We start from the raw sequence: 72,089 nt of genomic DNA, 5'->3' as shown, positions 1-72,089 counted from the left end.
ATGTAGACAATATCGTTGTTCAGAAAAGGAAAAAAAAAAAAAAAAACCTAAATAATCTTTCCACCCTCTTTTGGCTAATAAAAACGATTCTATTAATATGTGATTTAGAAATAATAATAAATACTAACATATGCCTAGACAATTTGGGTGTGAACATTTTTTATTTTTGTTTTAAATGGGAAGAAGTAATGGAGAAAGAGAACATGGGAGTGAGAGCAGGGAGAGAGATTTTTGTTTTTAATTTTTTAATTTTTGATATTAGATATATGTTAAAATCACATATAAGTGAGATTTAAATAAAAAACAGCAAAATTTGACTTTATGAAAATATATTACCTCTTTTGGTTGACTAAAAGAATTTTGTAAATAGGTAATTTAGATACTGCAAAAAATCTTCAGCGACACATATAGAAAATTTATAGCATTATCTTATCCCTAAAAACTTTTGAAGTAAACAATAGCATTGGGAACAGTGAACAATTAGGCAATAGGACTTTGGCTTTTGAAATTGGAGTAGGATTCTCTCTTTTCTTTTTTTCCCTCCCCTTCCCTCTCCTCTTATTTGAACAGTCATGGTTAAGTCACGTCAACATCTTATATTAATTTTTTATTGTAAGAGAAAGACAAAATATTAATTTTTTATTGTAAGAAAAAGACAAAATAAGAGAATGTGAGAAAAGAGAATGGAAGGGGGCGGAAAAAGGAGGGAAGAGAATCCTAATCCTTTGAAATTTTGTAGTATTTTGAAGGGTTCTTTGGAGAAATTTTTTATTGTGATGGGAACACAAGTGGTATACCATGTGTTTTTATGTAAATGGTAGGAAATTTTATTTCTTAAGTTATTAACTTTTTAACACACATATTCCACCATTTGTATAATGATACGCGGTGTACAACCTCATATACCGATCACATTGAAAAATCTTTCAGTTCTTTGAGTATCAATGTTAATTAAATTAATTTAACTTAGGTAAAAGAAAAATTATTATTTTTCTAAGGATCTCCTATACACTAAGTAGGCTTTATACAAACTTAAATTATGGGAATCTATAAATATTGTTATCAAGCGTGGCGCATAAGCATAACAATCCAATCTAGGATAGAATTGCGATGCTATATAATTTAGGTATTCATGCATGTTGGAATCAAATTTCTGCACCACTGTTAGTGGAGGAGTGCTTTGATCGACTATTTACAAGAAAGAGCAAACAATCGTGAAATCTCCGGTGTGGTATCGTTCGAAGATTTTCCAACGATCAAGTTAGTTAAGGATTTATAGAACTAAAGCAATGAGCAAGGGAGCAAGAGTTATATTTATATATGTGCATGATATTAGACTATTGAATTATCTTTGATGAATTCTAGGATGGTGTATTTATACTAGTCAAGAGAGAAACTTTTTAGGATAATAAATCCTTATAAACCGGGAGAATCCTAAATTATATCTGGCAATAGGTTTTATTTCCTTTTAGAATTGTGATTATTTTTAGCTTAAGCCAATTCCTACATTATAGACAACTAGAAATCACCAAATCTTATATATAGAATGCCAATGGAAAAGTGCACAGTGCAAAACAGTGCACATGCGGATGAAAACTTTGGTATCACGGGCTTTGACAAAAAAAAATTGGACGAAAATACCTCTTAGCCAAAAAAATTTCAAAGCATGAAATATGAATGCATAAAATAATCCAAGGGTAATTTGGTAAATTTATTTTTAAATAATTTTTTCATAACTAGGATCAACAGTGCACAACAGTTTTCACATCCCAGCCCGAGCCCCCACCACATCCTAGGCTCGACTCCACCATAGCACGATATTGTCCACTTTGGGCCCCGACCTCACAGTTTTGTTTTTGGGAACTCACACGAGAACTTCCCAGTGGGTCACCCATCATGAGATTGCTCTCGCGCGAACTCACTTAACTTCGGAGTTCCTACGAAACCCGAAGCCAATGAGCTCCCAAACGGCCTTGTGCTAGGTAAAGATGAGAATATACATATAAGGCTTACAAGATCCACTTACCTGGGCGATGTGGGGTGTTATAATCCACCCCTCTAGGGGCCCGACGTCCTCGTCCACACACATCCGGCCCAGGTCCCCACCACATCCCAGGCTCGCTCCACTGTAGCACGATATTGTCCGGGCCCCAACCACACCCTCACGGTTTTGTTTTTGGGAACTCATACGAAAACTTCCCATTGGATCACCCATCATGGGATTGCTCTCGCACGAACTCGCTTAACTTCGGAGTTCCTACAGAACCTGAAGCTATTGAGCTTCCAAAAGGCCTCGTGCTAGGTAGAGATGAGAATATACATATAAGGCTTACAAGATCCACTCCCCTGGGTGATGTGGGATGTTACAACAGTGCACATGCAGCCAAAATTTTGGGGTCACGCATGGTTGGACCAAAATGCCCCTCGACCGCAAAAAATCACAACAGCAAAATAGAATGCAATTAGGGTAATTTGGTAATTTGGCTATCATAAAATACAATATAAATATAAGTGGGAAGAGAGAAAAGAATAAAAAAAAATGAAAGGGAAAAAAGAAAATAATAAACAAATGACAAAAACATTTAAAATGCATAATATAAATCACGGGTAGAGCGCTGTGATTCAAAAAATGCATTTTGCATGCGATTGTTTATTAAATATTATTTCTCAATTTTTAATTAAGAGGTGCATAGTACCGGTTATAAAAATGTTTCTCGTACGCATATAATAATGTGATTCAATTAGTTGTCAAACGATCATTTTTTTCTTTATAAAAAAGTCTTTCGCACGCGAATAATAATATGACTAAATTAATTGTCAAATGATTTGTTTTTAACAAATATATTATCTATACTAGGGGGAGGGAGTGCGCTTAGCCTCACAATGGGCTAACAATAATGTAATTCAATCAATTGTTTATTAAATATCATTTTCTCTATTCCTAATGTAAATTTTATACAAACCGATTTTATTATGTTAATTCAACGACTTTAATTGATGTATGAGGGGTTTATTCTAAAATGATCGAAAATTATTCATTTACTTCAAATATATAATTTTCCTTTTGCCAATTTACATATATAAATACATTTAAAATGTGTAAGTTGCGCATGGCATGCTATGATTCAAAAAATATATTTTACACGCGCGTAAATGTGTGCGTGAAGGCTGGTGTATAGAAAACCAATTTGATCCCTAGTAAAATCAAGTTTATGTGTCTCGACTACCATTTTGGGATCCAACAGAATGTTGTAGCATCGTCGATCCGTTTATACAGCCAGCCCATGACTAAATTAAGGCGGCGTACTTACTCCATTGCATCGTGCTCCGGTTAGCAAGAATTTATGGTCCAATAATGTTCATAGATAATAGGGAAACCTAATAGGCTCCTATTAACCTGATCAAACATTGATCAATTAAGAAATCTCTAGAAGAACTTAGATAGGATTATAGACTCGCACATCAAATATAACAATCTAATGACGACCGTGAATTCTTGATTGGAACAAAGTTTTTATAAGAGGAAGGATATTCTTAAGTAAAAACAATTGCAGTGCAAAGCTAAAACTGGAATTAAAAAAAATAATGAAAAAACCTTGAAAAGTTTAAATGTTAACCAAAAGTATTTTAATAATTTGATTTAATAATCAGGACAAAACTCATCACTAAACCAGTCCAAGTGGCCCAACAACCAAAAAAAAAAAAAAAAAAAGACTACTTCCCCATTTTACCCTGAAAATGTTTTAATTTCCATTTTGGAATGCAAAGGATACATGTTTTACCAATAACTTTATAAGAGCTATATTCTCCTGAGGTCCTCATTTTGAGGACTTGTGAGGACAAAATGCATATTATCCACAAGATTATATTGGTTTAGATACAAAGTTTTAAAATATTTGGCCGCTTAATAAAGAAAAACGAACTTAAAATCCGTGAACCATTAGAAGGCTCTTTTTTTTGCTTTATTATGTCGTCAAATATTTTAAACCTTTAGATCTAAACTAACATAATCCTGTGGCTAATATGACAATAATAATCTCTCTAAAAACCAAAACCTTTTACAAGTTTTCAAGAACAAAGGGAAAAAAAGGAGTAGGAAAAAAAAGGGCCGATCTAACCTTTAAAACACATAAAGGCAATGGCTAAGTTTTGTCCTTATCATTAAATATTAAACCTTTTTGGTTAAATAAATATTTAAGATGGTTTTTGGTTAAATAAAACTTAGCCCATGCTGTTTTCATTAAAGCTCCCTATATGAAATTGTAAATATTTAACGAATTGACGAGAAAAACTACAAAGAAGGCTTAATCATCAGTCTACATTAGCAGTCTTACTCTTTTCCCGCAACACAGGTGGAAAGAACCAAAGAACCAAGACCTCAGAGTTTGGTCGTCAGCACTACCGAAGTAGCCTACTTCATTCCCGCTTAGAGCAATTAGGAAGAATCAATCTCCCAACATATTGTCCTCCTCCCTCACACCCCCCCCCCCCAACAAAAAAAAAAAAAAAAAAAAACTCAACTATAAATCGATTAATCTAAAAATTACAATCCTCCAACAAAGTAAATAAGGAGATTTTTCAAACCAAGTGTAAACATTGTCGATACATAAATTAACCACATAAAATAGAAGAACAACACGTGAAATTTTAGCTCATTATGACGGATGTATCTTTGATGTTGTAAGCAAACCACACCGGACCTTAAGGTCATCTCCAACAGAAAGCTAGCCAGAGGGCTCGTTTTAGCCCTCTGGCCCTCGAGGATATTAATATTTTAATGAACAGTGTAGGGCCATATTTGCCTCCATCTCTAACCGAGGGCCAAAGAGCCATAGGGCCAAACATAATTTATTATTTAAAAACTACAACTTAAATTCAAATCCAACGGCTAAGTGACGTCAACTGGCCGTTGGATTTGAATTTTTTTTTGGTTATAAATAGGGTGGATGTTGGGCTATAATTCACACAACTTTGAATTCAATCTATTTCAATTCAATCTCTTTCAATTCAAGTTTGCAATGAATTCCAACTTTGGATCCTCTTCAGATTCCAACTGGGGGTCCTCATCCAAATCCAATTGGAAGAAAAATGGGTGCATATGAGATGAGAAGATGAGGAGTCTGATGAAAAGGCTAAAGTAAGGCGCAACAAACAAAATAGAGCAGTAAACATGGCTGCGGCTATGGTGTGTCAGCCAACTGAGGAACAACCTCAATAACGTGGCTCTGTTGCTGGTCCCTCTTATAAACCACGAAACAGAGCGATGACGCATGCTAATCTGATGAACAACTACTTCAACCCCAACTTGGTGTACACAGAAGAGGATTTCAAATATCGTTTTCTGATGAGGCATCACTTCTTCAAGAGTTTGCTTCGTGAAGTCCAGCAAGTCAATTCATATTTTCGACAGAAGCGGGACAGAGCAGGCCGCCCTGGTTTTTCACCTCATCAAAAGGTTACTGTTGCACTCCGAATGATGGCCTATGGCTCCCCAGCTGATTCGATGGATGAAACCCATGGTATGTCTGAGTCTACATGCCTTGATACTTTTGAACATTTCTGTGACACAATTGTTCAGGTTTACAAAGAGGAGTACCTCTGCGAGCCAAATCAAGAAGATCTAGATCTGCTACTTCACACAGCTGAAGACCGTGGGTTTCCGAGTATGATAAGATCATTAGACTGCATGCATTGGGATTGGAAAAACTATCCCACCGGATGGCAAGGAGGCTTCTGTGAAAGGTCGAGAAAGCCAACTGTTGTGTTAGAGGCGGTTGCCTTGTATGACACATGGATCTGGCATGCTTTCTTTGGAGTCCTTGGATCCGAAAATGATATTATAGTTCTTGGGCATTCATCTCTCTTCAATAGCCTGACAGAAGGTAAAACACCTCCTACATCAACCACCGTCAGTACAATATGGAATATTAATTGGCATATAGCATCTACCCAAAGTAGGCGACACTTGTCCAAGCAATTCCAAACCCTCGGAATGATGCCAAAAAGTTATTTACACCAAGAGGCATACCAGAAAGATGTTGAGAAAGCTTTTGGTATTCTACAAGCACGGTGGAAGATCATCAACGAACCAGTAAGAGGGTGGAGTCGAGAAAATTTGGACTCCATCATGATGTCTTGCATCATATTACACAACATGATTATGGAGGATGAGTAAGATGGGTATATTGATGGAGAGTCCAATGACTACCAAGACGATCTAAATAAGTCAAGAAGGGCTCGTGCAAAAATATATGATGGGCCTAATTTGCCTTTCAATCCAAGAACTAGTAGTATCTCTATAAATGAGTACATGAGGCACTATAGAATGATATGTTCCCGTGCCACAAACAAGTACCTACAACAAGATCTTGTTGCACATCTTTGGGCCAAAAATAGCATGGAGTAGGCGTTTAAGTTTTATATTGTTAAATGTTTTTAAAAATGTTTTTGAAGTTTCATGTTGTTAAATGATTTATTTAATGTTGTTTAATGTTATTTAATGTTATTTAATATTGTCTAATATTGTTTAATATTGTTTCATGTTACTTAATGTTATGTAATGTTTAATGGTTTAGGAAGTTCTAGGAAAAAAAAAATTAAAATTATTTAAACAAATTTTGTTAAAAATAAAAGATAAAAAATAAAAAATAAAAACTGAAAAAGAAAATTGAAAATACACTGCTATTGACATCAGCAGCTAACTATTAGGTTTTTGAAATCTGGCCCGGCCCAGGGGCCAGCTGGCTAGCTCATTTGGGCTAGCCGATTAGCCCTTTTTGTCCTGTGGGGCCCACGAGCCCTCAGTCCTGGCTCTCGGTTGAAGACTGTTTTCGGGCTATTTTTAGCCCTCTGGACCCTTCGATTAGAGATGACCTAAGGGACTAAGCACATGGTTGTTCACGAGTCCTAGGCTATCGAGCTTATATATATATAAAGGCGTTTCGTTGGCCCTTCATATCCCACTTATGTCATTGTTCTTTCCCCAGCACTAACAACAGGTTTCATTGCCAATTTGAGATGAGTCATGTAGACAGAGCGGGGTAAAATGGCAAGTTTGTGTCGACTATAACAACCTCAACCGTGCCTACCCAAATTACTACTTCTCTGTTCCTCGAATCCACTTTAGGCAACCAACTGCTCAGTTTCCTCGATGCATATTCAGGCTACAACCATATCAAAATGTACAAACTTGACAAAGACAAAACGCCATTCATCATTGAAATGGGAGCTTACTGTTATAAAGTCATGCCATTTGGCTTGAAGAGCATAAGCGCAATATACCAACGACTTGTGAACAGAATCTTCAAAGACTTGATCAAAAAAACCATGAGATCATGTAGCCAACATCACAGTGAAAGGCCCAAAACATATGCAGAGCATCAAAAAACTTGCAAAGATCTTCTCGCTCCTGCTAGTCTACAACGTGAAGCTGAATCCAACTAAATGCATATTCGGGGTCTCCTCAGGCAAGTTTATTGGCTATTAGTCACCTAATAAGGCATAGTGGGACATCTAAATCACATCACAGTCATCCCCGACATTGTCACCATCAACCATGAAGGATATCCATAGCCTTACACGTGGATCATGAACTCGTGGTCAGCCTCGTCTAGATCGGCGACATCGTGCAAGTTACAGAGTCGCGGGATCCAAATCTGAGAATGTTTCAACAAAATCTCACGATCTCAGAGACCCGTTATCTCATAAACGATGTCCATAAACATGGAGATAGGTTCTAGGCCATCGCCGACAACATACAGTCATCAGAGGCATCAGGGAATCAAGGAGCCTACATGGCCTCAACCTAGAGGAACGTGAAGACCAAATCGTCGTTTGTGCTGGGCTTGGACTCGCGGCTCACACAGCTCTACTCACAACTTAATGTAGCACGGGCGTGGCTAGGAGCTACGACTTTTGCGTGTTATGGTTTGATTCCCTCTATTTTATTCTTTCCACACATAGTTTAATTAATCAATCCAATTTCAAATAATAATCATAATCAAATTGCAAACATAGCAAGATGTATAATTTGAAAACGTAAATAGAGTTTATGCTTCATGGGATGGTTAACATGCATAAAGGCTCATAGAAATTTGAGAAAAATTAAGTATAAAAGATATTTGGATAACAACTGCTTAAACACCATTTTTGAACAATCCTCTTTTTAGAGACACACTTTGTGCTGATAACGTGATGAAGGGAAGGAGATGGCACTTTACTGCAGTGGCAAAAAATAATAACGCTTACACACCCTGATGCGAGTTTGATCCCCACTTCTCCCCCTAACATTTAACAATTTAAACTACTAGATTTATCGTTTGTAAAAACAATAAAAAAAGTGTGTTTACACACCCCGACCTAGAATGTCCACTAGAACTCCAAATTGAGCTATGCTGGCCAACACCTGGAAGGTGACGAAGCCATAGAATGTGATAATGTGTGAAATGTGAATAAATTTAAACCTAAAAGTGCCCATATACACAAGTGCGCAGTGAGCGGTTATCAACACATTTCTCACGTGATACAGAACATCAGAAAAGTATAGTAAGGTAAAATGATAATTATACCATCATAAGGAGTCACCTGAACTGGGAGTGCCACAAGTCCTCGTCGATACGGAACTTTGCTACTAAAACCTGGAATGGTGCAAAATAGAAAGTGTGAGTGGGCAAAACAAAGATTTTCAAAATCATTTAAATTATCAAAGGTAGTAACCCCTCACCGCAAAACCTGTATAGTTTCTAGAAAATCATACTACGTAGAAATATGAAATCAAATGTATACTGACAATAAATCCAGAAATATACCACTACTCAGCATCTCATTAGCAATGTAAATAATCATGTGCTTAATAACCCATACTAGCATGCAAGTCAGAATCACCTATGGTGTCCTATACGACTGCACCCATATCTCATCAACCAATGCTAGCAAATAAGTTGGAGTCACCTATAGTGACCTGTACGACTTATCCATACCTCATCAATCAATGCTAGCACATAAGTCGAAGTCACCTATAGTGACCTGTACGACTTATCCATATCTCATCACATATCCCTGTAATATGTCAGCTGGATCCACCTCTTGTGGCTTGTACGGTTGAACCCATAGCTCATCACATATCCCTGTAATATGTCAACCGGATCCACCTCTTGTGGCATATACGGCTGAACCCATAGCTCATCACATATCTCTGCACACGAGTCAAAACCACCTATAATAGTCTGTAATAAGTACGCTCAAGTGCTACGATCACGTAAAGACTGTGCGAATAAACGCGGGTCACTTATGAGTCGGAAGCACCTATAGTGGTATATACGACAGGACTGTGCATCTACCTTAGATCCAAGGTGAGCATAAGGTGCAGGAGGTGAACATCACATGAAAGACTGTGCCCTAGCCACAGGCATGAGCACTAACACCAAGGTGCAGGTTTATGAGCTTTGACTACATCTATTGTAACATATACAACTCATGGGCAACCTGTATGATAGTGTCGGAGTTGCCTATCATTGCAATCTGTACGACAAGGTCAGAGTTGCCTAAAACATACATTTAGTCATGCCATAACTCTATCATTTCAACTAATACCATAAACTCACCTGAACTTACCTGGGTGTCCTGCGTTCACCTTTGCACTTCAAAGCGTTCACAATAATTATGTGCAGGTAATATACATATAGATAAATCATGATGCAATCTAATACTTAACTATGTTATAGCATTTTCAATTATATACCTATATATATATATATATATATATAATATGGCATAAAAATGCATAAGTTGTAACGCCTTACTCCTGAACTATTTATTTTTGGGAATAATTATTGGTGACAAGCCCAACTAGACACTAGTTTAATTAACTATCATTATTTATGTTTCCGTACTTCAAATTCTTAATTCTTCACACATTGATTTATGACCAACATTTAACCACCAAATCATGAGGTTAAATCTCACATTTTCCACCAATATCCCTCACATTACTCAATTCCCTAAACAAGGCTATTGTCTCAATTATTTAATCTCACTTCTTGTATGGCTGCATCTAAGGTCTCGTTAGACTGCCTGCATACCCTAAACAGGGATCAAGCCATTCGTAGTTCACATTAGTACTTCAAAGCATTCACAGTCATTACATGAAATAATCAATTTGTAAACGTTTAAGGAATTGTCAATCATTTACATATATATATATATATATAATATACGATAGAAATGAAAAGACCCACTCACCTTAGGTCCGAGCTACGACTCCCTAGCACGAATATCGAGACATCATGAACCATCGTCGCCTAGAGCAATTATCAAGTCACATCTCAGAGTTCGTACCGATAGAATACATAATTTACATAAAACACATTCCTACGTAATTCAATTCAGAAGATCTGCATCATGGATTTCCGATCCGTTACTTCCAAGGATCCACATTATGTTTCTAGAACAACGTCCTAAGGTTTCATACGATCCAACGGTCGGATGTCTGCCAATTACCAAAACCAAATGGCGGTCAACATTTTGTTTTATAAATTACAAATCCAATTCAAGAAAATCCATATGTCGGATTCCCTATCCGTAAGTTTCTGTGGTCCTCAAATATTATGTACTATAATTAAAAAAAATTGATGACAATCCAACGGTCGGATCGTCGGTTACTATAATAATCAAGTGGTGGACCTTAATGGAACTAGGTTCAAATGACTGAAATTTTGTCAATCGGAATTTACATTTGGAATTGGAGTATCAAATTTAACTTAGGAATGTCAAGGGGTATCTTGGCCCACGGGCCGCCGCAAGTGGCGGTCGGCCACCCCGACTTACCGGAAAATTCAACTATTTCTAAAAATTACCAAAATTTATAGGAATGAAGATCTCAAAGAAAGGAACAACTTTCATACCTGTGACCAAGGCCAATTTGGCCCGGAAGAGCCCCAATTTTGCTAAAACCCGTCGGAAACCCTAGTTTTAGGTGCCCTCAATTCGGCTCCATAGTAAGTCCGACGCCCCCAAAATTGTTTGGGCTTTGTTCCTGAGCTTCAGAGGAGTATTTTGGTGGTGGTAATTTGAGGGTTTTGTTTCAGAATTTGAGGGATAGCCACCACAAACCCTTAGCCCCGCTGTCGGCCTTTTGATGAATTTACACCCAAATTCCTTCAAATTTTAGACGAATATGGAAAAGGGAAGACTAGGGAGTAGTTTCTAGGTAGTGGTTTGCTTTGATTTGCTAGAAAAATGACCAAATTTGGCCATGGTTCTCTTTGGGTTGCGCGGGTCAAGAGATGACCCGTTTTCCCTTCCTTTTCTCTTTTTTTTTTTTTTTTTTCCTTTCCCTCCTTTCTTCTATTTCTAATTAGGTAGTTTCTTCCTCTCCCCTCTCCCAATTCATCCATCTCCCTCCTGTGCTCTCTTCCTCCCCTCTCATTCATTGCCATCAGGCAGCCTCCCTTTTCTTCCTTTCTTTTTTTTTTTTAACAAAAAAAAAAAAAAAAAAAAAACTGATTGGTTCCTCTCCTTCCTTTAAAAACTGATTGGTTAACACTCCCACAAGATGGAAGTTCAACTTAATTAATTAAACTTCGAAAAACCAATTTCAAACATCCGTAAACGGCTTTCACCTATGTGTTCGTACCAACAAATACTACACAATTACACCAAAAGAATAAGTCATACATTCCTCTAGACAATGGTCAACAGAAATCAAAATCCTTGCTTCTAGGCATTTTCATCAATTCCCTCGATTAAAATAAATAAAAACGAAATTTTAGGGACAAGCTATCACAGTGTTGAAGGAAATTTTATTAGAGAGTGAGAATAGGATAGGGATGTCAAGAGAGAGAGAGAAGAAAATGGCTTAACTATTCTTTGTGGACATTCTTTTATACTAATCACATGAGCTTTACTTGCCCTACAAGTACTACAAGTCATAAAGGGATTTGATCTCCAAAATCCTATTAGATTCTACTTCTAGATTTACAAAATCACATTCCTAAACAATATTAACTACAACAAAAGTACTTAGTTTGGTTTTGTATAGATTTTTTATTGCCTAAGAAATATTCTGATTATTCTAATCTAAATTAGCAGGTGAGAATTCAAAGTACAAGAGAAGAGCATATTGTGAATGCAAATTTCTTCCTCCTTACTCTTGGACAAAATTGCACCTACAAAACAAATAATACCTTAGGTCAAGGCCAAAAACCTTACGCACCCACAATGATTTTTTTTTTTGGGGGGGGGGGGGAAGCTTTGGCCGAAGAACCTCCGATGCCAAAGTTAGAATTTTGAGGGAAAAGTGTTCGGAGAATTTAGAGAGTTTAGCAAGAGAATTGGAATTGAGTTTTGGAGAGAATAAGGTAGTATTTATAGGGGTGTGGTCGGCCCCTTTAGGAGGAGGAGGACTGGCTACTTGGTTGGTATTTTGGGTGAGGTTCATGATTTGTAGCTAATTAGGAATAATTGAATAATAAATCAATTAATTAGCTAATCAATATAATTAAAAAGGAATGATTTGGTGGTTACCTTGTATAGAGGATTTGATGAGGATGGATGAAATAGGTTTAAAAATAAATACCTATTTAAGCATTTTTTACTTGATTGAGGGATGATTGTTCACTGCTCGCACGTAGGAATTTCGATGTACCTCGAGGGTAATTTTGTCCTTTTCACCCAAAAATCCACGTGTCGCCTCTTAATTATTTTTGGCTCCACAAATGCCCCCACACCTGTTGGCCTGCTCATAGGAAAGGGCAGTAGGTGTAGAGATCTTCTTGCTTTAGGAAACGTAGGATTGTTTCCTATTTTGATGTTGATTCCCTCTTTAATAGGAAATTAGATCCTTCTAGGAAAGGGAAATAAATTTCTCTCAAAGCCTATTTAAGTCCACCTTAAGTGGGTTATTAAATCAACTTTGGAGAGCGATTTATTCTACCCTACAAGAAAGATAGAGCTTAGAGGATATATGTTCCATCTCCTCTAGAAATCCTCTACACCTTGCCCGTGCAAAGGATTGTCTTTCGTTGCTTGCTTCATCTTCTCCGCACCGCAACGAGGTAAGAAAATTTTAATTTTTCTCATCTTCTTTTTGGATAGTGTTGTTGCGGGGCAACCATCGGGGTGGTGCAGCACGTTGACTGGCGAGGGCCAAGCGTTGGTTCGGCATGGGCCGATGAGGTGTTGTGGCAGGGACCACTGCTTGGGCTACTTGGCTTGGCCAGAGCCAAGGGCAGCTTGTGCGATTGGGGTCACAGATTGAGGCACTGAGGCCCAGTGCTAGGTGAGCTGCATGGCTCATGTGCTTTGGGCTCTTAGACTTGACATGGGCCAGGTCGGTGATTGAGAGAAATGAGAAGGTCATAGGCCACATAGGCTACTAGAATGCTGGGCATGCAGGCCTCCTGGCTATTGGTCTAAGAGAAACAATGAGGGAAAAACCAGTATGGGTTGAGCTCCCTTTTTGAGTACCATGAATGGCATTGACTGCTTAGTTCTCTTCACTAGGAGAAAAGTGGGCTGCTCCCGAGAGAAAAGGTAAAAAGGATCAAGGCGGATGCGTTGGCTCGTCCGATTGCTGTCGTGGAGCCTACTATGAATGAAGGTGGAAAGAATAGATCTTCCCCACCCACTCAAGAAATGCCAATTAAGAAAAAAACTGAAGACTTCCTCCACTACTCGTGAAGGTCCGCCTGCTACCAAGAGGTCTGTGATTTACATGACTTCTTCCAATGGGAAGAAAAATAAGGCTGCTAGATCTGAGCCTGTAGTGCCTGCCATGTCGAGAATGGCTAGTACGATTACTGATAGGATTGCTCAGCATAGAGGTCCTGTCATGCCCCTAGTGTCGAAGTCTGTACCAAGATGTCCGTTGGGAGCTAAGTCTGGTTTACCTTTGGAGAGGCTTACTATTATGAAAAGCGATAAGGTGGACTCTGCTGCTAAAATGGCGCTAAGGCTCACTTCTTCTGCTGCTAAAATTGATTCGCCTTCTGGGAAGAATGAGACTGCTTGCGTGGGTGGCTGTGAAAAATCCATTAAGCTTGCTTCAGAGGAGACTGCTAAAATCTATACGCTTTTGAAACCAGATCTACTTGAAGACATGGACGCGTGTTTCTCTATTTCTCTAGAATGCTTGCTTGCCTTTACTTTTGAGGCTTCTATTGGTGAAGTGGTCAAAGAGATTGATGCCCAGGCTGGAGTAGCCAGGGGTGAAGTGTCAGATGGTGCCGCTGCTGAAAATGTCGCGATTGCTGAATATGTGGCGACCGAGTAATCGTGGAGTGTCCAAGATGCTGAAGAGTAATCTTCTACGTAGTCTTTAGGATTTTCTTTGTGTTCCTTATTGCTTTTGCTTTGCTTGAACTTCTTCGGTCTTGGCTAATCGTTTATAATTTTGCTAGAAAATTTAATAAACTTATTTCTTCACTTTTCTTCATCTTCGCATCTTTTGTTCATGCCTTAACCTTTAGACTTTATAGACCAGTGGCAGGCGTGCTACTTTTCTATAAGTAGACGGGCCGCGTAGCCTATGCAACCGTGGTGTTGGTGTAGAACTTTATAAAGTTGTTAGCCATAGGGTCGGTAGACGGACGCCTTACTTATAAAAGCAGACAAGTCCGTGTGACCACTAGGCTGTTAACCTTGGTTTTCTCCAATTCCGTAGGTTGTGTAGTAGGTATCACAACACTTTAGGACTTGGTGTAAGTCGTTCCACGCTTGGCAGAGGTGAAGTTTATCAACTACGTAGCATGTCGGCAGTGAATAAAGCTTCGTATATGCACGCTAGCTTGTTTAACTTTTCACAAGAATGTGGGGCTGTATAAGTTTAGCGTGGCTTTACTACTCGAAGGGCAAGCTGTAGGTAGTCTTCTGGAAACTGTAGGTTACCTTAGTACCCTCGGTAGCAATTTTAGGGTTCCAAAGCAGCCGTCTGTAGGGCATACTACATAATGTACCCCCTCCATCTCTAGGACCCGGTTCCCTGCGGATTAGGCCAAGAGTCCCAAGATCATTCAACTAGCTAAGCCTTGAAAAAGGCCATTGTGGCTACTTCTAGGAATCTCGACACAAGCCATCGTGCACCTGGTTATACCAAGGCAGCCTGACTCATCCACATCTGGATATTCGGAGTGTAAGTTTATCCCCCCACATTGGAGAGCAGACTCATGTAGGTGTCGGGGAATTGGTTTACCTTATCGCACTAGAGAGCAATTAGTTTATCTTCTCGCATTCGAGAGCATAGTTGGTCCCTTGGGGGGCACAATTCCTACGATAAGTCCTTAAGAAGGGCGCGGTATTCTTTTGAAGTGCAGGAGTGATCAGTTGTTATAAGCATACAACCGAGCCAAGTTGCAAATTAGTTCTAAATTCCTTATTGAAAAATGAGTGAAACGAACGAGAACTTAGCTGTAAGGTAGGAATTGCATAACAATTGGATAGTCATCAGCTTATGAGGTAGTGTTCGTCAAGTTGCTTAAGTCTTCGAGCTTTGATGTAGCTGGAGGTAAGTTGTTACTGGTAAGCTGCGATGCGGATGGTAATTTGCTTACATTTCTCCTCTGCCAAATCTAAGCTTATGGCCATCTCCTTATTGTTATGCTTGATGTTTGGAAGTTAAGTGCCGATACTTGGCACAATGACATTGGGAGGAATGATCACTTCTGAACCAAATGTCAAAGAGAAAAAAGTCTCACCAGTGGCTTGTTGTTTGGTGGTGTGATATGCCTTCAGATATCCAGGAAGTTCATTTGGTCATTTTCCCTTCTTGTCGAAGAGGGACTTCTTAAGGCAGTTGAGGATCATCTTATGGGATGATTCAGCCTGCCCATTGCCTTGATGATATCTCGGTGTGGACATGTGCTGCTTGATGCCATACGTTTGGAAGAACTTCACCAAATCTTTGACAACGAATTGCGGGGCGTTGTTTGTAACGATGGATTGAGAGATGCCAAATCAGCAAATGATATTCCTCCATATAAAGCACCCTATATCCATCTATGTTGTGGTAGTCATGAGCTCTGCTTCTACCCATTTGGTGAAGTAATCGACTGTCATGATCGTCATGTCTTTACCCCAGTAGCAGGCGGTATTGGCCCTACCAAGTCAATTGCCCACCGCATGAATGGCCAATGACTCATCTGCGGGTGTGATTTGCTAGCAGGCAGTGCTGGTACCAGCTTGTAGCGTTGGCAGTCGTCGTACTTTTGTACTAACTCCTTAGCATCTTGGTGCATGGTAGGCTAGTAGTAGCCTGCGTTTAGAACCTTCTGTGCTAAGGATTGGCCTCCGGAGTGATTTCCACAAACGTCTTCATGGATTGAGCTTAGAACTTTTAGGTCGTCAGGAGGCGTTAGGCAACAGAGATGTGGTCTAGTATAGGATCTTTGGACAACAATGTCATTCCATATGTAGTAGCATGCTGCCTTTATTTGGAGCTTTCTAGACTCCAACCTTTCCATAAGGAATATGCCATTGACCAGGTAATCTATTATAGAACTTTGCCAGATTGGAGTTGTACTAACCTGTGACACTTCGGTTGTTAGCTCTACCTCTATGCTTGGCTTGTCTAAATACTCCACCGGAATAGAGCGTTAAAGTTAGTGGTCGAAAGCGGAGCCTAAGCCTGCTATTGCGTCCGCGTGAGCGTCGTCTGTCTGCGAAACTTGAGTGAGGGTGTAAGTCTGAAATGCCTCAAGTAGTCTGGCTAATGATTAGTTGGGAATCAGAATAAATTACGAGCTTTTTCATTGCCAAGCCTTTTGCCATTTGGAACCTGCTAGTAGAGCCTTGTACTCTGCTTCGTTGTTGGATGCTTTGAAGCCTAGAGTGATCGCCTACTCAGGCATCGAACCGTCTGAGGTGACAAGGACTACGCTTATTCTCAAACCTTTGTAGTTGGATACGCCATCGACATGCAAATGCCAGAAGTTTCTATCGAGTGGAGCAAGCACGGTTAGGGCATGTTCGGCTACCTCCGAGGCCTTGTTGGGCTGCTCTATTGCGTCGCCTAGGCTAGGCGTGAAGGCGTGGCAGGGAGCCATGGACCTAAGGCCATGTTACACGCAGCAGGAGATGCTCAACTGCCAGTATTGGACCATTCGAGAGTTGAATTATGGAGCAAAGGTCGGCGGCCGTGTGACACATAGCAAAAGGTGGTGTTCGACTGCTGGTATATGTTACTCCTATGTAGAATCTTTTAGGGTGATGAGGACAAAACTTGCTTCCAAGTATGTCTTTTTTTAGTGTTTGTCTACCCTCGGCGCACTTTTGGGTCAAGTTGTTGCATCCGTCGAACAATTTTGCATCCGCCAGTGTCTACGCCTTTATTGTCGCGCACCTGGATTGGGCGGAATAGTACTTCATAAAGAGGACTGTGTGTATCTGGAGGTAAAACTTGAGCTTCCAAGTTGCAACAACTATCGCCAAAGTTAGCTTTTGAATTTCTAGCAGCATCAAGGAAAGTTTTTGAACTGTGGAATACAAGTAGTTGAGCCCCCAGCTCTTCTCATATGATGGTAAAGCTTATTGCTGCTTCAGATACCATCAAACATGCGAATAGGTCTTCTACTACTTCCGGTTTGGATAGTAGGGAGGTGATGTCAGGTTCTTTTTCAAGTTCTTGCATCTTGATCAGCGAGCCTTGTCCTAAAATGCATGCTTGTCTGTCAGAACAAAAGAGTCTGCCAGAGTTAGATCTTTTTTCATTATCAATTTTTTGAACAGCTGGTGGTCTGCTGGAAGTTCTTTTTGGAAAACTGCTCTACCTGCTCGATCTCGTCCGTGAAGGATGACCTGCTTATGTTTGTCATGTCGCATCGTAGTGTCTTGTTGGTGACCTCGTTGCGTTAGAAATCACGCAATCGCTTGGTCAAGAGTCTTTCTACTTCTTCCTAAATTTGCCTTTGTTAGGGTAGCAGAACTCTCAACTGCCCTTAATCATGACCTGCTGGTCTAGGCTATTCTTCCATGTAGTCAGCTCGTTTATGTCGTGGCTGCGGTTCATGTGGTACGTTCGTAGAAGACGAGTGAATTTCTCATAGGTTGCCGATTGAACTTGAGCCAGATTAAGTGATTGCTTCTCTCCATCTGTAGTGCTACCTACTCTGATGTAAGGTGGAGAATGCTCCTTGCAGGCATAGCCTCGAATGAACACTTCGCGTGGAAGGTTACTCATGTTGACTATCGGAGTGTGACCCCAACCGTGAATGTATGCTCATCTGTGGGCCTAGTCGATAGTGCATGCTCCTCCACGTGCTAAGGCGGGAGTATACAACTTCTTAAGGGCCCAATCAAGAGTGTACATTACCCGAACTCTCGGTTCGTGACTGGTCGAGTGGCTGCTTGCCGGGATGTTGCTGGAAAGGTTCTTCATTTGCCCTTGTCCTACTTCAGGACACCTCGTCTAGGGCACGTTGCATCTCGGTAGGCTACAAGAGCTGGTTCACCAAGGTCGTCTGTTGTGTGAATGCGCTCATCAACTCTATAACTTGTCTAGGCCTGGCAAATGGGTCGTGTTTGTCGTGTTCGTGTCATTTTCGTGTAACACCTATTATCTTAACGGGTCTTTAACAGGTCGGTCACTTTACCTGACCCGACCCGTTATGATCCATTAAGAAAAATATTTTTTTTCTTCTTAAATTTGCACATACCACACATTGCCACATAAATATTGCTTCAAAAAACACACTTGTCGTTTATGTACTACATCTACACTCGAAAATAAGAGCCTAATAAAAAACATTCATACAATACTAGTCTATTACAAAATAGTAAATGTGCAAGGATATGCAAAATGAAAGAGTTTTTGTTTTCAAGGTTGTGATGTATTTCTCAAAAGTTTAAACCTTGCCAATAGAACTCAAAGCTTGCATGTTATTGCTTTTACAAAATCCTCAATTTTCATCGATCATCATGAGGAAATTGTATTGGAACTTTGGCTTGATTTATTGCCTTCAAGAGTTATGTTGATGATGTTTTCAGTAAGGTTTTCCACGTCCAAACTCTCTTCAACATAAACTAAGTATAGAAAAACCAAACATTAAAAACCATTCAAATTATGAAAGTTTACCAAAATAATTATGAAAAGAAATAAAACAATAGTACTATACCATATAAAAACATATTAGCCTCCAACCTAATACACAATAGACGGTTGAGATTAAATCTCAGCCGATCCAATGGTCACCAATTTTTTAAATTTAATTTAATATATATTATAGTTTTTAGGGGTATAAAATTGTTAAATTAATATATATAATTATTATAGTATTTTTTTTTAGGGTTATAAAGTTATAAAATTAATATTTTGCTTATCATGTATCCTGTTATCCACGTGTATACCCAAACCAACCCGTTATCTTAACAGGTGCTTATCGGGTTACCCAATAATGACCCGATTCGTTATAGTGTCGACCCGAACACCTGTTAATTTCGTGTCGTGTCGTGTCGGGTTATCAGGTCGTGTCAGGAATTACCAAGCCTAGACTTGTCAAGACAAGTGTTGTTCTCCATTTGGGTTAGAAGTATCACATCCCAGCCCGGGCGGGACCACTTCCTGGGCTCAACTCCACCGTAGCACGATATTGTCCGTTTTGGGCCCCGACCACGCCCTCACGGTTTTGTTTCTGGGAACTCACACGAGAACTTCCCAATGGGACACCCCGCCCTAAGAAAGGGCGGGGTGTGTCAAGAAGAGCTTGGAATGAATGTATCTCCTTGAGCAGTGGAAGTGTGGTAGATTTCAGGCGCAAGATTTGAGTTGGGAAATGTCAAATCCGCAGAAAAATGTGGTGAAAATGCTCCCAGTTCGAATGTCAGTTCAGAAATTTGGAGTCAGGACAATTGAACTAATTTTGGACCGATTTGGGCTGCTTGGAAGGCTACGGGAAGAGGTTGGGCCGTGGAAGTAAGCTGGGCCACAGGAATGGGCTATTCGGCAAGAGCAGGCTGGGTCATAGAAGTGGGCTATTCGGCAAGAGCAGGCTGGGCCACGAAAGTGGGCTGTTCGGCGGGAGCAAGCTAGGCCGCAGAAGCAGGCTGGGCCACGGGAGTGGACTGCTTGATGTGTGACACACGTGGGTGAGAGGCTAGGGCTCGGCTTAGCAACGCGTTGGGTTCGCATCGAGTTTGAGTGGCTCGGGCCGTCTCACCTTAGGCTTGGGCCCATGTAGGCTTGAATGGCACGACTTAAGCCGTGGTTGTGGCGTCGTGGGATTTGCCAAAAGTGGCTGCTGTGGTGGTCACCATGGTGGCTGCCATGATGGTGTCTCATGGGGGTGCCGCTTCATTCACCACTATGTTGAGCCTTGTAGATCGTCGCAATCCTAATCCTTAAACGTTGGAATTTCCGTTCGTCGAGGTTTCTAAATCTCTTGCCATTGTACTTTTCTTTTACATTTTATCAAAGGATTTTTAGAAATAAAAATTCCTAGAATAAGAACGTACAAAAAATCTGTAATTAGGCAAAGAAACAAGAAACCTTAGATGCAAGAGTCTTCTACGAGTGTGTGACTCCACTCTCAATGAAAGCATCAATTTGTGGATGCAAATTTCTTCCCCCTTGCTCTTGGACAAAATTGTACCTACAAAACAAATAACATCTTAGGTCAAGGCCAAGAGCCTCACGCACCCATGATGATTTTGTTGGGGGGGGCGTGGGTAGGGAGGGTGGGGGAGGGCTTTGGCTGAAGAACCTCTGATGCCAAAGTTAGAATTTTGAGTAAAAAGTGTTTGGAGAATTTAGAGAGTTTAGCAAGGAAATCGGAATTGAGTTTTCGAGAGAATAAGGTAGTATTTATAGGGGTGTGGCCAGCCCCTTTAGGAGGAGGAGGACCGGCCACTTGGTTGGTATTTTGGGTGAAGTTCATGATTTGTAGCTAATTAGGAATCATTGAATAATAAATCAATTAATTAGCTAATTAATATAATTAAAAATGAATTATTTGGGGGTTACCTTGTGGAGAGGATTTGACGAGGATGGATGACATAGGTTTAAAAATAAATACCTATTTGAGCATTTTTTACTTGATTGAGGGATGCTTGTCCACTGCTCGCGCGTAGGAATTCCGATATGCCTCGAGGGTAATTTTATCATTTTCATCCAAAAACTCACATGTCGCCTCTAGATTATTTTTGGCTCCACACATACCACTTTATCCAACTTAACTACATCGAGGTCGGTGTTCAAAAAAAAAAAAAAAAAAAAAAAAACTACATCGAGGTCAGATTTTCTGGTGAATTTACCTGTTATGATTTCACAAAAAAATTGACTCACTCCGGGCCATGCAACTTGTAAATATGGGCAACCAGCAGATAGACTCAGTTCGACTTTGGGCTAATATTTTTGTACCTGGTCGGCTTTGCAAAGCCCCAAAGGGTTTGCTGTAAATTGATTTGGGGCTGTTGCCCTAATGAACGACAACAAAAATTAGCTTTTACCAACCAGAAAAAAGGACCATCATTTGATCTTTACTTAAAAAATAACTCTTAAGTCTTCATCACATGCCATGCTTAACTAAACAACATCATAAGTCTCTTTCTTGGTATGTAATTAACCTTCCCAGAATCATCACAGCAAACCATGTGATTACAAAATATTCTATCAATCATCCACACAAATTTTTTATAAATAACTTGAAAACTTGGTTTTCGATTTCCTATTGGTACTCGAAATAGTCTTCATGTAATTCTGCTTAACAACAAAAATATAATGTAGTATACAGTGAATATTATATAATAACAAAAATTTAGGAATACCAATAATAATTAAAAAACTACTAATTTCTCATTATTAATCATGATTGGATAGAAACTTTTGTTTTACTTGGTCTGCTGGTAGCTACCAGCTGATTAAATAAACAAGTAAACGGACGGTGCCTCAAGCGATCGAGCCATCTGGTTCGATATAAACCGCAAGGAAACTATGAAGGATATAAAACAAAACAAATTACATTGAACTTATTATTCAAGTATTATGCAAACAAAGACAAGTTCCAACTTTCTCAGAACTACCTGCATCCAATGCAACAACTAATCAAATTCCCCCAAATCAAAGAATAACCGTAATATATTAATGACTCTGATTGTATATAATGTTATCATTTTTCCTTCTTGTTGGCTTAATCCCGATGTTGCTTTCAGTTCAGGGGACACATTAGGAAATCTAATGGTATATAAGACAAGAATGAGATATGGTTTTTTCAAAGCCAACGGATAATATAAACTAGGGCATTACGCGGATCGAATCTAAACTCTTAAACTCTTCTAACCTCCATCCTTATATACGAATAATGAATATGAAGTTACAATTGACTAATTGATCTCTGCAAGAAATTACGAGCTTACATAAGGCAATCCTAATGTCTAGATTGTGATCACTAAAGTTAAGTTATTGGACTGTTGTGTCATTTTCCTACTTGAATATTCTAAAATTTTCAGACACATAATCACATCCCATCAAAAGAAAAGATAACGCCCATGAGGATAGGCCTCGCATCACATTGTTCAACTGGCAAACAAAAACGCTCCTTCGGCAAAGAAGTCTTGCTATGAGACATCAAGAAGAGTTCCTTATAGTCCTTTGCCGGGCAAACAAATACCAAAACAAAAAACAAAACAGAAAACAAAACACATGGCTACGAATCACCTTAAACCACTGCAATGACATCACAATAGAAAGACCACACCACCATTTGATGATCATACAATCATTGACAAAAAACCTATAACGAGTCGCCTTCAACAAACCTGGAGTATCATCCTCATAATCATTTTTCAAGCGCACAAACCACAAAATCACCACTTCAAATTTGAACAACGATCGTCTCTTAAGATTTGAGGTTGAATAGCAAGTCATAACCACTATATAAGGCTCATCTCAGCAAAAAGAGAGAGCGACCACAACCACGAAGGCTCTCCTCGACAAAGCAAGAGAGTTAGCACTAATAGAAACAGTAAGAGAAAGAGAAAAACGGATCAAGAAGAATTGTAGCCGACACCAAAGCTAAAGGCATGTGATCGGAGGTGGTAGGTTTTTTCTTTTCTTTTTCTCTCTAGTGGCTAGGGTTTTTTTAAAAACCTTTTACATTAACATGTGTTGACAAATGTAAAAAGCTTCACAATAAAATATGACAGAACTAAATGTAACATATGTATATTGAGTAGACTGTTATGTGTGAGAAAATCAATGATTAATAGCTTTCTTTGTCTAAAATACGATTTTATACAATTACACTTTAGAGTCTACCTTCACTTGAATTTTTTTGGCAGGTTTTGATTAAAGAAGTTGAAGCATTACCATCAATAATCATTTTGGAACGATCAATTTTTGTGACCATATTATAAGAAGATACGTGTCAACTCCTCAAAAGTTCCACCAACAGTTACCTAAGTTGGAGTTTGACTCTCAATGCATATAGAATTGGAGAGCATCTCGTGATCTAACTCATTGCCAAATGTGTCTTGAGATTGTGGTTTATCTTCGCTCGTCGTAAATCTAGGATAATATTTGTTAATTAGGACAACATAATTCAGTTAAAATAATTATACATAAAATCATAAGATAAAACAGCACATAATGTTCTATAATTAATTAAGGGCATCATTTGGTTTCTATAATTAATTAGAATTAATAATTCACTATGTTTAACATGTTGAAAAAATAAATTAAAAAACAATGTCAAACTTGAAGGCAGAAAATAAATTACTCACTAATAAAATTTACATTTTAGTCCACTAAAATAGTAGGACTGAAGAGGCATATTGAGACACTGTATATTATAGCCTTTCATTAGGAAAAGGCAGGGTAACAAACGGTTGGACATTATCTACAGAACATGGCTACTTGGAATTGTATAATGCATAATAGTTTTATGTCTAATAGGCATAAAACGTTGCAGCTCATCAATTATATTGAAAGGATGAAAATAATATAAATGGTTCCATACTTCGATTGAATAAGCATGTCCTTTTTATTCAAGTTATTTCTAAGGGAATATTTTAAATTTTGCTGCTTGCAGATTCTAAACCTTCTTGTATTCTAAAAATGGTTTATCAAGAATCCTTTAGCAAACTCATTTTAGTAGAAACAAATAACACTCTAAGCAAACGACTCAAGTCGTACCTCAAAGTCTAAGCAAACGACTCAAGTCATACCTCAAAGTCATCTTACATATTATTCTCCATGTATATTTCTACATTTACCACAACATTTGCTATGGGGGCATTCTAGGCCTACGGAGATGTGTGGAGTTAAACGCTTAAACTTCTATAACCCTAAATTTGAACTAGGGATTTTAAAGTTTCTTGGAAATTAAGCTAAATTTGTTAGGAATACGCTATAAGAATGAGATAGAAGAACTTGAAACTAGATGCCATAAATACATATACTTGAGAGAACTTTTAAATGACATCTTGAAAGGTATTATTTTGAAAGTCCGTAGTTTTGTGTCATTGTAGTGCATTTGGAATTTTTAGTAGTTCATTACGATGTTCTTGTTGTCCATATTTAACAATCAAGCTTAAAGTTCATTTGTAATTTGAAAGTTCCTTATCCAAACATAAAAAAATAATTGATATATAATGGTTTTTAGTGAATTCGTAATTAACATGTTAATTGAAAATTGTAGATTATCAACTCAATTAATTGAGGGTTTGCTTGGTAACTTTTTTATTATTTTAATTTTAAGTTTTTCACTAGGCATCACTAAGCCAAATTAAAAAAAAAAAAAAAAAAGGAAAAAAAAGATTACTAGGTGTCACTAAACCAAATAATCATAAGTTATCCCTATATATTTTGTAGTATTGTTAATTTAGATAATAGAATTGTCTTTTCTCACACGAAAAACATTACTATGTACAAGGATGTACTATCTAAATGTAGTAGCACCAATCAATTAACAAGAAACATCAGTACACTTCCACCAACCAATTCTAGTTATATGTTCTTTCTAATTAATCTCTGAATTAATTTAAACCACTGATTAATCAGTATATATGGAACTCTACGCATAAGATCTTCAATTGCATGAAAATGCAATGATGAAACAAATGATTTCATGAACTTGGACCCCAAGTGCCGGCCGGGCTCAAGGAACCCTGAATTCGAAAGAGACTCATCATCGAGTACAGAAGTCGACATATTCTGGCACGTGAAAGGTGTTTTGTCCTATATAATTATATGAGGTCAAATTTCTTCATGTATTCCAGTTTGACACGTACAGCTTTATTTTCGTTCCAGTTTGTTGTTTGTGTGTGCTCAGGGTTTTGACAAGTAGTGATAACGGAGACAGTCCATCCGACCATGCATTTTCCAGAATTAAAACGCTTTCGCTTCCTGAGGTTTTATATTTGAGAAATGTCATTAGTGTGGAACATTTTATGAATTGTTTACTGCCTTATGTTCTTGGTATAATATTTTATAATATTGGTATATAAATTAATATTAAATTTTAAAGTAACAGAGAGTTTACAGAGAGTCTTCGTATCTTTTTTGTTTAGAAATTTTAGGATCCGGTAATCGAATCATGTGTTCACCCTAATCCAGTAATATAAATGGTTGCATACTGCAGTTGAATAAACATGTCCTTTTTATTCAAATTATTTCTAAGGGAATACTTCGAATTTCGCTGCTTGCGGATTCTAAACTTTAATTGTTGTATCATGGAGGTGGTTTGGCAAGAACCCAGCAAAATCATTTTAGTGAAAGCAAATAACGCTCTAAGCAACGACTTAAGCCGTACCTCAAAGTTGTCTTACATATTATTCTCCATGTATGTTTCTACATTTACCACGAGAAATTTTTAATCGTGACGGAAACACAAGTGGTGCACCACGTGTTTTAATAGAAATGGTGGGAAAATTTATTTTTTAAGTTATTAACTTTTTAGCACACATATCTCATCATTTGTATAATGACACGTGGTGTACCACCTCATGTACCGATCACACTGAAAAAGCTCTCATTTACCACAACATTAGCTGTGGGGGCATTCTAGGCCTACGGAGATGTGTGGAGGTAAACGCTTAAACTTCTATAACCCTAAACTTGAACTAGGGATTTTAAAGTTTCTTGGAAATTAAGCTAAATTTTCTAGGAATACACTAAAAAATTAGATAAAAAAACTTGATACTGGATGCCCCACACACACACACACACACACACACACACACATATATATATATATATTTGAGAGAACTTTTAAATGAGATCTTGAAAAGTATTATTTTGAAAATCCGTAGTTTTGTGTCATTGTAGTGCATTTGGGGTATTTTATTAGTTCATTACCATGTTCTTGTTGCTCATATTTAACAATCAAACTTAAATTTCATTTGTAATGTGAAAGTTCCTTACCCAAACACAAAAAAGAATAATTGATATATAATGTTTTTAGTGAATTCATAATTAACATGTTAATTGAAAATTGTTGATTATCAACTCAATTAACTGAGGGTTTGCTTGGTAACTCTTTAAATTTTGATTCTTAGTTTTCACAAGGTGTCACTAAGCCAAATAAAAATACAAATAGAAGATCACTAGGTGGCACTAAGCCAAATAATCATGAGTTATCCCTATATATGTTGTAGTATTGTTTATTTAGATATAATTTGAACAGAGGCAGAGCTATGAAGGGGCCAAAATGATCCGGGCCTACCTTGATATATTTTTTTTTCACATAGAAAAAACTAGAGTTATCCCTCTAATTTCTAAAGATTTTAAAGGGGATTAGGACCCCAACTAGAGGGAGAGAGAAGAAATGGCGATAGAGCTGGTCCTCCTAGAGTTTAATCTTTTTCACATGGTGCTGGTGGTTGTTGACAAACTTGAATTCTACTTCTAAGTTCTATCCATGTGCGATTTCATGTTCTCGTTAGCCCTTTCTATTAGGTTCTTTTCTTTGCCAATTAACACGGCTCCCAACTGATCGGAATTTATTGATTTTTTAATTAAAAAATTATTATTATTAAGGGGAGGGGGAGGGGGAGGGTTTGAAATTATTATAATAATTTAGGAGAGAGAGAGTTTCAAACTCGAGACGCAAGGGTCGAAACATACTGATGAAATGGGGTGAATTGAAAAATCAACGCCTTCGTCACCAAGCAAACTTACATCAAAATCGGGCGAAAAATCTAGAGAGAGAGCACGACTGTGAGAGAGACAAACAGAGAGAAGAGAATGATCAATACGGGATTTTAGATGATGGATGACACAATGACCAGACGATGGCTAAGAGATGGATGACACAATGACCAGACGATGGCTAAGAGATGGATGACAGAGCATGTTGTTGCGTTGTTGCAAAAATAGTGTCATTGGCGGTGTTGCATCGTTTTTTTTTCTTTTACATTGTGAGAGGACCCTCCTAACCTAAAACTTTGGCTCCATCACTGTAATGGAATTTCTATTTCTCACACAGGAAACATTACTACGTACTATCTAAATGCAGTAGCACCAATCCATTAACAAGAAACATCAGTACACTTCCACCAACCAATTCCAATTCTAATTATATGTTCTTTCTAATTAATCTCTGAATTAATTTAAATCACTGATTAATTAGTATATATGGAATTGTACTTATAATATCTTCAATTGTATGAAAATACAAACATGTAACAAATGATTCATGAACTTGGACCCCAAGAGGCGGCCGGGCGCAATTAACCCAAAATTCGAAAGACTCATCATCGAGTGGAGAAGTCGGCATATTCTGGCACATGAAAAGTGTTTTGTCCTATATAATTATATGAGGTCAAATTTTCTGAACCCGAGGCAGATTTTCTGCCTTCCTATTTTTTATGCCTTTTTATTTTATGTGATCACAGTTAATATTTTATATTAATTTTTTATAGAGATAATAAAACAAAAAGAAATAGTACTATAAAATGTTGACGTGGTTTAACTGTGATCACACAAACAAGAGAGCATGAAAGTGCATAGGAAGTGGGAGGGCAGAGAATCTTTTCCGTGCCCTTTTATTTTTTGTGGTCACAGTTAAGTAACGTTAATATTTTATATTAATTTTTTATAAAGATGATAAGATAAAAGAAATAATAATATAAAATACTGATGTGACTTAACTGTAATCACATGAAAAAAAAAGAAGTGCACAGCAAATGGGAGGGCAGAGAAGTTATCCAAATTATATTTTTCTTTCTTCTTGTTCCAGTTTGACACTTACAGCTTTGTTGTTTGTGCTCAGGGTTTTGACAGGTAGTGATAGCGGAGACGGTCCAGCCGACCATTGCATTTTCCAGAATTAAAACGCTGTCACCTCAGGGTCAGGTTGTATATTAGAGACATTCCACTTTCAGATTATTTGCTACCTTTTTTTTTTTTTACATAATATTTAATAATATTTAAATTATAAGATGACAAAAAATGTATAAAGAATTTTACTTTGAGAGAATTTATTATTATTTTTATTTATATTTTTCATATGCACATTGAGAACCATCATAAAGTCCTAATATCGGAGAAATTTTAGAATCCTGTAATCGAATCATGTGTTCTCGGCTCCGCCATACACCAAAATACAGACACCCCACCCTCTTTTGTATTGAGACTCTACACCTACCCCCACTTGAATCCCCATGTTAGGGTAACAACTAAAAATGTTATATGTGCTAACAACTATTAAGCAACTTTAGGGTTAAAAGTTTGATGATATAGCCCATAGGGTAACTTAACCTTTCTAGTAATTCAAATGTTGAATTTTAATGTCATTTTGTAACACCAGAAAACTTGAAAATAAGAAAACCAAAAATACTAGTTACGGGTAACTGCAAAACGTCCACCGATAACTTTACTAAAACAAATACAAATGTTCTTTTTTTTTTTTCAAAAATTGGTGTGAAATTTCCAGGATTGGGCATTACTCTAAACTACTCAAGAGGAAAGGCCTAGCTAACACAAATGTTTATATTCTACTTTCACGTCGTTATGTACAGACAATTATATATAGATAAGTACGTAGCACTATGTGGTCATGCCACATTACCCAAACCCTAGTCACAGTAATTCGTTGCAGCTCAATTATTAATTTTTTTTAGTTCATTCTTCACATGCAATAAGTTACTATATTAATGGAAAGTTGCATTAGATTCAACCCAAGCTCTTGCCGCTATTAGAGCCCACTCACATGATTTGTCTGCGTTGGGATTTTTAGCAGGGGATGTTTTCTAATTTGCAGAAACTCTACAACCTACTAAGTTTCTGCGCGTTCCTAGAACTTGTAATGATATAACCCAAGATTGGTTCAGTTTGCTACTTCTATTGGTAATGTGATAGTTTAGTTTGAAGATCCCCTAATCTTAGGCCACCTCCAATCAAAGGCTGGTCAGAGGACTCGTTTTAACCCTCTAGTCCTCCAAAAAATTAATATTTTAATAGACAGTACATGGCCATATTTGCTTCCATCTCCAACTGAGGGTCAAAGGGCCATAGGGCTCATTTTAGTCTTGTCACAAAAAATCATCTCCAACCGAGGGCCAAAGGGCCATAGCGCCAAACATAATTTATTATTTAAATTTAATGTTATTTAATGTTATTTAATGTTGTTTCATGTTACTTAATTTAATTTAATGTTGTATAATGGCTTAGGGAAGTTTTGGGGAAAAAAATAGATTTAAAAAAATAACAGTTTTAAAAAATTTTGTAAAAAAAATAATTAAAAAATAATGGCTAGCTGATTCAAAAAGATTGTTTAAGAATTCCTGTCAGATATAACCGATAGGATTAATAACAATGTTGTCGGTTATATCAGACAACAATTCTTAAATTTATGGTCAGCCTGGGGCTCACTGGCTGGATTGGGCCAGCCTTTTGGCCCTTTCAGATTCCATGGGGTCCACGAGCCCTCTGACCTAGCCCTCGGTTGATGACGGTTTTCAGGCTATTTTCGGCCCTCTAAACTCTTTGGTTGGAGATGGCCTTATAGGATCTCCTCATTCAAAATATGATGTAACATTTGGTTTCAAGTCAATAATATATATCATCTTTTCTTAAAAAAAAAAAAAAAAAAGTATATAGGATGGAAGTGGATCCGGCTAGATATAATTAATATAGTTGGCAGGCTTGGCATTTATTATGTGAAAAGATTTTTCAGTGTGTCGAGAACACAGTTCGATATACCAAGTGATATAATACAAATGATTGTATATTTTGGATGAAAAAAGAAAATTCAACCACTTATATTATGACACTTGATGTATCGGACCGTATTTCCGGTATATTAAGAAATTTCTCTATTCCGTGCTTTGATCTTTCACAACTTAGTAGCTACGCCAATTTCTAAATTTAGTATGTACTCCATTTAATAACCTCCTAAAGTCCTGATTATTTAGCCAAACCACAGAAAAAGCCTAAACAACTTTGGCTAATTGTCACCTAAAATTTTAAGACATACCAAATCTCCTAACTTCCGGTGCCAACTTTAACAATTAGTTCTTTCACTTTAGCTGTTGGTTTAGAGTTTAGAAAGCATATGAATGTTGATCCAACTGCACATGCGTAGATCCATACAATCCGAATGCTTTTGGCCAAGAGAAAGGAAGTGGTACTAACAACTGTTCTTAAACTTTAGTTTTTTTTTTCATATAATCGTACGAACAAATTTATTTTCAATGTAATTAAATATTTTTTTTAAAGTAGCCATTATTTATGGTTTTCTAAATTAATATAGTAGAATTAAATATATTATTTTAAATTTTTTCTTTTAAAAGTAAAAATTGTTAGCCTGATGAACTATTTTGTCGAGCAAACATTATATTACTTTTTAAATTTTGGATTCTTAGAGTTGACCCGACAATTTTTTTGTCGGTTCAAGTTTATAACATTTTTTAATTACGTGCCAACGACGAAATATGCTTGTTAGGCAAGATCATTTCGTTGAGTAAATACAGTCAATGCATGTTTGTTCGACGACTTATCTATTGGGTTAAACGAAATTTCGTCGGTTAAGACTTTGAGCAACAGGTTTTGCCCTACTAATCTTTCCCGACGAAGCTTCATTGACTAAACGTTAGGTGATGAAACTAAGTTTGACCCGATAAAACTTTTCTATCTATTGAGGGTTTTTTTTTTTTTTTGTAGTGTCATAATTGTTATATTTTCTAATGCTCGCGATTGAATACAGATATCTATCGGACATTCAAGAACTTGATACATCGATTTTTATGTGCAACATCTCGATTACATTTAGCATGTGTTTGCCCTATTCTAATCCACATGTTTCGCGTTCTACGTTGCACCATCAAATATTTGCAAGTGGCTACCTTTTGTGAAAGTGTTGAAACTTTCTTATTGGTATATTACACGATTACCATAATGTTTTATACAAAATTCGAAAAGAAATCGCACTTAGTGGAATCAATTATGTACGCTAAATACCATTAAAGATCCTGCCAAACGGTAAGAAAAAACACATGCTGTAACCACTATCCTAACTTTTTATTATTCTAATAAGCAATTAGCAAACAAAAAAGTCACTTTTTTTTTTTTTTAATTGCGTTTCTTTTAATTCTTTTAGCTTGTAGACATTAGGGTAATCACATTAACTAGAACAATTTGTATTTGTATATTTCTCTTTGTAAGTTTGATTAATATAAAGTAATATTGCTTTTATTTTTTTTTAAAAAAAAAGTTTGCTAATTTTCCTAATTGGTAGATGACTCAAATCTTATCAAGTGGATTATTTTTGGATGGTATTATCACACATTTCATTCAGTTATTCGCCTTCGAATCGAAAATTAAAAATAATCAAATGACAGAAATTTACGGAGAATGTGTAACATTTTAAAAGAAGTATGTGGATATTTTTACTCAAAGATGATCAACATGTAATGATGAAACTCTTATATATCTTTTTTGTGATCAAACGATATTAACTCTACTAACTCATACGGGTGCCAAGCATCAAAATAGACTAGTAATAATGTGGGTTTAAATTTGTTTTTGACAAAAATCGAATTTAAGATCTCTTACTTACAAGTACAAGTGAAAAAGAATATCACTAAACTGTAGTACTACGTGTCAAACTCTTAACTGTAACATACGCACCTCTAACAAAAATTAGTAAAGGTGGGACCCATAATGATGAAACTCTTGCGAAGGTGTCCAGCCATTTGGGTAGCTAAGACTTATAATAAACTAATTGTTGACCTACAAAAAGGACTTATAAAGCAATTAGCATTAGTTAATAGTTACCAGCGCAATTCTTACTTGATAAAGTTATATTATTTCAAGGTAGTATTTATCATGCACTTCTCTTTACTGTATACATATTCCTTGTTACTTTTCATTGTTTGATAATTTTTATTTTATTAAATTCGACTATCGAAAATTAAATGCAATGTTTTAAAAGATAAAAAGAAACGTGTAAATAATATTATTTTTATTTTTGAAAAATTAATAAAAATAATTTGAAATTTTTAAATTTTAACCAAAATAATAAAAAATTGTTGTAAATCAATAGTACTATAAATAACTTTTAAAGTAAAAATACCATTTTTTATTAAAATAAATAGTACCAAAAATATTTGGTTAAACAGGATGACACAATCACATATAGCATGTGAGGTAAGATTTGTCCAATGATGTGCTGCAGCACGTGATACATCATATGATGGGACAAAAGTAATTACTCGTCGGGAATCATGGCCAAACTGTTTCTGCACATGTATTTATAATTGTACATCATAAACACTAATTAGACCATTTTCAATTCGGTTTTTTCTTTTCTTTTCTGAAGAGTAATGGTAAAAAATTATAATTTTGTAGTACATTTAACAAGTGATTCATACCACTTATATTCAATATAATTAACCCAAACACATCACAAATGGGAGAGATTTTCTCAAATATCGAGTATTCAGGGCGATGGCAAAGCTAGGCAATTTTAATAGGGGGTAGGCTAATTTATTTTTCTCGTAATATGTAGTGAAATTTAAGCATTGAGGTAAGCTAAAAATATTGTTTTGTGAAAATTTGACCATAACATGCTTATTTTAACATAAAAAAAATTAAAGTCTTTCAAAATTTGGGATGTGTTAGAGCTCAAAGCAGTCAATAATTGGCTCTGTCTCTGATTCAAGGGATACTCACATGTCATAATACAAGTGGATGGTAAGTGGTGGTGGCGGCGGTGACAGTAGTAAGTATTGATGTTGTTGGTAGCGGCTATGACAGGTGCTGTTGGTAGCGGCTATGACAAGGGATACTCACTCATGTAAATTTAAAATGACAACTATTTATATAAAATTTAAATTTGAGAATTGAAGGTCTCAATTTTAAGTTTTTTTTTTTCTCTTTTTTCACTTAGAAATTATAAATTTTTATGTTTATGCATCCAAACAAGGAATTGGTGCAAATTAATTTATAAATTCTGAATTTTGTCTAAACTCCAAGTATATTTCCTCCATCCAAACGGATGACTAGGGTTTACTAGTTGTTTTCTAGCGAAGGATTATTGTTTGATTTTTTGTTATATCATCTTGCGTCAAATCGATAACATAATTAATATGACTCTTTTTTCGACTATATTAATAAAACCAACTACACGTTATATAATTTGATTAGAATACTCATAATTTTGCGCTGGTTTATACAATTCGAACAAAAAAATGTTTGACATTGGTTGTCATTTACATTTCTCCACCAATGTTTATTTTATAAGAAAAGAACTTCTTGCATTAGTAATAAAAAAATGCACCGAAACTACAAGGATTGGAGTGTCCTGTCCGCTGTTAATATAATAAAGAGAAGATAAAGAAAACCATTAGTTAAAGAATACCTACAGGCATTATAGAGAAGAGAACCACAGAGCTAAGGTGTCACAATTGCCTTAATCATATTTATCGAAAGCTAATATGACAACAGATTATTTTGCTTCTATATTTCATAATTACGACTACTTAGGTGTTTGGTTTAATAATTTTTCAAATTTACATTGCCTAATTAATTGATCGGTATGGCTTCGGGAATCCACGAGTAACTTCAGGTTTTTTTTAGTGTGTTGAAAACTTGAAAGAGACGTCTGCTGTTTCTTCCAACTTTATACCAGCCAATAGTTAAAAAAAGCGCTCTCTCTCTCTCTCTCTCTCTCTCTCTCTCTCTTAAAGAAGCACAACCAAGCTGAGAAAAAGCCAGTCTATGCATCTGCAGAGAAAGAACTCCTTTTGGGTTTAAATAAAAGGAGAAGCTTTAGCTAGCCTACACTCCTATATACCACCAAAAGAACAACAGCCGAGTTGTCTTCATTTTTGTGGATGCCGGGGAGAAGAGTCTCTCATCATCTGAAGAGCTGAAGTAGTAGGAAAAGAGTACCTATATTATAAAACCAAAGGTATGTCGTCTGTATTTTTATCTCCTTCTCTGTGTCTCTGTCTCTCCCATTTCTTTCTGTTTCAGATGCATGTTACTTACTTCCACTTCCATACATATATAGATATATGGCTAGTGAACTATATTATGCATATACTTTTTTCTTAACGAGGGGTTTAGGTTTTCTAGCTCGCTCACCGCAATTGGTTGATCACGAATCCAGATCAACCATTGACTTATGTATAATTCCAGACCTTATAGAAGAGGAAGGCCATTTTTACATTCCTTTTTACACATTAACTTCCTTCCTCTTAATTTTATTTTTTATCTTTGATAACTGAGTAAAATTCCTGCACTTTGAAAATCTTCTATTTATTGAAGGAAACAAAATAAGAAAGAATTGAAGTGAATCAAATAAAATGTTTTATTATCAATGGGGGCGAGGAAAATTCTAGCTTCCATTTTTTTCAAATACAACAATATATTTATTTTAAAGTTTAGTTTTTTTTTTTTTTAAAAAAAAATTTGTTTAATTTAAATAATCAAGTTTCTTGTTTCTGTTTTTAATATGTTTTACTAGGCCTGATCATCCCAATTTTGTGAGAATTGGTAAATGTGTGACGACTTATTATAGTGATTTTTTTTTTTTTTTTACAAAGATTAAAGTATTTATACATAGATATCTTCCTTTTCATCACCAAATTTTGATGTATTTCTAGGTTTTGACCTAATATATTATTATCCCAACTAAATTAAACACCGACCCCTCATGAATTCATCATCTAAATTAACGTGCAAGAACTCTAGACTCAACATATTAAAAAAGATTAAAGGAACGCCCACGCCCCGCCCCCCGCCGCAAAACCAGCTGCAATTGCATCAATAGCCACAGTACCTTCTGTGACAAAGAAAGTATGATTCACTGGGTGTTGCTTTGTTCACTTGTGAGTCACCATGATCATGACCACTCTCATAGTACAGTATATATAGTCAGTGCATTTTATTTGTGGTCTTTTAATCACCAAAATGTGCGGGGTGATTAACTAGACGTACCAAAAAGATTATGCTCAGCTGGTAATTAACAGTATCAGTAGACAACTATTTTTGTTAAAAAAGCATATAATTAGTATCTGCCCTGTTGGTGGGAGACAAAAAGGGTCATGTACATAGGGTGAAAAAATTATATTTGCATTTTCAATGAGCTTGAATAAGAATGGACAATTATAAATTTTATATAAAACACTTCAGTTGAAGTATTTTTTATTTAAACACGGTTAATGATTTTACATTTCATAATTCGAGCGGTCCGAATCTGAGAAGAAAAACTAAAAACCCCAAAATACCAGAGTAGTTCCAACTCCAAGTTGGTTGCCTTATATTCTGTTTAGCATGTCGCTGTGTTGCCCTTTCCAAGGGAGGCTTCATTGAATCTTCGGATCTTTGATCTGTTTTCAATTTGCCCAAATTGATTTCCGTCTTTAACTCTGTTAGTCAATTATAGACAATCTGTTAAATGACCCTCAAAATTGACACGTGCCTTGCACAAGAGATGGGCATCGTTGATCATTTGATCTTGCGTCGATTCTAATGGGTTTATAGTGAAGTAATATTTCTGTTTTTGACAAAAAAGAAGAAGTTATATTTCTATCTTCTCACGTGCATAACACATATCAATTTTAACAGGCCTTTAACAAATCTTAGACAAATGAAGTTAAACACTGTGATCAATTTGGCCAAACTGAAAACATATGGATCGAATTAACTAATAAAATAAAACACATAAATTATTTTTTCATTTGAGCCTATTCTTATACTAGGTATTATTAATGATTTTCTTTATAAAAATATTAATTCTAATATTTATATTTGAACAAGAAAAATATATATATCTACACTAAGAGATGAAAAGTTTAGATTGAAATAAATCTTGGATTAGTCCTAATAATTTAGTATCAAACTGCCATACACAAAAAAAATCTTAAAATCTCGCACTTATAAGTTAAAAAAATACTCTTATATCGTATTACTAAATGATTATGCAATCAATTAGATACAAAATTTCAACTATATTAATGAAGAATTCAATACTAAATTTATTGTAAGTAGCTCGTCTAGAATAACTGAGCATGCATGTGTTACGTGACATAATTTTGGAGAGTTGGTATGAGGTGTCTAAGTTCTAACCACATGATTATGGACCTCATGAAAAATCACACCTTTTACTTTTTCTGTGAGGATAAGATGATGTGGTCCCTTTTACTTTTGGCAGAGTGCCGGATGATTTTTACCTTCTTGTACATTGTGCTTGACCGTAGGTGTCCCTGTCCACATGAATAACTGATGAGGAAACTGCCTGTGTGTCTACAAATGTAGTTGTGCTGCCTCCCGCCCCACCACCACAGCACCCCCCCCAAAAAAAAAATCAACCCAAGCCAAATACCAAACCAACGCCAAATCCGGCTCCCAAAACCCAATCCAACCCAAACCAAATTTTTAGGCTAAAAGTCAAATACCAAATCAAGGCCAAATACCATCCCAAGTCAAATACCAAACCTCAGCCAAATACACCCCCCCAAGAAATAGCCCACAAAAGCGTGGACTCGCCCCACGCGGGCCGTTTGGCTTCAGCGCCTAACAGGGGAGGCCAATTGTCAGGGCCGCTGTCCGCCACCAACCAGAGCCTAACGGCTCTTTTCTGCATCCTACGACTGGGCTTTATAGACCGTTGGTTGATCCAACGGTCCAGATTCAAATTTTGCTTTTTTTTTTTTTTTTTCAAATGTAATTTTAAAATACATTGAATCCAATAACTGAGATCGAATATAATCAAATCTAGCGGCCCAAATTTAAATCCAACGGCTAAAATAATCAAAAAAATTATTTTAACTCAAAATTCATCCAAAAACTCTATAAATACCTATGTATTTGTTCAAACATCCATACAAAACTCAATTTTCTCCTACAATTCTTTCAATTTTTCTTTCTACCATTTCCAAATTGTTCAACATGGCAAGAGAGCATATTAGAGGTCGTAATTGAACCTGTGAGGAAGATGTTGCTTCATGCTTGACATGAGTTTCTATTAGCGAAGATGGTGCAGTTGTTACAAATCAAAATAAAAAGGTTTTGTGGGATAAAATCATTGAAAAGTTTCATGAAAACTGCAACAGCGACGGGAGGGACGGTGGTAGTGTTTACGATCATGTGTGTCATGTGTTTCACATGTGTTATGTGTGTGCTTCATCTCTATCACTCTATCATGTGTTTTGTATGTCCTTCACATGTGTACGTGCTTCAAATGTGTTTTGTATGTGCTTCACATGCGTTTTGTGTGTCTTTTGTGTTTTATGTATTTTGTGTTTATACATCTTTATCATGATTTTCATATTCTTCCATAGTGTTTCATGAGTTTCATGTATCGATTTAGTGATTTTTCAATATTTATCAGAATTTAAATATTTTTAGATTAAAATGTTCATAAAATTAAGTTACTATAGTCTACATAATTAAAAAAAAATTAATTTAAGAAAAAAAATTAGCCTAAGTTCATTCTTTTAATAATCCCGGGCTAAAATTTTAGGCCAGAAGGGTTGGAGTAGAAAAGCTATTTCTGAGCTAAAATCTAAATTTTTCGGCTAAAAAATTTGGTTTTTAGCCCGAGGGTTGAAGATGATCTTAGGACTCGTGGAGTATTATTTCTTATGCTTTTTAAAAATAATTTTGTGTATATATCATTGGTATCAAAAATAAAAAATAAAAAAATTAGAGAAATCACATGTTCGTACCAAATTGGTATACAATTTCATGTGTCACTGATGTGTACATGTTGTCACCGTCTATTAATAATTTATTTGATTGTATGTAGTTTATATACGTCACTTGTCACATAAGATAGTACAAAATTGTAACATAAATATGTGGTCTTGTTAGCGTTAAAAAAAAAAAAGAATAATGCTTGGCTCTTCGAGGAAAAAGTCTGACTGAAATGAACGAGTGAACCTATCGCAAATGGATACATGTCTAAACAATTGAAAACTAGAAAACTTGGAACTAAAAATTGACGATCGGCAAAAGAACGCCCACCCACAAATATTCGACCTCCCACGCAAACACCCTTCTCCGACCTCCCCACATCACTGCTCTTCGTCAACCTCACCCACCTCTCTCGACAGAGGTGCCAACGCCGAAATTGTAGAGCCTTGGTTCTTGGACTGGTTAATGCGGATAGTGGTGTTTTTTCTCATAGTTTATAATTTTTTTAATTGTTCGAACACGTATTCATTTATAATTGGATTTTCAAGAGGACTTTCTCCTCTTCTTTTAGGAGCCAAGCATCATTCAAAGCTTTATGATTTGGGTTAATAGTTACAGAATAAGAATAATGCTCATCTCCTAAAAGAAGAGGAGGAAGTCAAGGAGTTGGACTAGATCATCCCCCTCCACCACAAATCCCGCACAAAAAAAAAATTGAAATAAAAGTGACGCAGACCCTCAAACAAAAACATCAGAATAAAGTTAAGCGATGAAAGTGTACAACCCAAAAGTAGTGAGTCAGTTGCGACCCCATTTGCTTGACGACAAAATGCAGGAGAAGTTTGAGCGATGAAGATTCTGTGGAAATCTTTTTCAATCTTTCAATCAACACACGAATTATCGATATGTTTTTAAGATAAATAATATCAGGAAGCGAAACTGAACACAGTTTTAGGTGTACATTTTCATCGTTTCATTTTGGAATCCAGGCGGATTGAGATTGACGGCTGACTTAGCCACCAGAATAGTCGTTCTTGTTTCTTTGGGGTCAAATCATGGTGCACAGCTTAATATGCTAAACCAAAACACCAAGAAATTAGTAGATTCCGACAAATGGAGAGGCCACAACGAAACCAATGGATATTGGATTTGGATGGCCATCCAATTGGGGTGGAATGAAATGTGATGGGTCTTTTCTACCATTTGCTGTCTCTCTGCTCTCACAATCCCACTTTGTTCTTGTTCTTGTTAAATTCTAGTGCTGATATGGTTTCACTGCACAAAATAACATTACTAGTTATTGGCATTAGTGACGCAATTGTGAGGTGGCGAAAAACACAATCAGTAACTAAGACAGGTTAATTAGAAAGTCTGATATGATACATCTTATTTACAATTGAAAAAAAATACTGCTAAACCGTAATATTAGTTAGAATCTAGTTAGCAGTTGTGCATGTAATTATATAGGTTTGGCTACACTTTCAAGATAAAACATGTTAACACATACAGACCGCAGTGCATGGTAATCATTATTTGTATTCCTCAGTATTTAGGCATTCAGGAATAGAATGCATACTCTAAGTAAAGATGGTTGACAAATGCAGGCCGCGGTGCTTGGTAATTCTTTCAAATACAAAAACTTGGGAGTCCAATCGTGGAAATTTAGGTCAGCTTGTTAACGATTGCAATACACTTTTTCGTTTTGCAGATTAAAAATAAATGAAATATGGGTTCGGCACACTATTTTAAGAACACAAACTCATAAAACGAAAAACGCAGAAAATAATATTTAGTTTTAGTTCGTAGAACATCAAATTGATGTTTTTTCTTCATTTCAAGAACAATTTTTAAAATAATAAAAAATAAAAGATACATTATAAAACACAAGTTGTAGTTTTAAGCAAAAAAAAAAATCGCTATGCCACCGCTACCATCATCATTACCCCAGCACAACCACCTCCACCGCCATCATCATCCTCCTCACCACCACCGCCACCATTTTTGACATCATCACCTCCCGCCTCCATCTTCACCACTACCATATTCTCCACAGCCATTGACTAACGCGCCACTATGGCCACCACCACCTCCACCGTCTTATCATGACCACCACCTGCACCACCGCCACCATGATCACCACTACCATCACCAAATTCTCCACCCCATTATTCTCATCATGGTACCACCGCGTCCACCATCTCCGCCGCCATGATCCCCATCTCTCAACCCCCATTTTCACAACCATCCCACACAACCATTGTTAACACAACCATCCTCTGCAACAATCGTAACCACTGCCGCCACCACCGCAACCACTCTCTCCATCATTACTCGCTTCCCTTCTATTGCCACATCCTATATCCCACTACTGCTAACACCTCTATTGTCACCACTGTTGCCACTACTGCCACTGCTGCCACTACTCCAACCACCATTGCTACCAAGACTGCTCTCGTCTTAACCTGTTAACCACCATCCCACCATTATTACCAAACAAAAATTTATATATTACTAGATTAGTCTTGTTCTTCATCTACGATTATCTGTTCTGTTTTCACAATTCTGCTTACTAAAAAAAACAGAATTTTGAGCAATTTTAAATTCCTTCAAGCCTAAATACTTCATTGTTTTTCTTCTTCTTCTTGTTAATTGTTATGGTCTTCGACCATGCATTCACATCCAGAGATGAAGCCCCACTCCAAGAACCCACAACAGGTATTCTCTCTCACCAAATATAGATACACACAATATATATATATATATATATATATATATATTTATATTGTTATTTAAATAGGAGAAGAGGGAACGTTGTGTTTTGTTTTGTTTTAAGTTGGGTGTTAATTATGGGAAAAAATGAGAGGAATGTGCAGAGGAGTTGGGCTGAGCTTATGTGTTGTTTGGATTATTGGTCGTGCGCACAGGTCTTCTGGCCCAGAGTCGTCATGCGCAAGTGGCTCAACATCTCCGCCCAAGAGTCCGATTACAGTGCCGACACCGACGAAGACGACTGTGACGCCGACTCCGACACCCAAGGTTGGTGCCCTTTCTTCTTCTTCTTCTCTTTCAACCCAGTACAGACAATTTTTTGATTTTCTGATGATGCGTTTGTGTTTCAATTGGAATCTGGAAAATGGATTTTTTGTATGATTATTATTGTCTTTTTGAATATTATGGGAATTTGACTATATTTCTTGTGGAATTTGAGCTCAATTTTGTGTTTTTAGTTTTCACCTTTTGGGGTTTTAGGCTGACTGTAAAATGGGCTTTGCAGAGTTTAATCAACGGGCAAGAGATTTGAGGTTTACAGGCATCAAGGAAGATGAATCTGAGAGAGATGATGCTACTGGTAATATATGCTTTAACCACATTCTATTCTCCGTTCTACTTAATATCAATTTTCCACAGTCCTCGAGTTTTTCGCTTTTTTTTTTTTTTTGCGCCTTTTGATGATTATTGAAGACCCAAAACACGGTTCTTAGCATCTGTTTGAGATAAGATTTCACTATTTTGTTCTGAGCCTAAAGGTTTGCACCGAAGATGGAAGTGAATAATATGATTCTGATGTTTGATCAATGTCTTTTGGACATTTTGTAACATTGTTTAGTCTCAAAGCTCGTATGCATTTCCAGTGTTCGAACTTCTGATTTGAGTTTCTGGTGCCTTATATTTTTTATTTGTGCCATGGGATATCCTGGTTCCAGTATACTGTTTTTCGCTAATTATTTTCATGACTGTACTTTGGTTCTTGTCTTTCTGGTTATGTAGACGATCTTCCAAGGGCACGAAGACGAAAGTCAGAGACTTTTAGGGCACAGTATATAAACGCAAAGGAATTCAGGTTGATGCCCATCGTTTTTTTGTGACGTTAAAGTAAAGCATATAATTCACTACAATTACTGAATAGGTGGTGGTTTGTTAGACTAGCCATTTAACTTCCTATCTTTCTTACTTTTGGTGTTTCCAGAGTATGTGCTACGACATGGAATGTTGGAGGACAAATTCCACCCGATGACCTGGATGTTGATGGTTGGTTAGATGTCAATGAGCCAGCTGATTTCTATGTGATTGGGTAAGCGTTTCTCCTCCCATTTTTTTTGATTCACTGACTTTTCATTTAGGGATCTTATGCTGTTTCTGTCAGGATCTGTTAATCAAGTGAACGATACTGCTACTGCAAATACAATAATTATATAGATAAACAAATGCTACCGAAAATACTGATTTTGTATGTATCATATTTGTCCTTCATGTCCGCTATTATTTTTTGTGTACGATTGAAACTTTCTGTCCTCTTTAATACCCCCCACCACTTTGATCTGTTTTATCTGAATCTATTGTTCGTGGTCAAGAGTTAATCTTAGAAGTGTGAACTTTTTTGTTTTTGTTTTCAGTCTTCAGGAGATTGTTGCGTTGAATGCCGGGAATATCTTTGGCGCCGAAGATAGCCGCCCAATTACTAAATGGGAAAACATTATTCGTGAAACACTGGACAGAGTTCGACCTGCGACGAGCAAGGTTAAATCTTTTAGTGATCCTCCATCTCCATCAAAGTTTAAGCCAGCTGATGATGTCCCTGATATTGAAGAGGAGAGCCTACTTGAAAGTGATGATGATATTGGGGAAGAAGTCCATCCGTTGGATGATGAAACCATAAATTCTGGTGACAGCAAGGGTATATCAGTCACAAATGAAGTAGTGAATATTGGCGCTCAAGTTCCAGAATTCACAGATAATAGTAAACCAGGCATGGCAACCGGACAGGATTTACAGAGGCAAAGTTATTCTGCAAAGAGATTGGATAGGTTATATTGCCTTCGGACAGATGATTGTTCATTAGATGATGAAGCAACTTCTGGAGTCCAATTTAATGGCAAGTTAACCAGAATGCTTAGTGGATCTGAAAGGATTGGTTTGAGCTGGCCAGAGCCTCCATTAAACTTGCTATCTCAGAATTCACTAGGAAGACAGAATTCCTTTCGAACAATGAAGTCCTTCAAATCCTCAAAATCTTTCAGAACATACAATTCTTTCAAGTCAGCTGTGAATGACATGCCATCAGAAATAGCATTGCTTGCAGAGGTTGATCTTGAATCTCTCATGAAACGAAAAAGAAGGTCATCGTATGTAAGGATTGTAAGCAAACAGATGGTTGGGATTTTCCTAACTGTATGGGTTCGTAGGAGCTTGCGTAAACATATTCAGAACGTTAAAGTGTCTACTGTTGGTGTTGGTGTTATGGGATACATTGGTAACAAGGTTTGTTTCTTTTCTATAAATTCCTATCTCTGTTTTTGTAAATTCTTTGTCATCACATTTAGTGTTGTTACTGGTGGTATACTAACATATATGCTTCTTGTCTTTGTCAGTAACTATACGATAGTCTTAACAATTTCTTTCTTTCTGCTAACATAATTTTGTGAACGGATCTTATGACACATTTTTACACATAGCTGATAACTTGTACAAGCCATTGGTAAACATTAGAGCAATTTTATAGTTTCCTCACTTTGCTTCCGCCTGTAATATACTATTGATGTCTGTCTATATTGTTCAGCTATGGATGAGCAATAGAGTGGATCCGTTTATCTAACTTGGAAATCAAATGCGCATTTTCTGTTGATTAATCATTACTAGGTCTACTAAGGTTTAACGTTTAAGATGTTTGTTGCTTCCATGATAAGGCTTGCCCATATTCTGGTGTCGCTGCAACACTTTTTTGCCACTTCACTGGACGATCCTTTCAGTGTTCATACGCGTTGAAATTTCCAACTCATCTAATTTTGAGGCTCTATTGAAGGGTCCATTTTTGTAGGTCCTTCAAGATCTCTTTACTCCATATGATCCATCTCTATTATATTTTCCTTCTTTGAAAATTTTCTTTGCTCGTTGAAGCAATACACTTTTCTAACAGATGACTTCATATTACATGTGATCAAAACTAATTCGAACAACTCTCTCTCCCATTAATTTGTACTGTTGCAACCTTTTTCTTAGAATTTATAGTATACCTTCATTATTTATTGTATCTCTCCTCGTATTCCTGCTCTTCGAATGCTCCCAGTATCTCCACCACCCTTGTTCTATGGCTATATCATAAACTTCTTTTCATCATATACCTGCTCGTTGATTTGCTCAAATAAGGAAGAAAGTAGTAGAAATTTTTGAAAATAATCCAATGCCTTCATATTCTACATTAGAAAGTGACCTTATGAAGTAAATTTAATAATTGTTGGATTTGTTTTCTTATCGTTTATTTGATTCTTAGGCAGTTTTTCATTTTTTCAGGGATCTATATCTGTCAGCATGTCTGTGTATCAGACGCTTTTTTGTTTTGTGTGCACACACCTGACAGCAGGGGAGAAAGAGGCAGATGAAATAAAAAGAAATGCTGATGTGAATGAAATACATCGGAGAAGTCAGTTTCATTCGTTTCCTGGTGTGGGGTTTCCCAAAACTATCTATGACCATGAGTAAGTACACTGCAGCTAAATTACAATATGCTTTCTTCGAATCTTCGGAGAGAATATCTTTTCGTATTTGTTTTTCTTTTTTCATCCTCTTAATTGAAATCTTTTCTGGATGAAATTATCTCATGAATCATTAAATTATGCTGCAGAAATTATTATACTTGTAAAGAGAGAAATGTTTGCGCTTTGCACAACATTGACTTTGAATAATTATGGTGTAGGAAATTTTGGAAATCGTAATGAAAGATAGTTGCATGATATTGACTATTCTCTGGTCACTTTTTATTCAGTTATAACAGTAACATTATTTGATGTAATAGTCTCCAACTAGAGGTTTTCCTATATCCTACCATCTCATGTCAGGAAAATTATTAACTATGTAAGTTATGTATCAATCTGATATAGGAAGTTGCTAATCTTGGCTAATCCACATTCTACTTTTAACGGATGTGAAAAATTAGTTTCACCTTCAACAATATTATGACTTCAATTTACAGTGTTTTAATAACAGTGAAAGTATTTCCTTTTCCTACAGAAGAATAATCTGGTTGGGTGATCTAAATTATCGTCTTAACTTGTCATATGAGAAAACACGAGACTTTATCTCCAAAAAGGACTGGTCGAAGTTGGCTGAGAAAGACCAGGTATGTCTTTTTAATTTTCTTAAGACAGTTTGCTTCTCTGAAATTATTTTTTTATTTATGTCTATCTAGTTCCACTCTATGCATCTGTGTTCTTGTCCCTGACTATCTTGAACTTCCATTTGATTTACTAAGGATTTGAACCGATGTTTGTATCCCGCTTTTGTAGCTCACTAATTCATGCTTACCGATTCTAGGTCAATCTTTATGACAATGAGAGGTTGAACCAACAGAGGAAGTTGGGCCTCTTAGATGACACATAAATATATAAATGTTGGTTCTTTTAGATAATGTATTTAGATTATAGATTTTGTAAGATGCAATATGTAACAAGAGAGACTATCTTAAGTTAGTCTGCACCTGTAAATTTTTAGAATTATGGAGATTGAAAATCTGAAGCCAGTAAGTTGAGTGTCTTAAATCATATAACCCAAATGTGTATGAATGATGGTTCATTTGTTCCATTAAAAGAATTGTGTGCTTTAATGTACAGAATATCTACTTTAAATAAATTCTAATCACTTGACTGCAAATTGGGGATGGGACATTTTTGAGATTGATCCACTGAAATTTTTGAGTAGTTGATTGAACTTTAGACTTTCAGTGAAGTTAAGCGGGATTCCAAACTTAGCTATTAAGCACAGTATGTTTATCTTGACAGCTTGCAAAACAATTTAAAAAAGGCCGTGCATTTGATGGATGGTCAGAGGGTGTTCTTAATTTTCCACCGACGTATAAGTATGAGACCAATTCAGAGAAGTACTGCGGGGAGGATGTAAAGACTGGGAGGCGCACTCCAGCATGGTAGGCCTCTGTTCATCTCTGTTTCTGCATTTTTATTTGGCGGAGTACTTTTTTACTTGTTTTGTTTCGACGACTGCTTTGCACAAGACGTGTCAACCACTCTTGTTAAGGCTGATTTTGATTTTTTTGGTATGATTCTCCACTAATCGTAATATAGGTGTTATAATTTATACTATATTTAAGGAACCTTCTTTGTCAACCAAAGAGAGTGAAATGACATTCGACATTTGTTTCCTATGGCTATTTATATTAAAGAAGTTTCATAGTATCTTTAGTATCTTTAAAGAAGTTTAATGACGTTCGACATTCATAAGCTTTGATGACTGCCAAAAAAATGGTAATCTATTACAACTACAGAAGACAAATTTCGATGTTGAACACCCCTAATTATGTATGGAGATTAAGAAATGGATTATGTATCTTTTATATTTGTACTTACCCCATAACCAGCTTGTAACATCTTATGTGGATTTGCCCTGTAAATGGTGCTTTGGTATTATGCTAATTTGTTTTATTGCTAGGGTAATAGGTAAAGATCTTCAAAGTTTTGGTTTGTTCTAAGATTTTGACCTATGGGTGGTAGGTTTCTGTTGAATAGCTTGTTTCTTAAAATCGAAACATATATAATGAGTAAATGCGAGGTCTCACATGGATTCTGATAGTTCTGTAGAGCTCATTTAAATATTGAAATTATTACTTATTTCATTACCCATGAAAGTTGGAAGTTTCATATCCTCTTCATGAATTCTTTTTTGTTTCGAATCTTAATAAGTGTTTGAATTATTTTTTTCATGGTCGTTGCAATATAAGGTGTTTCTTCTATTTTTATCGGTTATTTGAACAGAATTGACCATAGTGTGACTGTATTTCTCAGGTGTGACCGTATTCTTTCATATGGACGAGGAATGAGGTTACTGAGTTATAGAAGGGCTGAAATTAGACTTTCTGATCATCGGCCAGTGACTGCCACATATGCAGTTGAGGTCGAGGTGTTTTCTCCTAGGAAGCTACAACGGGCCCTCACGTTCACTGATGCCGAGATTGAAAATGAGGACGCTGTAATGGATGTGGGTATTGATTTTGGAGAGAACTGCTTAAAATTGGGACAGGTGAGTACTTTCCTAGGGCATTTGATTTGATTAATATCTTGCCTGAATTTCTGAATTCTACTGTTACTAGGGAAAGTTAATGGCATAGGTTTAATCTGTCACCCTACCTAGTTCCGGCAACGGGCTTTTTCCTTGCTTTCTGTTGATAGATGTGTTTTCTCAATTGGAAATGATCCAAGTTACATTCTTGAAGTTTTTGGCTCCGTGCCTTGTGTCTACTTTGGTATCTCTACGGCTAAGAAAATCCTCATTGCCACTTTGTGTACGAGATCGAGGGACAACTATCATTTTGTTTATGTCGCTGACTCCCAAGTTAAAATACGTGATGTGTGCATACTACATTCTAAAAATACCTCCTTTTTTCGGCCCCAAAATTCAATTTATTACCCAAATGGTCAATTGTCCTTGCGGCTTCCCCACAAGTCGTCTTGTAATACGGTTTTGTTTTATGTTTACCTTAAATCATGTGATTCCATTCATACTTGCTAAACATGCTTCCTGATGCAGGATATTTCCGATTGGGAGCGTTAACGGATGCGGAAATGTGGTAGTTGGGAGTACGTAAAACTCGTGAAATGTTTTACGTTTACATTTATAACGAACGGTCATTTGAAGTTGGAGTGTGTATGTCATAGGGGATTTTGCGCATTGGTCTGAGGGCTTATTAGTTGAGTCGAGTTGAGTCAGAGTCGAGACGGAACGGAGTCGGAGTCGAGACGAGTCGTAGAGAATATGGTTTGTACAGTGAAGTTGTATATTTATACATGTGTATCATCAATGTGTGTGTATATAGAGATTATATATATATATATATATATATATATATATATATATATATATATCTTAGTACAAAGTTTCAATTTCTGATAGTAAAAAATAAAGTTTGATTGCATCGTTTACTCCTTTTATATTCTTTCCATTCCTCAAGTGGCTCACAAAATGAAAATGGTGAATCGCCACTCATACCACTCATGGAAATATAGAGTTCGTTTGGATGTACTTTTGAAATGAATAAAAACGTTTTTGATGAAAATGTTTTTGAAACCAATTCTTAGTAAAAATGCAAGTAAATTTTGGAAAAGCTCGTAAAGTGCTTCATGAAAGAAATACATAACTTGTGCTTATTCCAGAAAGCATTTTAAGTGCTTTTGGAACCAAAAAACATTTTTTCTAAAAGCGTTTGGTAATTTTAAAAGTACATCCAAACGAGCTCATAGAAATCCTCAAAATATATTCAAGATATGAAACTGAACTAACAATTATGTAGGGACTATTTTAGGTCTCTTTGTTACTCAGTGACTATGAATTCACGGTTATCATTTTTCTTTTTTGAGCTTAATAGCAAGTGTCCAGATTAAAATATTTAAAAGTACATTTATTTATTTTTCACTCGTGATATAAAATTCAAAGATAAATGATCATGCATTTTTGGATTAGCGGGTGACCAAAATAAAAATAAATCTTAAATGGGTTAATAGTTTACACTAAATAAAAATTCATCCTATTTCATTCCTATACACATTACACGTGGTGAGTTATTATTCGTTTAATAAATGGATTTGTATTCAAATTTGAAATTCCTTACTAATTTAATAAATGGATCGTCTTCGGATTAAACGTTTAATGGTACTACTGACTGATCTAAGGGTCACTTGAGCAACAATGAGCACTTAATTCTTTTGAATGTGTTGGCTAAATTTATTTTGAATGTGTGAATATGATATGCACATGTGTCACGATTGGATGTGTGAATATGATATACACTGTATGATTATTATACGTACTTCATGAGACTTATTTAGATTATTTATAAACAAATTTATCACATGTGATGGTTTAATACCTTAACACCACCTAATTAGTTTTTCTAGTACATCGTGACATTGACACATGTTACTACTAATCCACATTTTGTAAGGTCTACTTCGTAATATATTTTAATGACTTAACCATTTATTTTTTAAACATTCGTTCAAGTATCATATCTACCAAACACCATTCAAATTCGTAACTATATAACCGTTAAATTAAGCGATAGTCATTTTATTGTTCCATCGTTGAACGTGTTCATCAATTAAGTGATAATCTGTTTGCCGCTACGTGGCACAAGGGCAAACCGTTAACTGTGACTTTAATTAGTAGACGGCTATACCCGCATTGGCAGCATCACTTGACCGAAATGTTAAAAAACGATAAAAAGGCATGGAAGAGTTGGAGAGGGAGAGTCCAACGAATCTAAGTGTCAGACTTGAAATTCACTTATCCATTGAAGCTCTTGCAATGTTTCTTCTCAAGGTACTCCCTCCCTCCCTTGATCTTTTGTTCTTTCTCTTGACTTCATAAGCCTATAATTTTATTTATCTGTATTTTACAGGCATGGAGACAAACAGCTTTTGGAGTTTATGGGTACCTGAATTTCACCAAGTCTGGTTTCATGTAATCTTCCAATCCCTGTAATTTTCAATTGGGATATTAAATCATAATTTTGCAAGTAAATGCTGTATTTATGTATTCAGAAAGATATACTCTTCAACTGATAGGAAGCAAAGCATATGACTTTTCCCACGGTGGATGCTTAATTTCTATCACCTCTTCTTTTCATGATATAAATTGGGGTTTTGGAAATTTGTTGATGAACTTAATCATCCCAACAATGGCTTTTTTAAGTGCATAAATTTGTATTTCTTTTATTTTCTAGAAATCTTAAGGGACCGGATCGACAATATGAGGTTCAAATACTCTGTGTATCTGTATGCTAGAACGATGCGTTTGTTAAATCCGTTATCTGTCCTATTTCTTCCTTCCGAAATGTTGCTGTTGTGTTCACAAGAATAAAGTTTATGGAAGAAGTCTCGTTGCGCTTTTTTACTTGTTGTAATTGATGTAAAATCCTTGCAGAGAACATTCAAAGAAATTCCAGTCAGAGGATATGCAAGCACGGATAGAAGGGAAAAATTGCATTGTAACAGGAGCTAATTCAGGCATTGGTTATGCAACTGCCGAGGGACTTGCATCTCGGTGCTTTTCTTGCTTTATTTGTGGGCTAGTTGTTATTTGAGACTTAACTTCAGTTGCTAGAAACGTAGTTGCTATTGTTTTTTTTTTTTTTTTTTCCTTTAATTTTCGTTTGTTTATTGTCTTATGATTTTTCAGCGGCGCAACTGTCTATATGGTTTGTCGGAATAAGGAGAGGGGTGAAGCTGCACAGTCTAAAATCCAAACTGATACAGGAAACCAAAATGTTCATTTGGAGGTATATGGCATCCTTTTTTTTTTTTTTTTAATTGTTTTACTTATTTACATGGGTTCCTTTCACGTATTTTAGTGGTCAATGACCCAATGTTACATCCCAGGCGGTTATTGTTATACGTTATCAAATTATATACTAGTTCACTGAGTAATGATCTTTGTGATCTTTATGAATGTCTTGTTTTGATTGTAAATGTTTTAATATGGTTTTAATTTGCAGGTCTGTGATCTATCATCTGTTAGTGATATCAAGTCATTTGCGTCCAAGTTTTCCACAAAGAACATGCCAGTTCACGTATTGGTAAATATCCATTCTGATATTCTGGGAACCTAATATTGCAGTTAAATGTGCCGGGATCTTGTTAATTTTAAACCAGTATATAATATATATATATATATATATATATATATTATTTTGTTATCATCTGTTGAAGTTTTTGTCTGATTTCTGGCATTGTGAATTAATTTAAAACGAATCAAATTTGTTTGCAATTTGGTGGCTTTCTTGTCATGTCACTGTCTGTTTGATTTTGAGAAATATCCTGCTGCCTTTAGGTGAACAATGCTGGTTTGCTTGAGCATAATAGAGTTACCACATCAGAGGGGTGTGTTCTCGATTACCTCTGTACACAGTTTTGTTTAGATATTCTATCCTTTTTCTCTAGATAAAATTTTAAGTCTTTTTCTTTCAAATGCCAGGTTTGAGTTGAACTTTGCTGTGAATGTATTAGGCACCTATGCCATGACGGAATTGATGTTGCCATTGCTGGAGAAAGCTACACCTGATGCCCGTGTTATTACTGTTTCCTCTGGTGGAATGTACACTACACCATTGACCAAGGATTTACAGGTAATTGCTTCTATGATATTCTGTTCGTAACGTTACACTCGATTTGTCCAATGCTCATCAAGTTCCAAAATATATGTCTAATGCAGTTTAGTGATGGGAACTTTAATGGCGTGGAACAATATGGTCGAAACAAGAGAGTTCAGGTTTGATCCCCTTAAGAGATAATATATTTGCTTTATTTTAGTGAATTTTTATCCTCTTTATGATATGTTTCAGAAGATGCCAAGAAGGATGATCTGAATACTGTGATTCGATTATTTCTACTGAATTTAAGCGGAGGAAAACTAATGCATTCAACCGAGCAAGTTCTTAAAACTTCTTTTTGCACAAAAATTTCTGATACATATGCCACATAACATGAATCAGAATGCAGTGTGCTCTGAACCTAAGCCTGAGTTCTCTTCCAACATATTAGACGGAGTTGATATAACAAATGGTAGCTCTTGATTTTGGTAGCAATGATTTCGTTTGGATTTGGTAGTTACATCTTAAGTTGAGGAAATTTACAGACATTCCTTCTGGTTTCTCCTAAGAAGTTTCAGTGCTAGTAATTTGGTAGATTCACTGTTGACACTATCATGGAATGTTGTTAACACTAAGAAATACCAGATGATAGTTTTGATTATGTTTGTATATAATCTACAATTACGAAGTACTTTTACTCAGCAAATGATAAAAGAAAGGGAAAGGAAACAACTGCCTTTCCTTTTTTTTTTTTATCCCTGGGATATGATATTTGGGCTTAAGAGGTGCACTACTAGGTTCCCAGATAAGTATAAATGCTTAATTAACAAAAGCTTATATGTGTGGATGCGAGCTGTTCGTCACTTCGAGTAAGAACTTTTTCAGCTATTTCTGGAGCTAACATTGTTCTTATTCAGGTGGCGTTAACAGAGAAATGGGCTGATACAAACAAAAACAAGGGGATTGGATTCTACTCAATGCACCCAGGTTGGGCTGAGACACCGGGGGTTGCCAAGAGTTTGCCAAGTTTCTCTAAAGCGTACGTAATCTTTAACATTTTCCATCTCTTATTTGTATCTGCGATCTATTTTCTTCTGCTTTATATCTAATCTTCCATTTTTCTTCTAAATTTGTTTTAGTCTATCGGGAAAGCTTAGAACGAACGAGCAAGGTGCAGACACCGTAATTTGGTTGGCTTTACAGCCAAAAGAAAAACTTGTATCGGGAGCATTTTATTTCGATAGAGCAGAAGCACCTAAACACCTTTTGTTTGCAGCAACAAGCCGGTCTCATACTGAAATCGACTCCATTTATGACACTCTAAGTAGGTTATCTGGGACCTCCGCATAAGTTTAATTCGAAAAACGCATACTGTGAAGTCTTGCTGGAAACTTTTATGGGTAAATTTATTAACAAAGGGATGGAAAGGATCAGACTTTGCCTTGCATATGGGGCTTTATACAGGCATAAAACACGTTTTAGTGTCCCTTTAGTGCCCCGTTATTGTTTGTTTAGTGAAAAACTGTATTTTTATTGAAGATTTGTAAAAGGTTGTATTTATGTATATTTCTGATTTTTGTTTATGTAGAGTTGCAGAATTTATTTTCTGAATTCTGATTAAATATACTGAATATATGATTGTAGTTCTTAAAATTTAATTTTCTCTGAATTTAAGTTCAACATAATTTTTCTTTGTGACTAAATATATTGATGCCGTGTTTACGAAACCATGATTGGAATCAAAATACAGAATTGGATTCTGATTACGAAATCTATCTTTGTTTACTAAAGTTCAGTGAATAAAAAGTAAGGTGGGACCCATACAAAATAAGGATTTCAAATTTTCATTTTGAAGGAATTTGACTACTTAATTGGAGGTGGTAATTCAATTTTCCAGATATAGAAGAATCAGAATTAATTGTTCTTATCCGTTATGGCCTTAGATATTTACTATAATTTCAGTTTTGCCGGCCACCACCATCCACTGCTAGCAAAAGGACCTTTTGCTGTGTTGTGTTTCTTGAATTTCATGTTTCTTTAATAAACATAGGGATTAAGAAAATAACAAATAATTAATGCTTATAGGGTAATTACTATTAAGGTTTTATTATGTTCCAAATAATATTTTTAATGACATATTAATTTGAAGTTATCCAATTAATTAGCATATAAATATGCTATTTAGAATAAGGGTATTATAGTAATCATCATTCATTTCTATTCCAATTCAGATGAACTAGTAAACAATTTATATAAATTCAGTTTCATTCTTAAGTAAACAATTTTAATAAGAATATGATTCCAACTACTTATTTCAACTCCTACTCAATTAAATTTCTCTTATTTTAATTATGGTTAAGTAATTTGTTTCAATTCTTGTGGGGTTTGTATCTCAATAATTGTACAGAGCACTAGTCACCACATGCTGATAAAGACCTTTTAGCCATCACACCAAACCTTCCCCACCCTGAGTTGAGTTCCCATCAAAGGGCGACAAGGAATAAGTATCAACACTTGAAATGACATCCAGACAAGTTAAAGCAAACCAAATGTTAATCTTCAAAGCAATAATAGATTAGATCTAAAAGCCGTAGTTTGAGTGAGCATAATAACTGTATATAGAAATCAGTAACTTGAGTTTAATATCTATAATACTACTACTACACTAATGTGAGTTCAATATGTTGACACCACAGTCATCAGTACATATGAGTTTTATATATTAGTATCACAGTCAAATTTATGACCAACTGTAGAAGTAATTCCTATATGAGTTCAATATATTAGTATCATATTCACTTTTTTCGGCCCACTGTGAAAGACTAGTTCCTACTCTAAACTACACTAAAAAGAGATGAAAATTTGAACTCGTAACGTGTTAGGTTGAGCTTTGAAGGCCGGAGTATTGTAGCTACGCACCAAATTTCGAACCCGACGTTTTGCAATGTTTCAATTATTAACATTTACATAAAAGAAAGGAAAACTATCAGATTGAACAGAAGAAGGTCCACGACAACAACACTGCAGAAAAACAAGCAAGTACGAAACCACTTAAAACTTTCCGAAAATTTCCGAAGATGGCTTAAGTTTTAGTGAATGCCATCTTCATAAGAACATATGTTTAGTTAGTTTTCACTCAGTTCGAAAAGGGTTGAGAATCGACGACAGAATGAGGTGGCATAGAACACCCCGGTACCATACACAATAATGCTCATAAGGGCACTCAAACAACTCTTAGTTAATAAGTACTTGTACAAGAACTTAACAAACGAAGAAGAAACCGTCGGTCGTCAATGCCATTTACAGCTACATTTCATATTTATTTCTCACACGCCTTTTCTTTTCTGTTTTTGGTACAAAACTCTCACACGTCTTTATTTGTATAACTATTTCACACTTACGATAATATTTATGAAGTAACATCACTAAGCACGAAGGAGATGGTCTTCAGCATACTATAAAATCCTTGTTGGTTGTGTAATTACAGGGAATCACCTGAAGAACCCAACAATGCCGGCTTCCTCAACCAGTACTGCTGAAACCTCTGCCTCGCATACTCCGTGTAGTCAAAATCAATTTTGTTCACATGACCCTGGAAACCGGCAGAAAACGTAAATATGTTATAAACACAAAGAGGCAGTCAACTCACACAAACACGCGCAAGCTATTGCGAATAACAGTGTAAGGAAAAGTAGAAATGATTTACCGAAATTATTCCCCATAAGCCCCAAAAGAGATGGTTGGCCAAAGTGTACTTCTCTGTTATTTCAACTAGCTGCTCGACCTCAGCATCACTGGGTTCGCAACCTATAAGGAATATTGGAGACGAAGTGTGTTGAGAATCACCAACGCTTTCAAATTAAACATGAGCAAACTTTGCTCAATTATTTTTCGGTCAATAATGCTAAACGTCAAACATGAACAATCTGCGCAGTAACATGCACACAAACCAATAACCACGTCCAGATCTTGCAGAAATCTTCCTTACACAAAGCTTGACAACCAACGAGCTTTGTACGTTTAAACAGTTAAATGTAGGAACAACCAATATCCGTTTACCCAGATACATGTATATCACAAAATCAACAGAGGAATCAGAAAATGAATAAGCTAACCTGCAGAGCTCAGATACGCACGGACAAATCTCTGGCGCTCCTCCAGACCTGATTCAACAGTCGAGAAAACCAAAATATATAATTTGTAATGAATTAAAAATACCAAATGATTATTTCCATGTTTTCAACTTGATTGAATTCTCAAGGTTAAAGCAGGAGAAAATGCACTGAAGGACAAATCACAAACAGATTAACAGTTACCTGGATAATTCCTGTAGTCCAAAACGTGAGGTGTCTCAGAGTGGTAGTTTGCTACCATTTCACAGAAATGATTTGCAAGGTCATAAGCGACAGGATTGTAACTGGCATATTCATAATCCTGAAAACATAACAAAATCATATCCGTAATCATAATATAACCATTGCAACACATGTGTATAACGTTGCTTTATGTACATTTTTAGCAAGAATATAACCGGAAATCCAACGACTGATAATTTGAATCATGCTCGGTGAATATACTTGAATGAATGTGATGCTATACAATTTGCATAAACTTCTACATGCAAGCAAGAAATGCCAAGAAAATTGACTCTCAGCGATTGCTTCATGAGTTACATTCAGAAATACTACTGCTTAGAACTCTGTCATTTACTTAGTTATCATCCCAAATCCGAGTACCCCTCATTCCTTAAACAGGCTAAAGCTAGTAAGAACGCATTTTCTTGATTGCATCGACATCATGATTCAAATCGAAAAATGATGGATTTATTGTTAAAATAGACTTGGACTATGTTTTCTACTACTCAACAAGTTGACACTATTAACTAAGAAAATGTTTTCTACTACTCAAGAAGTTGACACCGTTAAGTTAGTAAGAAAAACTTATCTACTGTCCATGTCAAAATGATTAAATTCAGGTTGTAGAAACTGAAGTGTTTGACTTCAGTAACAATCCTAGGTCACAAGTGGAATCACGTGGAAGGAAAGAAAAGTAGTAAAGAAAGTGCAATATTTTCAAAACCAGCGAAACAGTTAATGACAATGAAATGGTTTCGTTGAAACCAAGTAAAGAACTCACAATTAGAGTGATTAATCTGGTCTCTTCATCCATCATTATGTTCCCGTACTGCAGGTCATTGTGACAGAACCCAATTTCTTGATTGTCCTGTGACAGTTCTTTCTCTAACATACTAATTTCCTCTTCCAAAGTATCCAAGCCGAATTCCTGTATGTCTTTTATCGAACACAAGTTTTTTGCCTCATTGAGCCAGTTCCTGGAGAAAATACGTAAACTGCATAAAAATTCATGAATACTCAAAAGGGAAGCTTTAACATTTCAAAATATAAAATTACCTCATTCTATCCCAAAGGACTACATTTCTTGGACCAGGCATATCCAAATTGTGGAACTCTCTCAGCTTAGCTGCTATAATAGCAGATGTTTCGGGATCACGAAGGTCAGCAGCTGATAGCGTCTGAGAATTGAAAAACACAATAGCGTATGGATATGATAAAAAATCTTCTGCAACAGGTTATATGAAGAGATTACACTGAACCTCAAACATGCCTTTGTTCAATTTTGGTATGATAGAGGATCAAATCCCAAAGCAAATCAGTCCGTCCTTTTTTATGTTAGATCATTTAAGTCCAACTTAAATTAGATGATACATAAGTTGTCCAGCTGAAACAATCAGTAATTGGAAGGTAGAACCGGAGAAAATCTATTACATCTTTATCATCTATCTTGATCCTAAAGATTGATTGCCTCTCATGTTCTTTAAATTTTTTTCGCTTAACTATAAGATTCTGCAAATAGGCTGTTCAATTTTATCCAAATGGTTCGGTAAATATAACACTCAAAACTTATGCATACGTGTCAGGGTTTCAATAGTCTATGATTTCTGGTGTAACGAGTTTAGGCTTTTCTAGTCATATCACAATCTTATCAAAAATTGACTAATAAAAAATGACATGAAGCGATTAACGGCTTCTTCCTTTCACAACAATATAAGACATCAGATACCCTTATCATACACCAAAAGCTAAAGTACGACTTTAAAAGAGTGATCAAGATTACAGTGACCATCCCGCCAAGACCCTGTATGCTCTTTGCACTAGACAATTCAGTCCTAAAGTGCAGACTGGACCTTATTCTTTTTTTATTGTTTACAACCACAATATAATGTCATCATGCCACTAACTTTGAACCATTAAACTAAGGAAAAGTAGTGACAATTATAGAGGATTTAGTGAAAGTATTCCAAAGACATCATTAGTTAAAGACTTAGTTAAAGTAACTCGTACTAAAAAAAAAAAGAAAATATGAAATGGTAAACATAGCAATTCACATACTCTAGCGTGAATGAACTCCTCAACCCGTCCCTCTGCAAATCGCCCAAGAAGACGCGGCCCCTGGCCATGCTTGGACATGCACTCAAACGTCTGAACTTCATCCTCCCGATTAAAAAACACTTCAACTCCTTCACCATAAACCCGAACCAGAACTTTCCGGAAAAGGTCACCACCGTTCCTCGTAGGCCAACTTATTTGATACACCTCATTAGTCATGGCCCCCTTCAATGGGGTGACCTGCAAGGCATTCAAATCATCCACTACATCCCCCCATTCAGAAGCTACAGATAAAAGTACCTTCTTTAATTCCTCTGGAAGACAACCTTTAACTAGACCAAGTGTCTTGATGGCCATTTTGTATCAATTATCAATTCAAACAGAGGTTCACCTGCATATCAAAATGTTCCATTAGCTTCTATCTTATTGAATTCTGGCACCCGAATCCTATATTGTTCCTGAATCTAATCAAGGTGCTTCATTGGGTTTACAACAGCTTAATTGCTATAATCTAATCATATCGAAATCGATGAATTCAGAAGATTAGTCATCACAGCTGATGGAATTAAAAAATTGTTCAGCAAGAAACAAAGAAACATACCCACATGAAACGAACAGTAAAATTCAAGGAGAAAAAAGCTCAAAGCTGCAATCTTTAATGGTAATATCTAACTGAAATGCTCTATTAACTTCAGCACTTGGAAGATAACACAACCCAAATGATTAAAAGAACAAAAAACATATGAAATTTACAGAACCCAAACGAAAGACAAACAAAAAAGCATTAAGAGATTGAGAAACAGAAGAAGTCACCTAAGGAAGAAGAGTTCAAGAAAGATGCAGGTTAGTTTGATATGCCAAACTGCAGCTCCTTTTTATATCAATGTGTGAACAATCAATGAAAAGTCAAAATGTAAATAGATAAAATGCTTGAAATAATGGACAGAGTCCCCCTTGGCCCAAAAGAAGGAAACAAATTAATAAAAGAACAAACCCCAGAATCCCATGAGGGTGGGGTTGTGGGATCAGAGAAAATAATATTTTTTTTAGAATAAAAAGTCCAAAAACTGACTTTTCTCTTTGTTTCTGTGGCAAGCAAAAGCAGAGTATGAAAATACAAAGGGTTTTTTGGGTCTGTAAAATTGACTGAATCTTGCTGCAGATTCTGAGCCGAAATTGAGTAGTAACCAACTCGGATTGACCAGATTCTAAATTCTGAATACGTGTAGGACGCGGTGAATGCTTTTGTTTTTTATATTTTTCTTTGTGTGTTGGTTCCGTTCTTCTTGTTAACTGGGTCAAAGGAGTGATTGTCAAAAGAAAACGAAGTTACAGACTTTTTGATTTATGCACAGAACAACAAGGAAATGTGGTGCCTGCGGGGCCCAGTTATTGCTCGCCAAACGAGGACTTCTCTTTCGCTAGAGACTGTAGAGTTTTTGTTTTTTCTCCTCCTCTTCTTTCCTCTGCAAAGGGCATCCATGTAATTTAGTAGATTTTGATTTTGAATATTTTCTAAAGAGAATAGAATAGAATATTAACTTTAGTATGCACATTTTTTTTTTCTTTTGACGGAGTTGAAATGTGAATAACGTACATCTTTAATTATATATAAAGTATATTTATCATATTTTTTAGGGTAAAAGACTGTTTACTATCCTCATGTTTTGTGGTTTTCAACATTTAGTACATCAAGTTTTTTTCGTCTTAGAGTCATACCTAAAGTGTTAATTTTGGGACAGTCTCATACATCCATTAGTCAAATTGTTAATTCTCCCGTTAAGTGATGACGTGGTGCTTATGTGGACAATAACTGGGTACCACGTGACATTAAAAATATTAAAATAATTAATTAAATTAAAAAAAAAACAAACAAACAAACCCTATCCCTTCTTCCCCGCCTCCAACCCAGAACAAGAACAAGAACCCAGAAGAAGAAGAAGAAGAAGGAAAAAATAAAATAAAACAAAGAAAACCCCAATCCCACCTCTAACCCAGAAGAAGAAGGAAAGAAAAAAAACCTAGTTTGTCGTTTCCAGATCCAGTCCAAAAATAATCTCAAACTCAAACTCCCCATCTGAAAGTATTTTCGAAATTCACCCACACTGAAAATCCCAAAGATATGGAGTTCATGGTCTGGGTTCGCGGTCGTGGTCACGCCGGGGGTGGGGGTGGGTGAAGGCAGGTGGGTCGCGGCAAACTGGGTTTCTTCTTCTTCTAGGTTGCAGATTCGTTTTTTTTTTTTTTCTTCTTCTTCTTCTGGGTTAGGGGCGAGGGGGGAGAAGGGATGGTTTTTTTTTTTTTCCTTCTTCTTCTTCTGGGTTGGGGGCGGGGGGAGATGGGATGGGCTTTTTTTTTATTTATTTTTATTTTTTTATCTTTAATTTAATTAATTATTTTAATATTTTTAATGTCACGTGGCGCCCAGTCATTGTCCGCATGGGTACCACATCATCACTTAACGAGAGAATTAACAGTTTAACTAACGGATGTATAAGACTGTCCCAAAATTAACACTTTAGGTATGACTCTGAGACAAAAAAAACTTGATGTACTAAATGTTGAAAACCACGAAACATGAGGGTAGTAAATAGTCTTTTGCCCTATTTTTTATATCACATTTTTTATAAAGTCAGAACTACCAACATATGTGAGTTCTATCTTTATCAAAAAGACATTACAAATGTAATATTAAAAATATGATAAAGTATTAATTTCTTATATATATATATATATATATATATATATATCTTATTCCATACTATATTATATGACAGATTGAAAGTTGAGAAAAAAGATGGTGGCTAAGAAAATTTAGGAGCCGTTTGGCATCCCACTATTTTTTTTTTTAATTTTCAAAAATATTTTCTAAACCAATTTCTTAAGAACAGTTTCTTATAAGACCCAAACACTTGTTTAGTATGAAATTTAAAATTATTTAAATCTTAATTAACTCCTCTACTTTTTTAATGTAGATCTTATCGCTTGTTCAAAATAAAAAATCTTAACAATTAAATAAATAAGAAAGGGAGAGAGAAGACCGAAAGAAAGGGAGAGAGAGAAGAGAGAGGATCGAAAGAAAGGGAGAGAGAAGAGAACCGAGTCAGATGAGAGAGAAAGCTGAGGCCTGAGGAAAGGATCAGAAAAGAGTAAGGAGGGATAAAAAATCAGAAAATATAGAAATAGAGGAGAGCGCAGGAAAGGATCAAAACAAAGAGGACAAAAAAGAAGAGAAGAGGGAGAGAGAAAAATAAGAAAAGATAGGAAGTGAGAGGGAGGAGGAAAATATAGGGAGAGATTGGATAGAAATAGTGTCACATCTTGGCCCAGGGGGGACCACTTTCCGGGCCCGCTCCATCACCGTAGCACGATATTGTCCGCTTTGGGCCCCGACCACGCCCTCACGGTTTTGTTTTTGGGAACTCACACGAGAACTTCCCAATGGGTCACCCATCCTGGGAATGCTCTCGCGCGCTACTCGCTTAACTTCGGAGTTCCCATGGAACCCGAAGCCAGTGAGCTCCCAAAAGGCCTCGTGCTTGGTAAGGATGGGAATATACATATACGGATCACTTCCCTGGGCGATGTGGGATGTCACAATCCACCCCCCTTAGGGGCCCGACGTCCTCGTCGGCACACACGCGGCCATGGTTAGGCTCTGATACCAAATGTCACATCCCAGCCCGGGCGGGACCACTTCCCGGGCCGGACTCTACCACCGTAGCACGATATTGTCCGCTTTAGGCCCCGACCACGCCCTCACGGTTTTGTTTTTGGGAACTCACACGAGAATTTCCCGATGGGTCACCCATCCTGGGAATGCTCTCGCCCCTTCTCGCTTAACTTCGGAGTTCCTACGGAACCCGAAGCCAGTGAGCTCCCAAAAGGCCTCATGCTAGGTAAGGGTGGGAATATACATATAAGGATCACTCCCCTGGGCGATGTGGGATGTCACAAATAGACTAGGAGAGAGATTAGTTTAAAAATGACTTTTGTGTTTTTAAAAATTAAGTTGATTTTTTAAATTGGTTTTGATTTTGCTTTTTTAAAATAGTCTTACTAACAAGAATATTGACTTAAGACCTAAAAATTGTTTTTGAGTTAAAAAATTGGGATTCAAGTTGCATATTAAACAGATTCTAAGCTTTTTAATAATAATATGACACCAAATAATATGTCACCAATCAAATTTATATTTTAATTCAAGTTAAAATTTAATTTATCATTGTGATTAAAATTAGGAGAAACTTGATATGAATCCAATTTTGTGAGTCATTTTTGAGATGAGTCCAATTATATTCCATGTTAGTTTTTTTTCATTTTCATACCAATTTACCCCTAAAATTACTTATAAGTAATCAATATTATCCCTTGATTTTAGGATTAGTATTTGTGATAAGTTTTACCTATTTGAGGTTTAAAGAATAAAATTCCCTTAATGATAGGATAATTGTTGGAATAAAATTACTTCTTATATATCCCTCCAAGTGAGGATACGCCTCTTCATTTCTTCTTCATTTATCTATTCTTTCTTTTTAGTTTGTTATCTAAAACCTTTTTCTTAGTTAGGATTTATCATTTGCCTTGCGAATGTTCTTCTTCTTTATCATGGTTCAGTTTTCCTTTTCTCTTCTTAGGCTTCTAGTATATATGAAACTCGATTCTGTTTGATCAAAGAATGGAGGTTGGTTGGCTTCTTTCATCATATTGCTTGTTGTGTTCAAATTAGTTAATTTGGTGGTCAAAGTTGGATCTTCATTTGGGTTGTATTTTTACTCAAATTAATTGATTTCATGGCTGATATTTATCTACCTGTATCACAAGATTTTGTTATATAACCTACCTCTATTATAGGCAGATTATATTTTTCTATTTTTATTATCTATCTCTATCGCAAATTGCTTCTATATGTTTTCCTATATTGCATAGTAATTTATCTTGCTTATATGTAGGTCAATTGTGTATTTGTACCTTTCAGTTTGTTTATCTACCTATTATTAGATATATTTTCTTCGTTTGATATCTTACTTATAGGTATATGTACACTTATGTATGAGATAGGATTAAGGACAAATATTTTTACAAATACTTTTACACTCTTTTTAAGCCTTTTGATTACATGACATCCAAGAGTTCTTATTTATTTATTAAATGACATGGATGCTTATGTGGATTTTAAATAATATTAAAGATAAAATAAAACTGAAAAAAAAAATCTGGAAAATTAAAAATATAATTAAAAAAGGAAGAAACTTTAACTGAAATTGCTTCTCCCATTTCCATTTCGATCAAGACTTGGATTTAGACTTTGAGCCCTGATAAAAAAATCATGAACTGATAGGTTGTATATTTTTGCAACTTAATCTATGATAAAAATATTTTATTTTATTAAAAGGTAAAGAATTGAAACGTTTTTTAAATGTTTAGTAGATTGCAAATGTTTAAATATTCAAAATTTGAAAACAAAGGGTAAAATAGGTTTAAAAAATAGTTAAGTGGACCTAAATCAGAAATTTAAAAAAATTAGACTAAAGCCAATAGTATGTCAATTTTTTGGACCTATATCTTAATGCCCCTTAAAATTAATACAGGGTAGAATTGTCTAAGGGAAATTTTATTTAAACCCATCTAACCTATTTATACACCCAACTTACTTTTTACACTCATTTGATTTTTAACTAAACTATTAATATCTCTTTAAACCCAAATTTAATACCTAATATACCTCCATAAACCCAATTCAATATGTGGATTTATTTTCACATCCATTGAATTTTTAACTTAGAACCTGCCGTTGTGCCACTTGACTTCTGATAGTAAAGGAGTTACCTCTTCATTAAACTTCTCCTCCTTCTCTTTGTAACTGGACAAAGCAACTACTTCTTCATATTAAAAAATGAAGTACCAGAGAAAATAGGCTTTGACTAATAAGAACATTATACAAATCAAACATGACCAAAGAGAAGAGAAGAATACAAGAGATCTCACAGTAAAAAATTCGCTCAAGGGGGTACTTTTATGGGCTTGGGGCTTCAGTACTCCATCCCATATCTGCAGAATTTACAATACTTAGAGATGTATGGGAAAAGATATAAAGTATAAAAGCAACATAGAGTTGAAGGAAAAATTACCTTTTGTATATCTTCCCTTAGCACAAGTTCTAGATATTAAAAAGGGGTCTAAACGAGCAGTCACAAACAAGAAGGTATTAATACGCAACAAGAAAATCATTTCACGGGGACAACTTAATTAGACAAATCCCATTAATATGGACACGAAGTATGCTCGTACCTTTGTTTTATCACGTATAACAAAAAGTAACATCGTTTTACGGGGGCTGAATAGGCGCATCATGACATATAGACATTCAGAAACCAGGGTTAGCAAGTATTAGTTTTTGCATAATCAAAGCTCTCTCCTTTTTAGCTGCATGTTTTTTCATTCCTATGTTCATGTCCGTTACATCTCCACAAAACAGGGTTAGCAAAGGGTGTGTGGATCAAATGAATTGAAGAAGATTAATAGACATAAATTAATAAGGGGTGTGCTATCCGCACACCCCTATAAATAATGTCGTTGGGTGTATTTGTAATGGTAATTCCCCAAGTAAAAGGGCAATTATGCCCTGTTAGGCAAACTACTGTGATATTTGGTAGCAATGAAAATCATATGAGATGTTATTTGCAAGAGTGAATGTAGGATAAACAAAGAGTGATTGTAGGGTTTAATTATAGTGTTTGGGTTTATTGATAAATTTGAGTTTTATTATTAATAGTAATTATGCAATAGGATAAAATAGACAATTAACATTTAAAATTTAAGTTGGGTGTAAAAAGAGGTTAAATGAGTTTAAATAAAATTTCCCATTGCTTAATCATATAATGAGTCACATCATTGTGCCCGTCCTAGTGTATATGTTTTGTTTTTTTTGTTTTTTGGCAGAAGTCCTAGTGTATATAGATATTCTCTCAAAGTGAGAATCTTCATGGATCAATTTACGTGCTAACATTATAAAATATTATGCCGAAAACATAATGTGACAGAGAGCTCATGAAGAGTCTTAATTTTGAGTAGGGATGGCAATTCTAATTGTTAAAACCTAATAACTATGGATAACCGTCCGAATGGATTGGATTTGGGTATGAAAATTCGGGTATATTTTGGATATGAGGAAAAACTATGAATCATATTCAGTTATGGTTTTGGATATGGTTATAGGGGTCCCCAATCCATATCCCTCCCCGAATCCGAACCGAAGTGTGACATCCCACATCATCCAGAGGAGTGATCCTATATGTATATTCCCATCTTTACCTAACACGAGGCCTTTTGGGAGCTCATTGGCTTCGGAGTTTAAGCGAGTAGCGCGCGAGAGCAATCCCAGGATGGATGACCCACTGGGAAATTCTCGTGTGAGTTCCCAGAAACAAAACCGTGAGGGCATGGTCGGGGCCCAAAGCGGACAATATCGTTCTATGGTGGTGGAGCGAGCCAGGGATGTGGTGGACCTTGGGCCAGGATGTGACATCCCACATCGTCCAAGGGAGTGATCCTTATATGTATATTCCCATCTTTACCTAGCACGAGGCCTTTTGGGAGCTCACTGGCTTCGGGTTCCATGGGAACTCCGAAGTTAAGCGAGTAGCGCGTGAGTGCAATCCCATGATGGGTGACCCACTGAGAAGTTATCGTGTGAGTTCCCAGAAATAAAACCGTGAGGGCGTAGTCGGGGCCCAAAGAGGACAATATCGTGCTACAGTGGTAGAGCGGGCCCGGGATGTGATGGACCTCGGGCGGGGATGTGACAGAAGTATATATAATATAATTATATACAATATAATAGTAATTATATATAATATAATTGTGTTATATATATATATATACACACACTTATTTATTTATTATTCACTGAATCCACTACCTTGAGAATAAAAAAGTTGAATTGTGTGAGTTGCATTTTGTGGACAAGTTAAAAAGTTTTGACATGAATCAAATTCTATAAGAATTCAGACCAATAGTACTTATGGGAGATATCAAAGATCAGCCCACATTATCAATGTTTCGCTTTAATTTTTATACTCCACAAGATCCATTCATTAAATCATTTTGTACATCAAATATTTAATGACGAAATTAATATTTACTAAATTATCATGCGTCAATTGAACGAATATATTTTTTGTATTGATGAAGATGAGTATAATTGTTAACCGATAGAGAATCCGTTAAAAGGATGAGTATGATTATTGATAATAGCCGATGGTTAATTGACGGTTATAGATATGATTAATTTTCGTGGTTATGAGGATGAATATAGCATTTTCGTCCCCAAAATGAACTGTTACCATCCCTAATTTTGAAATAATCTCCTTAGCATTTCTCATTCTACATTATCTTTGGGGGGCCGAAATCTATTAAACAAGTTTAAATTTCTCTGGTGCAAGTGCATCAAGGTAATCATAGAGAGCAATCATTGGTGGATACTACCAAGGCATACTGTTACATTACATGAAATTAATGCAGAACTTTCTTCGTAGTTATTACATGTATCATAAAAATATAACTTTTTAAGGAAAATGTTATTGGCGCTCCAAAAATTTCATTCTGTACTTCTCACAAATATATATTTTTTTCCTAATATAAAAATTTTGGAGTGTAGAATGAGATATTTAGAGTGCTAATAACAATTTCCTTTTTTAATTGTAATTAGTTTCAGATTGGGAATTGTTATTAGCACTCCAAAAATCTCATTCTATACTCTTTGTGACATCCCGTCCCGAGATTATAAAAAACGTACGTGTGAATTGACCTTTTTACCCCTAGTTCGTTACATTTACGTTTAGTGTGTTTTGTGTGGTGTTGGCAATCGTAGGGTCACACACACACACACACTCTCATTCTCTCCCGTGATTCCCTCTCCCTCGTCTCTTCTCTGTCTCTGTCTCTCTCCCGAACTCCAATCTTTCTTCTTCTTTCTTCAAACTCATACGGACAAACACCAAACTCACCCAAACCATCATAGATCGAGGGAACCAACTACACCATTGAACTCGTGAGGTTGAGAGGAGCACGACCATACTATTTTCAGGTGAGAAATCATTAGTTTTCACGTCGATTCGAAGTAATTCGTTTTGAACACTATTCATACAAATTTAATCTAGCATGTTTTTGGACCTTTGAAGCTTGTAGATGTCTTAGTGAGGTCCCAAGGAGCCTCGGAGTGCTTCGTTGGACGAGTTTGGACGTCGGGAAAGCTGGGTTCAAAGTTGGCCGGTTTTAGATTGTGTGGACAGGTATAATTCCTTGATTTTTAGGCCTTAAAAGTAGTCTATCGTGATTCTACTAGTCCTAAGCTTCATTTTGGTCCAAGAATCATGAAAATTGGTTGAGAAACGAGTGAGAAAACGAAGTTTGAAGTTTTCCCAGTTTTCCGGTGCCGGCGACGGCGCCGGAGTCTCGCCGGAGAAGGTGACAGAATATTCCGTCAAATCTGACGGAATATTCCTAACGCCGTTAACGGAATCTGTCAAAACTGACGGAATATTCCTAACGGCGTCAGTTGACACCGTCAGTGTGCATGGCACGTGGCCGCGCGTGGGGGCGCGTAGGTCCGTGCCTATTTTGGCGCGTGGGGGCGCGTGAGAAGTCCAAAAATTATTTTAAAAATATGGTTGTGATCCTGAGGTTGTGTAGAGCACGTTGGTATATTCATTTGTCCATTTTGAGCAATGTATGAGAAGTTATTACGAGAAGTTGGTTATGTGCTTTTAAATTAACATTTTTGTAGTTGTTTCGCGTATAGGTGATACGTATCCCGAGGACGAGCGTGGTCACTAGAGGCAGGGGGCTACGACCCTTCCACTTATCAGTGAGTGGGCTTTTGGTTTTCCGTATATACCTATATACATTTATGTTCCTAGAAATTAAATAAAAAGGGTTATTTGTTTCATGCCATGCACCATATGTTTGTCGTTTATGCATCATCACATGCATTAGTAGTGGCATACATATATATATATATATATGCGTATTGGGTGCTGTGGACGCACAGGTAAGTGCCAGGTAAAGGTTATTCACATTTACATTCAGCAGTAGTTTGAGATGCTTAGCGAGCTCATAACCTGCACCCCCGGTGTTAGTGCTCCCGCCCTGAGCAGGGAACAGTCCTTCACGTGATGTTAACCTCCCGCACCACATGCTCAGCTTGGATCCAAGCTAGGTGCACAGTCCTGTCGTACAGACCACATTAGGTGGTTCCGACTCGTAGGTGACCCGCGATTATTCGCACAACCTTCACGTGATCGTAGCACTAGAGCGTATATATATACGTCACACCCAGGCCTGTCGTACAGACCACTTTAGGTGGTTCCGACTCGTGGGCAGGTTCAGTTGTTCCGTTATTGAGTTTGAGATTGGAGCTCTATATGCAGCCGTACAGGTCACGTTAGGTGACTCCGGCTGCCAGATGTTATGCTATTGACGTGATTTATACCTGAGCACTTGCATATCATTATGAGGCGGTGACATGGCATATATTGAGCATAATTGGCATACCCTTGAGCTTGATTGACATATCTATACATACGTATATATGTTTATTTTCTGGGAAGTATATAGGTTTTACGGTGAGGGGTTAGAATGTATTTTGCTAAATGGTTTTCAAAGAGCTTTGTTTTTGCCCACTCACGCTTTTGTTTTTCGCCCCTCCAGGTTCTAGTTGCTTCGCAGTTTCGGTGGTTTTCCCAGAGGACGTCCCGGCATTTCTGACAGACACTCACCGATGTAGGGTCACCTTCGGGTGTACTATTGTCGTATCATTCTCTTTGGACTGCTGTAGTCTTGCTCTGAATTTAGCGTTTCACTTACGCTAGCACTTGTCTTAGTACTTTGTATGCTAGTTTTTAAATTATTCGTACTTTTACATTACTATCTCATTAGCTTCCGCACGTGCACATGGCTACGTCACCTTCGTGTGACGGCCAGCACGCTCTGATCTTGGTCGGGGTGTGTCACTCTTCACAAGTGTATTTTTCTTTTTAATTATAGAAAGTTTGGAGTGCCAAATAAGATTTTTGGAGTGCTAATAACAATTCTTTTCAGATTTCTACCTAAATAAGGATTTATATCACTCTACGTATATTGTAATATTTTACTCACATCAATACAAAAAGTTTAAATTACATTGATATAATCATGCAATAATTACAAAAATAATTTCAGATTAATTTTGTGTAATATAACATATACTTAGAAGCCTTTAAGAGAAGGGATCCTCATTTTTCAAAAAAAAAAAAAAAAAAACGGAAATATCCTTTTGACCGTTAGATTTGACTTTAATGAAATTTTGTGGTTGAGATTTTGTGGCCTGTGATTTAATCTCAACCACAAAATTTCATTTAAACAAAATCTAATGGTCAATAAGGTGTCTTCATTTAAAAAAAAAAAATGGAAATCTCTTCCCTTAAATGGCTTGTATACTTATATATCTATAATATCCAGCATAATGATATGGTATGGAATACCATATCCCTTTTCACGTGATTCCAAATGGAGTGCAACCGGGTTGAACAACTTTTTTTATTATTTATTTTTATTTTTAATTTTTAATGAGAAAGTGTCAAAACTATTACAATAACATATGAGATTGAGAGTTTCGAACCGAGTATGCAAGGGTAAAAATTCAGTACTTTATTTACTAAAATATTAGACCACATATAATGGGTTGGAGACTTGGATAGGAATGATCTCGCGTCACATGTATGATCTTCTCATCCCACTCATTAGTTTTGTGAAATTTAACTTTGTATGACCCATCAAATCTCTCTTCGATCTTGGATTTGGATTTGGAATCTGTAAAACATGTTATTTGTATTAACCCGATTATTATTAATTGCTGGACGTCAATAAAACCATCCTTAATTATATCAATTTTATTTACTCAAAATTAAGCGTATTGCTGATCGTAAGGCACAATTTTCATAAAATCTAAGATATAGTAGACAATAAAAATTGTGCGAAATGATTGATCAGTTTCTTATCTTATAAATTTTTCGAGTGATTGAACAAATTCGGATGCAAAACTTACACCTAAACGTGCAATGTGTTCCCGATGTCAATGACAAAACGATATCTAATGTCAGCTTTGATAAGACGCTCCATAACGGTATTTGCATAATCAACTGGTATAACTTCGACATTTGCTGTTATATTGTGCTTAGCTGCAAAATCAATCATCTCTTGGGTCTCCTTCATTCCTCCAACGGCACTACCAGCTATTATCTTTCTCCCTAAAAGTACAAAAAAAAAACAAAAACAAAAATGTTAATACTAATATTCCATTGATGCAAATGTACAGCGGATTAACTGTAAAGGGAACTTACTTCAACACACCCACTTTCTCCATACGCACTTACTTAGACAAGACATCTCTACTGATTAATAAAACTTATTGTCAACCAAAATTTTATGAAATTACCAATTTAACCTTTAATTAAAACAGAACATGAATAAGAAATATAGGGCAGAAATGTAATTTCACACACCAAATTTTGCTTTTTTTTCTTTCTTCAAGGCCTCACTTACATGTAATCCTAACATATCTCTAATCCTCTTCAACTGCTCTCACCACCCCACCTCATTCATCCCCTTCTCCCACCCCACCTGCAAATTATGTAGGCTCTTCCTCTCCTCAATAATAAAATTAAAAAAAAAAAAAAACTTCATACTCCTACATTCTCTATCACTCTCTTCCTCTCCCCTTCTATTTCAAAAACAAGAATAAAAATTTTTCTCACACACTTTGTGTGTGCCCATATGCTAGTTTGTTTTAAACAATCTTAACTTCTTTTATCTAAACCCAATTAAGGTTACAAGTTAGTGAATTCATCTGCTTACCCATCAGCAAAGGAAAAACTGGTAGCTGAAGAGGCTTATCTGGTGCTCCAAGCAAAACAAGCTTTCCATGAGACTTCAATAGTCCAACCAAAGGCAAGAGAAGGTGGACCCCCTAAAAATATTCTTAAGTAATGGGAACCCCTAAAAATATTAAATCCCTATTTTATTTAAGAAACTTCTAAAGTCCATAACTTCTCCAACCTTGTCCCGATTCACGAACAGCCTTTGCATACTTGCTCGTGGGGTCGAGTTCAATTTGAAAACATTAAGAATGACCCCCGAAGGTCTACGGATTTTAAATAATTATTTTCAAAAATTCAAACTTTGTAATTAAGTAATTAAAATCTAAAATTAATTTAAATTTGCAAAAATACTATAAAATCCTGCGAATGCAAAATACATAAATTACAATAGTGAAATCTAGGAACGGGATTTCACATCATCACTTGCAGCTTCTTTGTAACTTTCTGGTTCCACAATACACACATAGCATCTAGCATATATGTCTTCCAAGGTTTTTAACTTTACTGTAGTAGAGCTTGGAGTGCTAGTCTGAGAACTTTTATTGCTTGAACTAGAAACTGTACTATGAATTCCTTGTCCATTTTTAGTTTGTTCATCTTCTTCCAAATGACTTCTGTCACTTATTTCATTTGAAAGAGACTGAAATTTGTTTCTCAATATCATTATCCCACTTCCATACTGAGCTTTCATCAAATATCACACTTTTGCATAGCATGATCTTTTTGGTTTGCAAGTTATATACTCTGTATCCTTTCTCATACTTCCCATATCTAACCAAGATACCTTTAGATGAAGATTCCTCAAGTTTGTGTCTCAGTTGATCTAGTATATGGCAGCAACATAGTGATCCAAATACCCTCAAGTGCTTTACACCTGGTTTTCTGCCACCAAAGGCGTCGAAGGGAGTTGAATTTGAGAGTGACTTTGTTGGACATCTGTTTAAAAGGTAGACAGCAGTATTCACTGCTTCACTTCAAAAGGAATAGGGTAGGTGTTTCTCATGCATCATTGATTTTGCCATTTCAATGATAATTCTGTTCTTTCTCTCTGTAACACCATTCTGTTGTGGATAATATGCAACAGTAAGCTGTCTCTCTAAACCAATGTCATCACATAACCTCTCAAATTCAATGGAAGTATACTCTCATCCTCTGTCATTTCTCAACTTCTTGATCTTGTATTTGCTTTGGAGTTCAACTATGGCTTTGAATTTCCTGAAAATCCCAAAGACTTCATATTTGAACTTCAGAAAATAAACCTAGTACATTCTAGTGCAGTCATCAATGATGGTTAAAAAATACTTCCTGCCTCCAATTGATGACGCCTGCATTGGTCCACATATATCAAAATGTATGAGTTCGAATGAAAGCTTTGCTCTCCATGCTTGGTTCTTATCGAATGATTCTCTGTGCTGCTTTCCCTTTGCATAACTTTCACAGACATGGTGTGATTCTTTTATCTCGGGTAATCCATAGACAAGCTATTTTTTGTGCAGCAACTTTAGACATTGAAAATTAAGATGTCTAAACCTCTTGTGCCAATTCCAGGTGACATCTTCCACAGTTGCTTTCATTGTAATGTGATTCACATATTCTAATGTAAGGGGAAAACA

At 36.2% G+C, this 72,089-nt stretch overlaps 3 protein-coding genes across 9 annotated transcripts; 2 read left to right on the top strand and 1 right to left on the bottom strand.

Moving 5' to 3' along the window:
- The first annotated feature begins 34,112 nt into the window (after nt 1-34,112).
- Nucleotides 34,113-47,988, top strand: LOC103929090 (type IV inositol polyphosphate 5-phosphatase 3). Of its 3 annotated transcripts, XM_018642975.2 has the most exons (13): nt 34,113-34,334; nt 39,670-39,731; nt 40,749-40,780; nt 40,990-41,101; nt 41,340-41,414; nt 41,834-41,906; nt 42,033-42,137; nt 42,460-43,324; nt 44,354-44,538; nt 45,071-45,179; nt 45,838-45,980; nt 46,855-47,089; nt 47,597-47,988. In XM_018642975.2, exons 3-13 carry the CDS (start codon nt 40,751-40,753, stop codon nt 47,618-47,620), a joined length of 1,956 nt encoding a protein of 651 aa, XP_018498491.2. In that variant the 5' UTR covers nt 34,113-34,334; nt 39,670-39,731; nt 40,749-40,750; the 3' UTR covers nt 47,621-47,988. The 3 variants fall into 3 exon arrangements, with proteins under 3 accessions (XP_018498491.2, XP_018498492.2, XP_048436919.1); XM_018642976.2 differs by lacking the exon at nt 39,670-39,731; XM_048580962.1 differs by lacking the exon at nt 34,113-34,334 and having other exon boundaries at nt 39,638-39,731.
- Nucleotides 47,989-49,248: 1,260 nt separating this feature from the next.
- LOC103929089 (dehydrogenase/reductase SDR family member 12) lies at nt 49,249-52,821 on the top strand. Its single transcript, XM_009338233.3, has 10 exons — nt 49,249-49,384; nt 49,464-49,525; nt 49,988-50,107; nt 50,243-50,342; nt 50,559-50,639; nt 50,894-50,943; nt 51,038-51,188; nt 51,275-51,331; nt 52,070-52,191; nt 52,292-52,821. The coding sequence occupies exons 1-10, from the start codon at nt 49,292-49,294 to the stop codon at nt 52,500-52,502; spliced, it is 1,047 nt and encodes a 348-aa protein (XP_009336508.2). The 5' UTR covers nt 49,249-49,291; the 3' UTR covers nt 52,503-52,821.
- Nucleotides 52,822-54,366: 1,545 nt separating this feature from the next.
- On the bottom strand, nt 54,367-58,692 carry LOC103929087 (probable choline kinase 1). Of its 5 annotated transcripts, none has more exons than XM_009338230.3 (9): nt 58,373-58,692; nt 57,860-57,950; nt 57,563-57,799; nt 56,564-56,685; nt 56,289-56,484; nt 55,469-55,586; nt 55,268-55,315; nt 54,859-54,959; nt 54,367-54,744 (listed from the first exon to the last, which is right to left on the bottom strand). In XM_009338230.3, exons 2-9 carry the CDS (start codon nt 57,914-57,916, stop codon nt 54,634-54,636), a joined length of 990 nt encoding a protein of 329 aa, XP_009336505.2. In that variant the 5' UTR covers nt 57,917-57,950; nt 58,373-58,692; the 3' UTR covers nt 54,367-54,633. The 5 variants fall into 5 exon arrangements, with proteins under 5 accessions (XP_009336505.2, XP_009336507.2, XP_048436918.1 ...); XM_009338232.3 differs by having other exon boundaries at nt 57,886-57,950; nt 58,373-58,687; XM_048580961.1 differs by lacking the exon at nt 58,373-58,692 and adding an exon at nt 58,161-58,346.
- Between the last annotated feature and the right edge of the window lie 13,397 nt (nt 58,693-72,089).

Source organism: the organism of the source record quoted next, unplaced genomic scaffold, assembly GCF_019419815.1.
Source record: "Pyrus x bretschneideri cultivar Hongxiangsu unplaced genomic scaffold, Pyrus_bretschneideri_v1 Contig16, whole genome shotgun sequence".
NCBI lineage: Eukaryota > Viridiplantae > Streptophyta > Magnoliopsida > Rosales > Rosaceae > Pyrus > Pyrus x bretschneideri.
The sequence above is the reverse complement of the archived record's forward strand: the minus strand, read 5'-3'. Positions and strand labels throughout refer to the sequence as shown.

What these genes read in the sequence shown, in the direction of transcription:
- LOC103929087 (XM_009338229.3), bottom strand. Translation starts at nt 57,916, where the DNA reads ATGGCCATCAAGACACTTGGTCTAGTTAAAGGTTGTCTTCCAGAGGAA. An exon ending in GGACTACAGGAATTATCCAG is followed by an intron (nt 55,316 to 55,468) that starts GTAACTGTTAAT and finishes CTGTTGAATCAG; the next exon opens with GTCTGGAGGAGCGCCAGAGA. An exon ending in GCTTATGGGGAATAATTTCG is followed by an intron (nt 54,745 to 54,858) that starts GTAAATCATTTC and finishes GCCGGTTTCCAG; the next exon opens with GGTCATGTGAACAAAATTGA.
- LOC103929090 (XM_048580962.1), top strand. Translation starts at nt 39,653, where the DNA reads ATGGTTGACAAATGCAGGCCGCGGTGCTTGGTAATTCTTTCAAATACA. An exon ending in TGGGATACATTGGTAACAAG is followed by an intron (nt 43,325 to 44,353) that starts GTTTGTTTCTTT and finishes TCATTTTTTCAG; the next exon opens with GGATCTATATCTGTCAGCAT. An exon ending in AGTTGGCTGAGAAAGACCAG is followed by an intron (nt 45,180 to 45,837) that starts GTATGTCTTTTT and finishes TTATCTTGACAG; the next exon opens with CTTGCAAAACAATTTAAAAA.
- LOC103929089 (XM_009338233.3), top strand. Translation starts at nt 49,292, where the DNA reads ATGGAAGAGTTGGAGAGGGAGAGTCCAACGAATCTAAGTGTCAGACTT. An exon ending in TTCACCAAGTCTGGTTTCAT is followed by an intron (nt 49,526 to 49,987) that starts GTAATCTTCCAA and finishes AAATCCTTGCAG; the next exon opens with AGAACATTCAAAGAAATTCC. An exon ending in TTGCCAAGTTTCTCTAAAGC is followed by an intron (nt 52,192 to 52,291) that starts GTACGTAATCTT and finishes AATTTGTTTTAG; the next exon opens with TCTATCGGGAAAGCTTAGAA.